General features: G+C 46.2%; 1 pseudogene; it reads left to right on the forward strand.

Moving 5' to 3' along the window:
* Positions 1–14,164: 14,164 nt before the first annotated feature.
* LOC119826520 lies at positions 14,165–24,219 on the forward strand (annotated as a pseudogene).
* Positions 24,220–72,089: the final 47,870 nt, after the last annotated feature.

Raw genomic sequence — 72,089 nt, forward strand, 5'->3', positions numbered from 1 at the left:
TTTTTAATACATCTTTTCATGCTAAAATTATGCTTTCTGTTGCTGGCGGCTCAGAATTCTGACTGGCACTCAGATTTCTGTCCAATGAGAACATTCTGTGCCATCCTAAATCACATATGGAAAATAGCTGGGGGAAAAGGGAGTACTGGATTATGTTCCTATAGTAAGGACATAGTATCCAATTAAGAAAGTCATTTTAGGGTCTGGTTCATGGTTAAGAGCACTTACTCCTCTTCCAGAGGACACAGGTTTGATTCACAGCATCCACATGGTGACTCACAACTGTCTGTAACTCCAGATCCAGGGGGAGCCCATGCCCTCTTCTGGCCTCCTCATGCACTAGACATATCCACAGATAAATATGTAGGCACTCACATGTGCACACACACACACACAAAAAAAAATAAAGTAAAAATAAGATAAACAAATAAAAAGAAAGTCCCTTTAGAGCCACTGGTGCTCAGCTGTGGGACAGATTCACAGCGCCTCCACCTGCTTGCTACAAAGAAACAAGAGAAATTTAGGTGTTTCCTTTTTTCTATCGAGTGCGAACAGATACAATGTATCATATCACTCATTTGATGCAAATATGTTCTCTGGACAGGAGAAAAAGAGCGGCGTGGGATGCCTAGGAGTGCTGCATGGACTAGGGTTTACTCTGCTGGGCTGTAACTTGAGGCAGGTCCTGGTGTGGCCCGTATTTGCATAGAAGCCTTTGGAATCTTTCCACGTTGGGAGGGGCCAGTACTACCAGCAAGCACTCAGCCAAGCCTGCGTGGAGAGGGCTGTCTTTGCCGAGCTTTGTCCCTCCCCCACCCCACCCGCGGTGCACGTGTCCCTGCAGGTGCCCGCCGCCAGCTTTGGTGGCCACGGTATCAACACATCCATCAGCAGCTTTTCATATTGAGTTACAGAACACATACCGTGGGGCCCAATTTAACTGGAGGACAAGGAAATGCTTTAAATTCTAGAGCTGCCCGGGGCCATCCGAGACTAGTCGCATTGTGTAACCTTCCTTTACTATCTACGCCTCTCCTGCACCCAGCTGTTGCAAGGTACAATATTATACTTTGCCCAGACTCTGGCACCTGTTGTAGGCAATTTGAAATAAAAACAAGTTGGTGGGGAACACGAGAAGATATCTGAGAGCTTCTATGGATACCCCTGCAGACTATTCTATTCCATTTCAACAGGTTTTGCAACCGCCTTCTCTGCCGTCATTTGACGGGGACTGGGGGTGGGAGGGGGATAACACATCTCTCTTTATAGAGAATAAATCAGCACTCTGCTGGCCCAGGGGCTGCAGACAGTTTGCTCCTTTCCCCCCCGGTCCACTCTGCTTCTCTGCTGTGAGCTAATATTTCCTTTCTGCCTTCCAATTTGTCACAGTCGCCTTCCCCCAAAGAGCTTTCATTTCCTCTTGTTTGTGCATCCCGCACCCCGTCTCTCCTTGCCTTTCGAGAGAGGACACCAACAGCCTCTGGAAGACTAGAGAAAGTTTGCAAATTAACAGCAGGGGCTCCGGCAGGGTCTGATACCATCTGATGGCACCACTCACAGGGAGGCAGCTCAGTATGTGTGTCCTTGTAACCTTTGGGGCACCCTGCTCTGGGCGCACCTGTCTGTTTCTCTCCGTGTGCTCTTGATCATGAGATTGCTTAGGATATAGCTTTAAGAGGGGACATGGAGGTCAGCAATTTCTACTAGGATTAAAGGGAGATTCGGAGGGGCAGGAGCACACAGCTCACCTCACAAACCTTCCAGAATCATTTTCCAAGGCCCAGGCTGCTTTTTTCCCCCATCTATTTGTTTCTGTTCCAAATATGGTAGTGCTGTACCTAAATCCTGCATTAGCCAACAAAGTTCCTGACAACCCATTATAAGACCGGGGATGCAGGGCCTTGGCCTGGAGCACACAAAAGCAAGAACAAAACACAGTACCCAGGGAATGGGGGACAGGGAGCTGCTGTAGAAGAAAGAGGTGGAGATTTGAGTTTGAGATATCTGGGTTCAAATCCCAGTACCTGAACTTGTTTCCTGATTTGGGGGCTTTCACTCTGCTCCTAAGAGCTTCACTTTCTTCACCTGTAGAGTGTGGCTCATACTTTCTTACAAGGCACACTGTGGATTCAAATGTGTTTTGAATGCCGAGTGCTGTGTTAAGATTGTTAATAGCTTCTCAGTGAGGCCCTGCAGGTATTTTCAATGCATGGAGCACCATTGGAACCACAGCCAGTCACGGTCAAACTTCATTATTGATGTCAGCCCCTTCCTTCCTGAGTTATCCTAGCTGGGATTTCTAGTCTCCCCAAGGCACAAACATCTGCCTGCTCTTCAGATATTATATTAATTGATGTTTTGTTCCTAGCCCTAAGTGCACAGTCTCCCCTTATCTAAGAGGTGTGCATTCTGTAACTCACACTGGACCTAAAACTGTAAACAATACCAAACCAAATATGTTATCTTCCCCTGTGCATACCTGTGGTGATTTTTTTTTGTGTGTGCTTTAACAAATAAAGCTTGCCTGAAGATCAGAGTGCAGAACTAGCCACACTAATTAGCCATAGAGGTCAGACAGTGGTGGCACACACCTTTAATCCCAGCACTCTGGAGACAGGCAGACAGATCGCTGTGAATTCAAGACCACCCTGGGCTACACAGGATCGAATCAGTCTAAATGAGAAACAGAGCCAAGTAAGCCAAGCCATGGTGGCTCACACCTTTAATCCCAGCACTAGGGAGGTGGAGACAGGAAGTAATAGGACTGGACGGAGAATTCAGTCTGAGGTTCTGCGGAGGCAGGATCTTGCTCCCTTCAATCTGAGGATTTGGTAGAGGTAAAAAGTCTCTCTAGTGGCTGGCTCCTTTACTTCTCTGGTCTTTCAGCATTTACCCCAATATCTGACTCTGTGTTTTTACTATTAAGACCAATTAGAATGTTCGCTACACATGCTGTATATTCTTACCATGGTGTCTAACTTATAAATGAGTCCCTGCAAGAGCTTGGCAATAACTAGCAAAGCTTTGCGTCTTTTGATTGACTACCACACTCACGACAGCTGGGTTGATAACTGACAGACATTTGGGTGACAAGCAATGTGGACACCCTGGACGTAGGTGACTCACGTCCAGGGCTGGAGTGGACATTATAGAATTTCATCATGCCCTGGCTAGGCATGGCAGTGCTCATATGCAATCCTGGCACTTAGCAGCTGAGGCAGGAGGATTATGAGTTTGGGGCTAGCCTGAGGATGCAGAATAAAGAAGGTCCTATCTCAAAAACAAACATAATATTTCATCATGCTACTCAAAACAGTATGTAATTTAAAATTTACATTTTTTTTGTTTCTGGGATTTCCCCATGTACTATTTCTGATCTGTTGACCCCTGGTGCCTCAGTTATGGGAAGGAAACCATGGAAAATGGTGGACTACTCTGAGTGAGTCCTGAGGTCAGTCAGCACTGAGGAGGATTGCTCCTGGATAGCTCAAGTGTCATTACTACAGATGCCAAATTAATGTATACTAGTGGAAGGCAGGCAGATACAAGGAGGAAGGAGGGCCTCTGGGCCCCACCTCCACCTGCTCTCCCTCACAGACCTCTCTCTCTGCAGGCTGTGTGTAGACACTCCTCCCTGATCCGGTTTCTCATTTGTGATTCCCTTCAGCTGGGGCCTTGGTCTGCTTGCAGCTTTCTCTCTTTGCTTTGGAGCCCAGTCTCCTCCCCGTCATCTGAACTCTCACTGATTCTCCCCCCACTGCTGCTGTCAGCCTCTCTAGTCCACAGAACTTCAAGCACCGGAGTAAGGAGAAAGGGCAGAAGAAAGAGCAGCTAGACACGGTGAGGTGCAGACAGAGAGAGCCCCCTCTGCGTTAAATGCTGGCTCATGGGCTAGAATAGCTCCAAGGAAAACCAAGCCACACAGAAAAGATGAATTTCATATCTTTTTCTTCCCGTGCCTCTGGAAGCCTTGTTATGCCCAAATGCTTGGTAAACAGAACCTTCTGACATGACTTACATGGAAACCGAAACCTGAAAAATAGCCGTAGAATGACAAAGAAACATGGCTCTTGAGGTAATTAGTATTCTGTGTTGAAAGTTTCCACTGAAAAAGAATCAATCTCTTTTCCGCTGCTGTTTCTTTTTATTTACATAGACTCGAAGCACAATGGCTTGCACAGTAAGATGTGATGTCACACACACACACACACACACACACACCACACGTGTGAAACTTGCTCAACAGTCAGATTCAGAGCGTGTTCGTCAACCCCTTGCTCTCATTCCTGGTTGGTTCTTCCTGCCCAACAGCCTCTGCAAACACTGATGTGTCCTGTTTGCCATGTTTGGCCAAGAGGGGTTAATTTACCTCATATAAACTTTTATAAAAAGGGAATCACACACTATGTACCCTATTTTGAAGGAACTGACTTCTCCAAAATTGTTTCAAAGTGTATTCTTGTATTGTCGTGTATCCACATAGTAGCTTATTTTGTTATTGTTGTTGAATAAAAAGAAACACTCAACAGGCCACTTTGAAAAAAAAAATTATCACTAGAATGTGTTAATTTTGAAACACTGTTCCTGTCTTCAGTGAATTGGATGTTGGATTGCGCCCTTCATTCCTGTACTCTACTCAGAAGGATTCCTTTTCATGTGTTTTACTTTGCCGCCAAGAAGTAGGTTTCCCATGTTCATCTGTGTTTGACACAACTATTACAAGTCAGAATTCCAGGGAATAGAGCAATGTGGGTAACATGTAAGGGGGGGTTATGTGGGAGAATAGAATTGTGTTGACCTAGCCATCTTAGAAAGAACAAAAGTGATCAAGCACCTCAGGGATGGGGATGGGGAGGTAATCCTATCAGAGTGTTTCCTGGGTAGTTTGATTATTTGCTTTGGTGTTTTTTGTTTGTTGTTTGGTTTTTTTGTTTGTTCGTTTGTTTGTTCTTGAGACAGGATTTCTCTGTGTAGCACTAGCTGTCTTGAAATTCACTTTGAAGAACAATCTGGCCTCAAACTCACAGAGATCTGCCTGCCTCTGCCTCCTGAGTACTGTGATTAAAACAGTGTGCCACCACTGCCTGGCTCCAGGGTAGTTTTAAAAGACTGTTTCTTCAATTCCCAATGTTCATGAACTTCAGGGATTTTCACTTGAACCTCTTCCTACTGACCACTTGGTTTCCAATACAAAGCATCAGAATTCGTTTTACTTATGGCACAATGCAGTAGAGCAAATTTGAGCAGAAAAAAAAATGGAGAATTCAACCATCAATTATTTTCTGGGCTCCTCCTAGTCCATACTATACATTTCTCTTTGTCTTCTTCATTTAATCATTAGCATTTTATTCCAACCCTACCTTGCTGGGCATGATTCCCTCCAGATCCGTTGGCTTGCTTTATTTTTCTTTGCGGCAGACAGAAGCTGCCAGGTCAAGTTCGGGGAGAAGCCTGGTTGTTTGTGATGAGACTTCTCTGATGAAAAGTGAGTCACTAGGTTCGAGTGTGGCAGCAGGGAGGGTAGGCTAGAAAATGACAAGGCAGGGCAATCTTGGAAAGTTCAAGAGCCGAGGGCACAAGGAAAGGGTGGAAGAATCGGTTAGGTAAGAGGTAACTGGGCTGGACAAGCAGAGGTCTTTCAGTCCTGCTAACTGCCTTTCATAACAGAGAAGTGACCCTGCTGAGGGACAATCACCCAAGGTAGACACCCAGGAGTCACTTCAGATCTGTCTTTCGATTTAACTAGAAATCAAGTCCTGTTCATTGCTTCTCTTGGCCTCTGTCCTGCTCTGGCCTCTCTTCTAGCCCAAACGCTCTGATGAATGCCCATCACCTGTCAGTCAGCCATGTTCCAGCTGAGCAATTACAACACTGCTCAGTCGTCGGTCTCTATTCAGGAAAAAGCCCAAGTCCTGGACTGGGACCTCAGGGCAACCTGATGGCTGCCCACATCTGCAGCCAACGGCCACAGCTTCCTGAAGCAGCAAGACTGTCCAAGCTGCTTCTTGAAAAACCAAATCCTCAGATCCTGCCGCTGGCCAGGGCCACGCCATTTTGTAAAGCTCCTCCATTCTGGTTGAACTGTGGCTGAAGTAAAATCGTGTGTGAAACGGAAGTGAATCAGCGTCTCAGCGGCTCGGCTCCCTGCAGTCTGACCTCCAGAAAGGCTAACCAGGGGAGGCTCCTATCCAGTCCCTGAGAGCCTTCCTCTCGTTACTCACTCCTTACTCCTAGCAACAGACAACACATCTGTCTCAGTGTCCATCTTGAAGCCCAAACTTGAAACCTTTCTCCTGCCTCAGCAGATTCTAGGTCAGTGAGTCCACACTGAGACCAATGACTGACTGTTTTTTTCTAAAGATATTTCCCAGATGATGAATGAGCAACAATACATCTTATAAAAACCCTGATACACCCCATCTTCTGGGACCTGCTCCTGCCTGCTTTCTTCCTCTTGAGTTCCCACTTGCAATCCTACAATAAACTCCTTTCTAAACTGTGCTCCTCTTGTCTCTGGAATTCATTCCCCAGATCTCAAGACAAAGAACCTGGAAACCGGTAGCTTTTGGGGTGGTGCTGGTGTCTGTTGATTTGTCCAGCTCCTTAGCTCTCTGAGGTAGGCACACTTAAGGCAAGAAATCCTGTCATTCCCAAAGACCACACACACACACACACACACACACACACACACACTTTTTCATCATCAGCCCATGGGACCAGCAGCAAAACCGCAATTATTGTTTAAAGGTTTAGCTTTTGCCCTAACTTATATGTGTGTGATGTCTGTGTGCACACCTGTCTAGGGGCCAGGGTGAGCTAGAAGATGATGTCAGAACCTCTGCAGTCGAATTACAGGTAGTTATGAGCTGCCCAATTTGGGTACTAGGTATGGAACTGGGCTCCTCTGGAAGCCAACACTTCATCTCTCCAGCTATTATTTTAAGAAGCAAAACGGTTTCGGTTGGTGCATACAAGGAACCGAAATTCTAGTAAACAACCTGAGTGAAGCAGCAGCCTTTCCCCTGTATATCTGTCGGCAGAGCCCAGATTTACTTATGGTCTGTGTCTCCCCTACCCCGTAGATTAGGAAAGTGGGCCAAGCTGGTTCTCTGCCAGAGTGTAGGCACACTTTTGTGGAGTACCGTTCTGGAAAGGGGAGCGTCAGGGAGCCCTTGCTCAAAGACTTCTGAGAAAACTCCTTGGCTGCTAAGAAGAGATATTTTATATTCTGTCATTGGCTGTTTCAGTCAAGGATTCTGGGAATTGTGGCAGACATCTCGTCACCTCGACAGCGGTTCACCAAAAGAAAATAACCAAGAAAGACAAAATAGGGATCGAGAGGAATCCGCGTCTCCTCTGATGTTGCTGAACCAGGACACTGACCAGCTCTGATATTTCTTTTCATGAGCCATGACAAACTCTTCCTCAGCCATTTTGAGGTAGGTTTCCTGAGTTTTGAAGCAGTAAGTGTTCTGATGTAGTGACACATAAAATGGATGAACATTGGCGAATTATTTTTAAACGTTTATTTTTTATAGATTTTAATTCATAACTTTTGTTTATGAGGCATCAAACAAGATAATAATAGAATCACTGAGACGCACAATTTGAAATGGGATTTAGAGATGTAAACTGAAACTCTATCAGTCTAAGCATCCAACTTACTTTCTATTTAGCTTTGATTGTGTAACGCTGAGGAAGTCTCATTCCTACGGATGAGTAACTACAATGTAATAGTTTTTTTTTCTTTTTGTTGTTTCTTTTTTTTTTTTTTTTTTTTTTTTTTGCTTTTCAAACTCAAGATAGTTTTCCCTTACAAGTGATAAAGTTTACTAAGGAAAACTTTATTCCAATATCTGGGCTCACACACAATGCTAGAGTGGAAGGCAAAGCCACGTACTGTTTGTTAAATATACATTATTCATTTACATTTAATAACAATATAGCATTTCAAATCAAGGGTTCACAAAATGCCCAAAAGATCCCCATAGACTCAGGTTCCTCAGAACACACTTTTAAAACCTGTCCTTAAGTGCAATTAACTTACGTTAATTGCATCCAATTGTTTAAAATACAGTTTTAAAATGTGGCAAACAAGATCCTTTTCTCCCACTGTGACTCGTTTCCGGGAGCTCAAATCTAGACTTCCTATGATATAAATCGTATCCAGGAATGAGAAAAATATCCTCTCAGCCTAAATGGTTCTCCCTGGTGGGAGAGGAATGCATTGCATGCTCCACCATGGATGTGCGGCACAGGAGAGGAATGCATTGCACGCTCCACCGTGGATGTGCGGCACGACAGGTAGTGCTGAACCATACATACACTGCACGTCTTCCTCTGCACACACACCTGCAACAAAGGTCTACTTGTAAGTTAAGCCCAGTAAGAGATTAACAACTAGTGAGAAAACAGATGCCATCTCTAAGATGCCGCAGAGTCTGTGTGCATGCAGTCTCTCACGTGTGCCCGTCAGCATCTTGTATGACAAGCTGCCTGAGATGACCAGCTTACACAGAGAGAAGATTGGTTTGTCTTACACTTGAGGGGTTTCCCATATGTGGCTTGTCTGTGTTGCTGTGAGTGAGGCAGTGTATCATGACAGGAGCATGCAGGGGGGCAAACTACTCATCCCATGGCCGGGAAGTGAAAGAGAAGGGAGCTAGAATATCACAATGCCCTCCAAGCTCATATCCCAGTGACTTTAGGACCTTCCATTAGGCCCAACTTACTAGGGGTCCCATCACTTCCCAGTATTCCTGCTGGATATCAAGCCTTTTACGTGGGTTAGTTTTCTGTCAACTCTACACAGGCTGGAGGTGTCTGAGAAGAGGGGCTCTCAATTGAGAAGATGCCTCTGTAACACTGGCCTACAGGCAAATTTGTATGGCGGTTCTCAATCAGTGATTGATGTGGCATGGCCCAGGCCATTGTGGATGGTGTCACCCTGGGCTGGTGTTCCTGGATGCTATAAGAAAGCAGGCTGATCAAACCACAAGGAGAAACCCAGTAAACAGTGGGATGCAGCAAAATTAAAAATCACATTGGTAAAGAGAGAAAGCTGAGATAAAGACACTGGCCCAGGATTCACTGTGGGCCAGCTTTGTTTGAGCTTTGTCGTATACCGCTGTGATACGGGATTTCCTTCTCTATACTGCATGCTGTGAATACCATTGGTTAATAATAATAATAATAATAATAATAATAATAATACTGTCTTAGGCCTGCACAGGGCAGAATAGGATAGGTGGGAAAAACTAAACTGAATGCTCAAAGAAAGAAGGCGGAGTCAGGGAGAAGTCATAGAACCCCGCCAGAGACAGACGCAGGAATCTTACCCAGTAAGCCACAGCCTCGTGGTGCTACACAGATTTCTGAAGATAGGTTAAATTAATAGGTAAGAGCTAGCCAATAAGAAGCTAGAGCTCATAGGCCAAGCAGTGATTTAAATAATATAGTTTCTGTGTGATTTTTTGGAGGAGTCTGGGTGGCTGGGAAACAAACAAGCAGCCTCCTATTATACTTCTGAATATAGAGCAAAGGTCCCTACAAAAGCAGTGATTCTCTGTGATCATGAATTCTTTGCTCGCCTCACCCTTTAAAGGATAGGATCTGCTTCTCCTCTCAATTTGTAAACTGTATTTGGTTACTTAATTCTGAAGAAATCAATGTGGTGATAGTAACAGCGGCGTAAAGGATGCTGCAGAGGCGTTGGGAATGAGCACAGCAAGAATGATGTGGCTTTCTTCTTCTCCTCTCTCTTAAACCATCTCCCCAAGAAAAGCCAGCTGCCGCATTGTGAGGATGCTCAAAGCAGTCTATAGAAGCCTATGAAGGGGTGGAACCAAACCTTCCTGCCAACCGTCAAGTACATGATTCATCTTGGAAATACACCCTTAGAGTCCTGTCCAGCCAAGCCACCCCTATGTCTTCAACCTGGGGAAAACATGGGCAGCAAATGTTAGGCAGAAATTTAGCTCCAGAAGGGATTGACCAGTGAGCTTCCCTGAACAGAATGTAAATAACAACACTTAATGGTGATTGGCTCCAGTTGGGCCATAGAGATAGTGGGTGTAGTCTCTCCAGCACAGGTCCCCCAAACAGGACATTAAAAAAACATCAAATTGGTTGACTCTAGCTTGTCAAGTGGATTAAGTGTGGAGCTAGGTCAGGGGAACATATACAGCATATTTTTTACCCTTTCCCCTAATAAACTTTTAAACTTTAGGGGTACTTGAACTCTATACGTATTCTTACATCTTATACATCTACTTTCTTTCTTTCTTTCTTTTTTTTTTTTTTTTTTTTGGTTTTTCGAGACAGGGTTTCTCTGTGGCTTTGGAGCCTTTCCTGGAACTAGCTCTGTAGACCAGGCTGGTCTCTAACTCACAGAGATCCGCCTGCCTCTGCCTCCCGAGTGCTGGGATTAAAGAAAGGCGTGTGCCACCATCGCCCGGCTACATCTACTTTCTTATAGCAGACTGAATTCTGGATAAAATAGGCTTCTAAGGAAGGCAGGTCCTTTCCCCAAAGGGCCCTCCCTAAGGGAGGTGTAGGAGACAAATAACAGGGTGGGGAAATAGAAAGACCATGTCTGCCAGGATCAAGGGTGTTGCTGCTTGGCTCAACACCTGAGTGTTCTGAGTACTGTCTTCTTGCTTTCTGGATGCTCTAATTGGTCTCTTGACTTCTGGGGCTGTTGCTATGTCCTGTTTGAGCTCTTCTCTTAGAGGAGCCAAGATTGATGCTGGGCTGGAGACCACAGGAAACTCAAGGCCTCTCAGTAATACAAATAGATAGGCTCTGAGCCAGAACCTCCCAGCAAGGCAGCACCCACAGATTCTGTGAAATCGTAAATAGTAAATAGATACTTACACAGTCACTAAGTAGAGTGTCATTTGTCATATCACAATAGATAGCTAATCACCAGGCTCTCAGATACTGCAAGACCAAAAGTAAAGGGCTGGGAGGAGCCAAAACCCTCCCGGCAGGCCACTGTATACTTTGCTGGAGGCACACACTTCCCTTCATGAAAAGAGTTGTCCTGGACTCACACCAGTCTATTGCATTAAAAATAAATGTGATGTGGACATCAGAAGCTCAAAATGGGTGACATCTTTAAGCACCTGAGCCCCTCTTCCATTCTATTTTAATAGTTCTGGAAGGTGTCTGGGCATAGAGATGTTTAGAAATCTCTCAGGTATGCCTTGCACTGCCTAAAGCCAGAACCTCAACTATGGCCACGCTAGGTCCACCACTGCTTCCCCTTTGGTGCGCAGTCAAACAGTCAAACAGGTCCCTCCCGTCATGTGGGCCACCCAGCTGAGATGGGCCTGATGAGCTCTTTTTAAAGCCCCTAGGGGATGGAAACACCTAGCCATTCCTTAAGTGGTCCACGTTTTTCTTGATGAAGGAAGAGTGGAGGCAAAGAAGCAAACAGAAAATGAAAGAGTCAGTTGGAAGGTCCAGCAGTCCTCTTAGCCCTGGGCGGTCTCCAGTAATCTGCAGGAGCTTAGTGTGTTAAGAGCATAGGACCCCTGGGTTAGGAGACAAGGAAAGGGAGGAGACACATTTGGTCACAAGAGCAGGAGTGTTTCCACCAATAGCACCACCCCCAGACAAAAACTAGATCCGCAACAGCCCCTTCCTCTCTAATTTAGAGCATGTACGTTAAGTTCTGAAGGAAGCAGGGCCCCCAGTGGAGAGGTGTCTGGTCTCCAGGGTTTGTGATGTGATCAAGCAGGTTTACCCAAGAACCATGGACACTAATGCTGTGATCAGCAAGAGTCGAGCTTCTTGGGCTTAAATCCCTATTCTGCTCCACCCAGTTTCCTCCCTATTGACCATAGGATAATAACCATACTCTGAACAAAAATAACCATAGATTGGATGAAAATCAAAGATCATTTTTTTTCAACCACTGTAACATGTAAGGCGTGAATGATGTCACATGACGCCTGACACATCCTCAGGGGAAAGCCATGGAACGCACTTGGAGAGAACCTGTGGTCACATAGACGCGTATGTGACTACTTCACCAATAGGCAGAAGGCCACGAGCTGTTGTTTCATGGCGAGAGTCCTCCTGCTTTGTAGGACTCCAGACGGTGAGCACAGTGAGCTCAGGACCAAGCGTCTCACGTGGTCTTCCCTTAGCACGGCCTTTGTGCTGGTGACTCAGCCACCAGGAGGTGACCGGGTCTCATTTGGATTCTTTCACTTGGTTGCTGACTGCCTGACGGACTGTTGACTAGGTGTGTGGGTTGATATCTGAGTCTTCGATTCAATTCCATTGGCCCCTGTCTGTTTGTATGTCAATACCAGGCTGTTTTCATTATTGTAGCTCTATAGTAGAGTTTGAAATCAGGGATGGTGATGCCTCCAGAAGTTTCTTTATTGTACAGGATTGCTCTGGCTATCTTGGGGCTTTTTTTGTTTTGTTTTTTGTTTTATCATATGAAGTTAAGTATTGTTCTTTCGAGGTGTGTGGAGAATTTTTGCTGGGATTTTGATGAGGATTGCATTGAATCTGTAGCTTGCTTTTGATAAGATTGACATTTTTACTCTTAATTCTACCTACTCATGAGCATGGGAGATCTTTTTCATTTTCTGGTGTCTTCTTCAATCTCTTTCTTCAAAGATTTAAAGTTCTTGTCATACAGGTTCAGATTTCTTTGCTCAGATGTAGACAGGAAAGTTCTGGAGTTATGGAACTGAAAAAATACGGTTCACCACACAGAATGCCCATCCCCCTGGGAAGTCTCCTCTACCATTGTCAAAAGGCCCCTGGATTCCAAGAAGACAATGGCCTTCCATGAACTTCAAATTTGCTGAGCAGTCCAGCCAATGCCACATGAGAAACCCACAGGCTGTCAGGGCTGTGGTAGCCACTGAGAATCCTCTCTACACATGACTGCCTTCTCGCCATTGCTACTCAAGAAGATAAAAGATCTTAAGGAGATGCCTGGCTCTGGTGCTTGTTAGAAAAGAACACAGCAGCCTACAGGGAAGCTGTATGGATTACATTAGCAGGCAGGCAGAATGTCCCTCACCCCAGTCACTATCACTGCCTGTCTAGAAACAATTCTTCAATGGCCTATGCACATCTGCTCCCTTCCCACCCAGGCAGAGGTGAAAGGGTATACCCATAGAAAGGAGGTCACCTGGGTCTTTAGCTTATCCCCTGTGCAACCTCCCTCTGCCTACATCCACTTCCCACCCCACTGGGAGCAATGATTTATTGCTCACTAGTCTGTCCAAATGATTCCACAAGGAAAGGATCTTAGGCCCAAATTATTTTCTAATTAAAACATAGCAAAATGCTCCAAGATGCTTATTAGGGAAAGAATCAATAGATGAATCATGCATATATAGATGTGTACAGCCTACACCGTTGTACATGGGAGTTGTGGGTTCCCTTCATGCTCTGTTCCTTCATTCTTATTTAGCAAGAGCTTTTAAAATGACTGCTATGTGCCAGACACTGTGCCAGACATAGGACAAATCAAGCTGAATGGTGTTCACTTCCTAGACTATGCAGTATTGTGGCAAGACAGACATTTACGAAAAAAAGCCAATGCTAATGAAGTGACATACAAAGCACAGGCAGAGAGAGAGAGAGAGAGAGAGAGAGAGAGAGAGAGAGAGAGAGAGAGAGAGAGAGAGAGAGAGAGAGAGAGAGAGAGAGAGAGAGGATCAGAAACTTCAAAGAGAAGGCAACACTTTGAGAAGAGTCTTAAAGTAAGGAGTGTAGACGTTCCCTCAGGCCAAGACATGGAGACCCCAGGTCAAGACATGAAGACTCTAGGTCAAGTCTTGGAGCCCCCTACATCTCCCCACTGCACCTCTTAGCTCCCCCAGCCCAACCTTGCTGGAAGCCTCCACCTCACTAGGCTTGAGCAGTGAGCTGGCTCTTCTGCAATAGGCTTCCTCTTTCAGTTAGCACGCAGCCATCTTTCTGGGCCCCAGCTATGAGAGACGTGTGACAGACCAGACAGCACAGAGTGCACCTTACCAGCCTCTTCCAGGGCACACTCATTTACCTTGCCCTGCTTTGATAGAAGTCCCGAGACTAGACACTTTATAAAGAAACATGGTTTATAGAGTTCCCAGTCTGAGAGTCCAAGATGAGGCAGCCCCATCTGGTCAGCCTCTGGGGAGGCCTAATGACGACAGCATTGCATGGCAGATGGCATCTCATAGTGGGAGACCATGTGAAAGGGGCGAGCAAGCCAGGTGTGCATAAGATAGCAATGGCAGGGCATGAAGCAAGGACTGAGGTGGTCACAGCTCTCTCTCATGGCCACCAGCGCAATCCCGACATGCCCAGGGTTGAGAGGTAGGTCCAGGTCTCAAAGGTTCTGCCTTCTCTTTATCCCCCAGGGCCCTACCTTCCAGGACCAATGCCTCTAATGGACTAGCCTCACCCAAACTCCAGCAGGCGGTCCTTCGGGTCCTTGGCAAGCAACCCTCTGCCTGGGCGCAGGAGGGGAGTGCAGAAAGCAGGAGACCACCTCTTCTAGGTCAAGAGAAGGCTTCACTCTGATTTCTAGCTTCAAGCTTCAAGACTGTGTCTCACTACTCCAGTGATTCCCAAGCCCCCTGTGTTGAGAGGGTCCAGACAAGGCTCCCCAGAAAAGGGAAGGAGGGAGGGCCAGGAAGGCAGGGAGAACGAGTGTCTTGTGTAACTGTCCGGCAGCTGATAAGACAGTGAAAAATGGTTGAGTTTGTAACATGCCACTACCTCCAACCACACACGGATCGATACGTATTTACCAGAGCTAGATTTCCTTTCTGTCTGTCTCTTCATTTCTTCTCATTTTTATTTTTCCTTTTGATAGTGAAAGGTGTTTGTGCTAGGAAAGGAAAGGGTGTCACTAATTTAATTCTTAAAAATCCCACTTAATACACAGTTATCCAAAGTTAATTTTATTCAAATAAGAAACTCCAGTAAGCCCAAGGTTAATGAACAAGGAAGTTGTGGTTTATTAAATCATGGGTTTTTTTTTGTTTTTTTTTTTTTTTTTTTTTTTCAGTACAGAAAGACGCCCTCTGTAAGGCAGTGTGGACAGGAATCCCAGAAGCCTGTGGCAATTTAACGAAGTGTTCAAACCAATCCTCAGTGAAATGGCTTGCTGATATCTGCAGGAGAAGGAGGAGGAGGAAGAGGAAAAGAGAGGGGAGAAAGAGGAGGAAGAGAAAAGAAAAAAAAAAACAGGAAAAACAGCAATTACCAAGAGGCAGTTGTTCAATCCAACAAAGCAATGATCTGTGCAAACTCTAATTATTGTATTTGCAAAACAATGTGTGTATAATTTGTGGACTTTCCCCTTCCTTCTGACACAATAAAGGATTCATTTCATAAAAAAGAAAAAAAAGAAAAATCTTTTGTGGTTTTTTTTTTTTTTGAAAATTTAGGACCAAAAAGACAAGGCATCTTGAGCTCTGCACATTGAAGAATGGGTCTCTGGGAGATTTATCTGGAATCAAAAGCAGTTGTCACTCTGTATTGATCATCTTTGTTATTCATTATCATACCCGGCTGTCATTTATATGCAGATGACACCGTCACTTATGGCAGTAGATTATGCTGGGAGAAAGCTTAATATTATCTTCAAGCTGATTTAAATGAGCTTTAAGATCATCTGGCACAATCTAAATTACTCTTAAATATTAATGAAACAAAGATCATGTTATCTGGCTCAAAACAAAAGTTGGGGGAACTGCAAAGCTGGCAGGCAGCACGACCTGGATGTGGCACAGGAGCCTCCGATTCCCCAGCCTTGGGATCCGGCCTGTTTTCACCTGTGACGAAGAATGCATTTGATTGGCAGTGAAGGATGGAAAAATCTCAGCTCCTTATTCAAGCACACAATTCTTTCTTTCTTTCTTTCTTTCTTTCTTTCTTTCCTTCTTTCTTTCTTTCTTTCCTAAAGAAAAATTGTTTCCTAATCTCTCCAAAGTCGCAATTATGTGCTTTGGATTCTGTTGGTTTTATTTATCTGGCTGCTGCCCGACATTTGTGAGCTGAGTAAAAGACGTTTATCCTCTCTATCTGGACAGATTTGCCTTGAATTATACATCTCATAAACATTACCGTCTGTCGTCTTTTAAACAATTGGCTAAAAATTAGAAGACTCAACACTGTGTTGGCATAATAGCTACTTCCCATCAAACCATTTAACTCTTTCTTCCGGTGACCCACATTCTCTCGGCAAAATTTAGTGAATGGGAGGAAAGAGCTGCCGTGAGGGGCAGGCCTCCATAACTAAGACTTGTGCTCTGTGTGTGTCTGTGTGGGTCACTGTGTGTGTATGTGTGTACTTCAATGGGGAATTGTCTCCCTTTATGAATAACCTTTATGAACCCCTTTTACCCTCAGATATCTCAGTAATCAATGAGAACGCCTCACCACGGGCCCAGAGAATGATGGACTTGTAGGATGACACCGCCAAGGGACGCACAAGCCACCTTCCTGGCCAGTTTCTGTGAGGGAGAAACACAGGCTCCTAGAACCAGTTTCTGGCTTCTTGGAAGGGAGGCTGAACCCATGGTCACTCAGCAGAGACAGCCCCAGGGAGTCATGGAATGGAGTGTTCCCTAGACAGAAGCTAGAAGGAAGAACATTAGGGTGGGTAGATTCCATGACTGTGGCCGTTATTGGCATTCCATTACCACAGCCGTCCTAACTTGCCCAGTATTGGCTTAATTGAGATATATCTGTGGAGCTGTCGCAGATCATCGGGGACCCTTGGAGGGCACTGAATCTTGGTTGGTGTGTGTGCTTGTGTCTCAGCTCCCATTTAGTCTGTAAATTGCCTCTCGTGCAGGGTTTTGTTTCTTTTTTTTTTAATTGGGCCTTCTAAGATTAGTTAAAGCAAAGAAGGACTAAGGGTGTGGGTAGGTGGCTCAGCTGAAAGGTGGTGGCAAAACAGAGCAAAAAGGAGGAGTGTGTGCCTCGGAAATGCTCTCCTTTTACGTCTTGAGAGGAGAGAGAAGAAAGGAAAACTACAGCTAGCTTGAGAAAGCAATGGAGATGGTACAGCCATCTCTCTGAAGTCATGGCAGCCTGAACAATTCCACATCTGCTAGAGAAGTCTGTAAAAGATGCTCATTCATAAGCAAAGCGTGTGTGTGTGTGTGTGTGTGTGTGTGTGTGTGTGTGTCCAAGGCTCTGCTCAAAGCCTCTGTTTTCTCTGACACTTCTAAATCTCCCAAGAAGATTTTCTCCGAGCCCCTTATTCACACCTCTGCTATAGCCTTATGTTTTCCATGTGTTAGAATTGCATACATGTTGGGATCCCTGCTGGTCCGGTTCCGCTGCCGTCTACACAACACCCCCTGGTGCTCCCTTCTTCTTGGCAGCAGAACCCAACTTGGTTCAGCTTCAGCCCACATTCCATTGATTCCCAAGAGCGCAGCCTTCCCGTGCCCAAAGTGTGAGGCTTTCTTGCCTTGTCAGGACAATGCATGCATTCAGTTCAAGAAGACTACGTGACATAAATGCTTCTGTGTGATGGGAAGGAAGTATGGTGGGGAAGGGATGATGGGGCTTCTAAGGAACGCTTGATGCTGTGGCTGTGATCACCTGTGACTGGGAAAGGACGAGCTTAAGGAAGAAAGAAAACATGAACCTTGAGCTCATCTGAATCCTCGGCGGTGGCGCTGGGCCAGCCCAGCCCCACAGCATCCTTGGACTCACCCACCTCAGACTGTGTTTTTCTAAGACTCCCGTGGCAGTAAGTGATACTCCCCTAACCCTGTAATTGTCGAATCCAGTGACTGCATGGGGCTGTTTAGATGCTAATCAATTTTGATTTTTACCATAGCACATGTAATCCAAAGTTTCTATAATGTAAAATTCAGTGTGCTACCTTTTTACGCAAACTGAGCGTTTCACAGGCCCTGTGGTGAGCCTCTACCACAGACTCGATACAGAGTGTGGAATGGCTCTAACCCTCAAAAGCACGTTGGTGAGTACAAAACAAAACAATAACAAGGAAACAAAGATCAAACAGTCTAAAGGGGCCGTCCCTGCTGGGTCCTGGGTTCTTTCTAACAAGTGAGGTACACTGCCCCATTGCAGGACTACGACAATGCCTTCACTCACGGATACTCCCTGGCCATCCCTCCCAGCCCTCACCACACTGTCCGTCACTACTCCATTTTTCTGTCAACCATGTGCAAGAATCTGACCTTTTCCAGCCTCTCTCGGAGACTTCACCCATCTTGCCTCCCCACCTCTGGAAGTAACTGTCACCAATAAAAGGCCATTTGGACCACATCTGCTCTGTCCTTCATGACGGTGTGGGCTGTGTTATATAAACGGAGCTGTGCGCAGACAGACTAGAAGAATGACATTCCAGCTTTGCCTGTCTACCAGGAAATCACGGCACTGTGCCCGTCACAGGGACCTGACCTTTGCCCTTTAATCAAACATGCTTCCTCGCGACGGCCAGGTGATGCTACCTCCAGGGTGAAAATATAAGTGTTTGGACCAGTCTCCTGTGCTGAGGGAAAGGTCACGATCCACGCAGACTTCCTCAGAAGCACCAATTGCCCCTCCAGAACCTACAGGGGGACTTTGGCCATGCCTGGGCATGAAACTGACAGGAAAGCCAGAAGGCAGAGCCCCATGTTCTGGCTCGTGTCTCTGAAGGGACACTCTGGCTCACTCCACAGCTGAAATCCACCTTTCTGAGAGTGCTTGGAAGGACGTAAGTTGGGGTTTCTACTGCCTCCTTCTTCTAGTAAGGCACGTGTACACTTTAAACACACACACACACACACAAAAAAAAAAAACCCTGAATTTAGAGATTTTATTCTCATGGCTGCTGAAAAGCCTCCAATGATGGACAGTCCAGTAGAGCAGCCCCAAACTGAGACCACACACACACACACACACACACACACACACACACACATCAGGGTGGTTTTCACAGCCTTCTAAACAATTTTTGAGACATTTATTCTCCAACAGATCTGTCAAGTTTTGTCCTAACCCTTTGCATCAAATCCCCACTCCATTTGCCCCCGCGCTCCTCAGACACCACAACGGCTTAGATGATGGGTTAAGAGTACCCAGACAGTCTGGGTTTTAGGTTCCCACCTTCAGAGGATGCTAGTGTCCTGTTTGGACCCCATGGCTGTCCAGAGATTGAGGATATGTTGCTCCCTCTGGGGAATCCGGGGCCGGGGGTGGGGAGGGGGGGGAGGCTGTGAAAGAGGCCTGGCACACAGGCCTGGTGTTGCTCAGACGGCGCTGGACAGCTGTGTGTGCAGCAGAGGCTTAACTCCACTTCATCCACATCATCCAGAGGTTGAAGAGATGCTTCATTAAACAGCGTCCAAGACTCAGCATCAATCGTCCTTCCTGGAGCATGGATTTTATGGGCTAGGTCTTATGAGTATGGACTCTGAACCGCAGGATGTCCTACGCAGAGACAGATTTCAATGCAGAGAAGCCAGGGATAGTGCTCACTGGGCAGAGACAGCTAACTCAGACAAGGCGATGCATTCTCCTGCCAGTCTGGGACTCTGTAGAGATGGCCTGACCACTGAGGTTGGGTCTAAAAGGTGCAACAGGAGCAAGGCCAGAACAGCCATCCCAGAAGGGAGCTGTGAACCCGAGCTCCAGAGTCAGACATCTGGGCCCCACACTAGCTTCTGGGCCTGCCCAAGGGGCTGTGGTGTCCTGGCTTCTCTGGGCCCCACACTAGCTTCTGGGCCTGCCCAAGGGCCTGTGATGTCCTGGCTTCTCTGAGTCTCTGTTACCTCACTTCTTACCATTTAAAAATAATAACAGAATCTCCCTACTCCATAGATTTGAAGGGGCAGCTCCTGTGTGCTAATTATCATAATTCCTGGCATCTTCTCAAGTGACCAATAAGTTAAGGTACAGCTTTTTTTTTTTTTTTTTGGTTTTTCGAGACAGGGTTTCTCTGTGGCTTTGGAGCCTGTCCTGGAGCTAGCTCTTGTAGACCAGGCTGGTCTCGAACTCACAGAGATCCGCCTGCCTCTGCCTCCCGAGTGCTGGGATTAAAGGCGTGCGCCACCACCGCCCGGCAAGGTACAGCTTTTTCAGAATACGCTGAGATAGCTCCGTGGATAAAGGCACTCATTGTGCAAGCCTGGCAACCCGAGTTCAATCCCCAGAACCCACGGAAAGGTGGGAGAAAACTGATTTAAAAATGTTTCCCTCTGACCAGCATATATGTGCTACAGCGTATGTGCGCTCTCCTCTCTCTCTCTCTCTCTCTCTCTCTCTCTCTCTCTCTCTCTCTCTCTCTCTCTCTCTCACACACACACACACACACACACAATAATAACAATAATAGTGATAACTAAAGTTTAAGTATAGTTATGTGTCAGATCACATCATTTGCTCAAACCCAAACTTGAACTCCCAGCCTTTCTCAGAGCCTCAGGTGCTACAACGCCTGTAGCATCTTCTCCGACCTTGGACCTTGCCTGCTCTCTCTGCTCTACTTTCAGGTTCTCAGTTCCAGGCTTACTGGCTTCTTGGCTATGGCCTGAACACCTAACAACCTTTGCAAAGGATGACCTTACTTCCCAGAACACTCTTGCCTCTTCTAGATTTCTGATCAGATTGCTGCTTTATTTTCTTGAAGTCTTTTAGATGACATCATCTCCAAGAGGTCTTTTCTGATGCCTTCTTTAAGCGTCTGGCCACCCCTCATTGTCCAACCATCTCTGTCTGCCATATGGATTTCCCTTGCACCCTGCTGCCTGTATCCCAACCAACGTTCTCGTTAGCCATCCTCATTGTACCCTCCCACCACAGTATCAGCCCCATGTCTACCCGTAATTCCCCAGCACCCAGAACTCACAGCACCCAAAACATTTTCATCACCTAATAAGCATATGTTTTTATAATTATTTGTAAATACATGTCACACAAATAGACTTGTCATTTTGATTTTCCATGGGTTCTCCACCCTTTCTACCTTCGAAAACATATATTTTGTTATTTTTATTTTTTGACAGTGTTGAGGCTCAAACCCAGGGCCTTTGTGCACTCAAGGCAAGTTCTCTACCACGGGGCTACACCCCAGCCCTAGACTTATAAAATCTGTTTGAGCCAGAGAGATGCTGTTTGTTGGTATAGTACAAGGGCTCCACTCATGGTTCTCAACAGCTGGTTCCTGAAGTCTCTCTTCCCTATCAACACAAAGCCAGCAGAGTCCTGAACCCAGACTAGAGCTTGGGAAGAGTTTTTAACAGCAAGGTCCAGCAAGGTCCTTTAGAGAGTCAAGGTCACAGGCCAGACTTAGACACACAGGAACCAGGTTGCCAAAGGAACAAGAAGTGAAGTCTAAGAATCAGGGCCTCTGAATGGACAGAACCAGTGGCTGGCTCTAGATTCCTGGGTTGTTCTATGCAACATGTAGAGCAATGGAGACAGGACCAGCCCAGAGGAGCATTGGAGTGCAATATTGGTTTGCCTTACACTCAGACCAAAGAGGGAGAAGTTACTGCCAAAAGGGGCTCCGTAAGGAGGCTGGGATCTTTAAAATCAATAATGAATTTTATTATTTTATTATCGGGGGTAGCTAGATACCAGGTTCTTGTGCTGAAAAGGGGTCCTGTCGATGAGAGACAGCTTAGCACACCCCCACTCGAGGGGGGGGGCAGATAGACACTCAGGAAAATGACCTCTTTAGATCTTCAACCCTTTCCTCATTATTGTTTTGGCATACCTACATGATTTGGGACTTTTGTTTTAATGGTGTATTCCTTTAAATTTCCCTTAGTTTTAAAGACAGTTTCCTTTGGAAACTCCTGTGGAGAAAGGGGAGAGATGTGGGCTTTGGCAGTTGGACCCAGTAAGGCCTGGGGTAGAAACACGCAGCAAATCCAAGACAACCACTCTCCGGCTCCACTCACATCATAGCTCTGTCTCCCAGGTGTCTCCAGATCTCTGTCTGCATGAAAGCTGGAGGGGCCTGTGTACTTCTTCAGGTGGCCTTTGGGGGATCAGGTTCAGAGACATGCTTCTAAGGTTAGCCTGGGAGTCAGGACCACTGACATGAACCAGTCATTCTTTCTTGTGAGGAATGACCATGCTGACCATCCTAATGGGTCCCTGAATCCCTAACCTAAACTGTTCAGACTGACCTGGGAAGGTGGAGGGGGGGGTGAGGTTGGGGGTGACAAGCGGCAGAACAAGTAGGAAGTCAGTGATGCCCTCGTTTGTACCCCACTAGCTGAGCTGTAGAACAGGTGAGACAGGAGCGGCAAAGGCAAGGATTGGGTGACCCAGGAAGCAAAACAAAACAAAGCAGCCAGCAGAAGGTTACAAACTGAGCTGCTTCAGGAGTCAAGCTTCCTCTGCCAGTCCTGTCTGCTCCCAGCTCTTTCCAGTCAGTCAGGTTACAGCTGGGCAGACAGTGGCACCAGACAGAGAGGCAGAGGCTGTTGGAAGAGTCCTACAAAGGAGCATTCCACAGTGTTGGGAACAGTGGGACTAATTCCCCTAAGCCATAGTGAATTGATAGATATTTCCTCCTCCCAGAAGTGTTGTTTTTAAAAAGAAGGCACCGAGATCTTTTCTAGTTCCCGCAAACTATTTCTTAAAAAAAAGTCAGTTGATAATTACAAAGCCTTGAAAACCTATATCCTCTCCTTCCCTACAGGAATACCAGCAGCCTAACAGCCAGTCCAAGAACCTAAACTAGGAAATCTGAATTTAAACCTCATTAACCCATTGTTCCCAGTGCTTCCTGCAAGAAACTCCTTCCCCTTTCCAAGCAGAACTGTTAACATCCCAAGTTCTAAAGATTCTCCATCCCTTGGATAAAGACAGTGTTGTCTTTGGTGGGTGCTGGGACTTTCCGCTGAGGTCCTGTGATAACACTGGAGAGATTTCAGGTGTCAGATAGACATCAGGTGTCATCTCCACGTGGGCACCTCCCTTCCCCCATGTCAATTAATGCAGGATCCAAAAGGCCACATCAGAGGTGGTGGGATGGCTCTGCAGATAAAGACACTTGCCACCGGTTCTCATAGGTCAGAGTTCACTAGGGCTCATAGGTTAGAGGAAGATAAGTAGCCCCTGTAAGATGTACTCTGACGTCTGCCTGCACACAATGGCACCAGCATGCCCCCCCCCCCACATGCACACAAAATAAACACATGTAATTAAAGCAAAAAGTATAAAAGTTGGCTCTCTCTTCCTCCCCATTCCAGAGATAGCCGTATCTTATAATGCAGCACCAGCCTCATCCTTGAGATACAATGGTGAAGGTCAGAGAGTACGGATCGGACCTTTTCTGAGTGCCTGGCTATCAGGGATACCTTCAGCTCTGGCAAAGTAGATATTGTTGTGGTCAGTGATCCACTCACTGACTTCAACTCCATGGCTTACTTGTTCCAGTATGACTCTACCCACGGCAAATTCAACCATGACAATCAAGGCTAAGAATAGAAAGCTTGTCATCCACGGGAAAGCCATCACCATCTTCCAGGAGTGAGACCTTGCCAACATCAAATAGGGCGATGCTGGTGCCAAGTACGTTGCGAAACCTACTGGCATCTTCATCAGTAATCTATTAGCATCTTCATGATGGGACCCACTTGAAGGGTGGAGCCGAAAGGGTCATCCTCTCTGCCTCTTCTGCTGATGCCCCATGGTTGTGGTGAGTGTGAACCATGAGAAGCATGACAACCCACTCAAGACTGTCAGCAATGCTTAGTCCTCCAGCCAAGGTCACCGATGATAACCGTGGCATCACGGAAGGACTCATGACCATAGTCCAAACCGTCACAGCCGCCCAGAAAGCTATAGATGGCCCCTCAGGGAAGTTGTGGTGTCATGGCCATAAGGCTGCCCAAAACATCATCCTTGTATCTACTGGCACTGCCAAGGCTGTGGGCAAGGTCAACCCCGAGCTGAAAAGGAAGCTCACTAGCATGGCCTTCCATGTTCCTACTGCCAATATGTCCATCATGGATCTGACATGCCATCTGGAGAAAACTGCCAAGGATGACAACATCATGGTGAAGCACCATTAAAGGGCACCCCAGGCTGCACTGAAGACCAGCTTGTCTCCTGTGACTTTAACAGTGACGCCCGCTCTTTCACCATTGATGCTTCCACTATGATGAGAGCATTGTTCTCAATGACAACTTTGCAAATTTTTTGTCCTGGTATGACAATGAACATGCCTACAGCAACAGGGCGGTAGACTGTGTGGCCTAGATGGGCTCTAAGGAATAAGAAACTCTGGACCACCTGCCCAAGTAAGAACACATGAAAAAGAGAAACCCCCAGCTGCTGTGGTAAGTCCTCATCCCAACCCAGTACCCAGCACTGAGCATCTCCCCTCATAGTTCCCATCCTAGGCCCCCAGAAGAAGGGGCAGAGCTTGGAGAGACCTATTCTCTTGAACACCATCAATAAGATACTACAGTGAAGTTCCTGCCCCCCACCAAGAGATTGTTTTAAAAGTAACACCAGAAGCTGGAAAGATGGCTCAGTACTTAAGAGCACATATTACTCTTATAAAGGACCTGCGTTCAGTACCTAGCACCCATAATGGGTGGCTTGTTTGCCAGTAGCTGTAGCTTCAGAGGATCTGACACCCTCTAATGGCCTCTGCACATAACCACACAGTATATATATTTAAAATAGTAATGCTGGCTATCCAGACTGAAGCTGAAGCCCGAGGTCCAAGTTCAACAGCAGGCATGGGTATAGTAACAGACTCAGTGCAAAAGTATAATACGAGTTCACAGACTCAAGTGGCAAGTTTGGCCCTAGGGTGCTTTAAACACAGTGCACGGCCTTTGAGACTGGTGCTCCCCCAAGCATACTGTGAAGCCACTCTTGTAGATAATGGTGTATTTGGTTGAGCACTCACATTCATGAGGAATAAGCAGCTGAGTATAGCTGCTCTAACATCAGTGTTCATCATAAAGAACTGTTGATCAGACTCCAATGACAGAGCAAACAACACCCCTAGATCCCAAGGCAGCGACTGTCACATGGACCTGGATGACATTGGTCAGTAGAGCAAGAGATGACACAGCTTCCCTGTCTCCATTAGGGTTTCTATTGCTGTGATAAAACTCCATGACCAAAAGCAACTTGGGGAGCACAGGGTTTATTTCAGTAGTCTGACACTGAGTCTTTGCAGGAGGAAACTGGAGGCAGGAACTGAAGGCAGGAACCTGGAGGCAGGAACTGAAGCAGAGGCCACGGAGGAGTGCAGCTTACTGGCTTACTCCAGTTTGCTCAGGCTGCTTGCTCACGCCACCCAGGACCATCTGCCCAGGAATGGCTCTGTCCAGAATGGACTGGGCCCTTTCACATGAATTATCAATCAAGAAAATGCCCCCATGGGCTTTCCCACAGACCAATCTGGTGGGCACGTTTTCTTAATTGAGGTTCCCTCTTTCCAAACAGTTCTAACTTGTATCATTGTTGGCAAAATAACCAACCAGGACATCTCCCTCCTCCAGATTGGCCGCGGAGGATGAAGAAGCCAGTTGGCCCGTCAAGGTCAAGTTGCATCCAAGGCAGACTTTGAGCAACACAGACCTGCCAGGATGAGAAAGTAAAGCCATCAGGTGCATTTTCAGGCACCTCTCTGGGTTGGAGTGGGTGAATGAGGTCCACGTAGTTTCCAATAATGGAGCCTAAGACTTATTGAATGATCACCCTGCAGCAAACACCTGGCTAAGCACTTTACCAGGATTATCTCATTTTAATCCTCACAGCAGCTCTGTGAAGCTAGGAAGGTTAAGCAGCTGCCCCCAGGTCAGGTTAGCTTAAAGGAATAGAGCAGCATTCAGCACCAGTAGTGTCTCCAGACCCCACGCCTGGGGTCTTTGTGTTCTCTCCCCAACCTGTGGCCACTCTTGCCTCCTGGCATCTGAGAGCTCTTGTGTTTATCACCCGCCCTCCTCTCCCTACAGTGCTAACTCATCTCCTCCTGATTAAACCAGCTCTTCCCCATAGACCTGCCCATAACGGACTGTAGGTGAGCTGGTGGCTCAGTGTCCTTTAGCGCCCTGGGTAGCAATGGGATTGTGCCTAACAGTGGCAGAAGACACCTTGGACTGACTCTCGGGTGCCAACTGATCACCTATGGCATCCCAGCCACAGCCCCACTGTCTACCCTCTGAGGCCAGTGTTAGAGAACTTCAACGTGGATTTCTCTTTCTGCAGAGGACCTGCCTAAGAGGGCTGCTGTGAGAGGCATAAAAGGAGACCGAGGCAGGAAGAGGAAAAACCAACCTGTGGCTTCTTGCTGCCTGATTCTTCATCCCTACAGTGGTGTGGGTCCCAGTGTCCAGCTTTTACCACCTTCTGGACAATACACTTCCAAGAGTGAACACCAGAGCCTGGACCCCCTTCTCCAAACTCTGATGGTCCAATATGTCTCCTGACAGTTTCTTCAGAAGATTGGCCACGACTCCTTATAGACTCGAACAGCCTCCCATTCATTTCCCCTTCTCTTTCCCCAGCCTAGAAGGAGCATCTTTCAGCCTTTTCATTAAATGGCTTCTGAGTATCACACTTTCTCAGCTCCAATGTCTATTAACCAAGTTCCATATTCTCTTTTCTCAGCTACAATAACTTGGATGACTTCTGATGGACATACCTGGTCGTTGCAATGTTCCATAGAACCATCACTTTATGTGTCATAAACAGTGAAGCTGGGGGAAACACACCAGCCCCATCTTGCAAACACACCCAGGAAAAGCAGTCGAGATCGCCCAAGCTCATTTGCTGGTGCGCTCCCAAGAGAACAATCCCCACATCAGAGTTGAAAGGGGTGGTAGGGAGCATTGAATTGCTGTAGACACATATCTGACACCTAGGACTGGACAGGCAAACCATCCATGTATCTATCAATTCTGGGTCCCCATTCATGCTAAATCCCTTCCTGAAAGGCAGGAGGTATCGTTTTCCTACTCAACACTGGAAGATTTAACTTTAGACTTCTTCAAATATTAAAAAGCAAAAGTCTGGGATGGCTATTCTAGATTCAGCTTTTTTTCCTATTAATCTGTCACCCCGTCTTTATGGAACCCTGATAGTTGCCATCCCAGGAAGGACTTCACTTACAAATGAGTGCGGAAGGTCGCCTCTAGATGAGCATTCGCTTCCCTTTACGGCCCTACGGGGTTTTAGCCGCTGCTCAGGAGGTGCTTTTCATAATTCCCATTGTTGCTGAACTATTTTTATCCTTCCCGTATGACTCAAAATGTGACATACTGTCCCACTGTTAAAATCCTGCACAACCATGTGTTCCTGTTCAGCCATAAAGGCTTATTTGGTAGCTTAAAAAAATTTCCCTATCTCAAAACAAAATCAAAATGGTCTCATCATTAACAGTACATGGGGGAATATACAAAGCCAGAGCCTAGGAAAGCTATGTGAGATGCATTCTAGATACCCTGAGACATCCTTAATACCTAGCTCTGGCCAGGATTGGTCAGTTCTATGCAGGAAGCTGAAGAGCCGCGTTTCAGATGGCCTGACTAGAAATTAATCACGAGGAGAAAAACACATGCCAAGTAGTGAGAACCTAATGATAATAATAGCGTTATTAAGTTCAGTTCAAAATCTCATGTCTTTATTAGCGCAATTATGAGCTAAATTGTGCCCTCCCTCAAATTCACATGGGAAAGCCCTAATACCCAGGACCTCAAAGTGTGACTGTATTTAATTAAGTTAAAATGAGGCCAGTGGGGTGTATCGTAATCTAATTTGATCACTGTCCTTATAAGAAGAGGTGACAGGACAAAGATAGAGTCAGAAACAAGGCAGGTGCAGGCACACAGGCACTATGTGAAGACACAGGAAGAGATAGAAGCCAAGAAGAGGCTATTCGAAGAGTGTACCTTCGTCTTAGTCTGCTTGCCCCACAAATGATGAGGAAATAAACTTCTGCTCTATGAACCACATGGTTGGTCAGTAGTACTTTGCTACATCAACCCACGGGCTCTCAAAATACTTCCTAACATGAGGTTTTCTTGGTCACAATTTGTTTCTCAGGTGAGTATATTGACTTCGCCTGGCTGTCTCAACTCATCCCTGAATGGATGGGCTCTAGGCCAGTCTTCTCCCTCTGCTACTGGCCCTGAGCTCCAGTCTGTGTGGTAAGACAGAAAAACAGTTCTGGGCAGATATTCTCAATGAGCAATGAACTTAGTTGTCCTTTGTTAACGCAGAGAGAGCCCAGGCAGAAGATTTAAGACTGCATAGATTCCAAACCCCAATGACAGCATCCTTGCCTGCTTGCTCAAACACCCTGGACTTCATCCACCCTGCTGCTTTTCCCAACAGTATGAGGACTCTGTCTATTACTGCTAACTATTCCTATCGTGTCTCAGACTGGGAAACCCAAACTTCTGTTTGATAGAAACGATTTAAAGTTTATATATGCTGCTTACGGGACAAAGGGAGCTCCTCTATCCTTGACTTATTTTTAGACAGCAAATGCTAAATTAGCATTTTGTAAGATGGCTCTGACATGCAAAGGAGTTGGTGCAGTCTTACACAAGCCTGTTTTTAAAAAAGGAAAATGTGTTTTTCTCAGCAAGTCCCTAAAAAAAATAGATCTTGAAATCACCGTGCCAAGAGCATTCTTCCAGATCATCCAGCCTAATGTTTGTCTTTGATTCTTGTTCTCCATTTTAAGCATCAGACCCAGCCTTTAAAAAGCAACCTTTTGTGAGGTTTGAGTAGAGAAGGGATGTGAGCTGAGCCTCTTTGATTGAAGTCGGCATGCGGGCCTTGAGCTACTCTCCTGGCCCCTCCAGGGAGCCTGGGGTTCTGTGGAAAGCTGGGATGGGAACCATGAGCCCACCCCCTCCCCATCATCTCACTTTACAGATTTATCTGATGCTCTCACAAATCACCATAGCCAAAGTTGAACGTTTGATAATGGTACAACCAAATCTCCTGATAGGTGACCCATAAACTCAGTCATCAAGGGAGTCATACTGACTTCCTTTTGCTGGCTGTCAAGTTGACCAGCTGTCAGAGTGCGATGCCAGAAACACACCTGGATGTCAGAACACATGTGCAAGCATTACTTACATTAAGCAGATCCCAGCATTTTTAGTCAGATCCAGGTATCAAGCCAAAAGCCCTGGGGCTAAGGTTCTTGGCTTTGACAAATATCCATATATTCTGAGTTGTTCTCCAGCTTCAGAGTGCTTTGGGAGTGTTTCCTACAAAGGTGGGTGCCAGAGAGTCAAATGCAATAGGTCTAGGGATGACCTAGGAATGGTTCCTACAGTTCTGGAAAACTATGTTACCAAGCCCCACCACAGAGCTATCCGATCACACCCCAGACAGAAATGTCTCAGCAGTATCCCTTAGTGCCTGGATGATATGGAGAGAAGAAACAGAAACAGATATGAGCAATCAAACTCGGGCTTCATAAATGTGGCTTCTCTAGAAAACTAGCCAAGGAGTAAAACACACAAAAGTGGTACCTTGTAACACAATAACTGTCTCTTAAGATACCTCGTTGAAACTTGAAAAAGATACCAACATCCAAGGGTATGTGCTCAACTCAGTATGGAGGTCAGTCCAAGGAGCTGGGAAGCCAACCAGGGGTTAGGAAATCAGAGGAAAGCTCAGATTTTATACTGAGAAATTCCTTTGTCAAGCTGTGCCAAAACCAGATGTTTTGACTGGTAATTATTATTATGATAATTCATTTAACTAGAAACAAAATCCAGCGTGACTGTTTACTGCGGCTTACTTCCCCAGGCATTCAGAGAAATGAGAAGAAAAATCTCAGAGGTTTTACTCATGGCTAAATGGAATAATTTTCTCAATTAACCAGAAATAGACATAGCAATAAAATTGTTTGCCTTTACATCGTGCTGTAGTTGTAAACAGGCTCCTTACACTTCCTTGCATGGAAAAGTCAAGGTGGAGACAGGCTGCCAATGAATGGAGAATGCCTGTGTTTGGCTCCCCTCGGAAACACCTCAGGTTATCAGCTGTGACACAAGACTCCTGGGTGCCACTCTTGTCTTCTCCCCTTTGTAAGGAGCCCTTTTCAAGGCCAAGAGATTGTGGTGGGTTCGAAGATAGTTCTAGAAACTTAGGGGAAGGAACAGGAATAAACAGAGAATGTGCATCTCAAAGGACATAGATCGTATGGCTGAAATTCTTTTTTTATATTTATTTATTTATTATGTATACAATATTCTGTCTGTGTGTATACCTGCAGGCCAGAAGAGGGCACCAGACCCCATTACAGATGGTTGTGAGCCACCATGTGGTTGCTGGGAATTGAACTCAGGACCTTTGGAAGAGCAGGCAGTGCTCTTAACCGCTGAGCCATCTTTCCAGCCCCATGGCTGAAATTCTTAATACTGGCTAAAAAATTGACACTAGTTGATGGATATTGTTGCAGCAAGTCACACCAACCAACATAAGGGGACAGCTCGACCTTGCTGACTTGGGTCGATGGAGCCCAGTGAAGGAGGTGGAGCACAGTTACCTGTGATACCCTCACACACCCCAGCAGCTTCCCATCCGACCTGACGTTTGTGTTCAGGACCACGGACAGTGGTCCCTGAGCAGCGGTTGCCTCTGCTCTGGGCCTCGTCTTTCCCCTCCTGCTCATATTTTAGACATGTGACCTGCTCTAGCTGATCTAGATCTAGCAGAAATACAGATCCAAAAGAGGACTGAAGTTGCAGGAAGAGTCGTTTTCCTAGTAATGTCCTTTCTTCGTTGAGTGTTGAGCCGGAAAGAACACATCCGAAGTCAGGGACAGAACCTGGAAAGCACAAAGCGTTTATTCACTGCCTCCCCAGTAAGTTTCCCCGGAGGGGGGGACTTAATTCTACAGATGCAACAGCAGATCTGGAAAATAGGTACCTGAGGACCTCTGCCAAAACCTCACAGCCACGGCGATAGCCCACAGAGTGTGCCTCTGAAATCAGTTCAGCGAGGCACAAGGACATAACAGACAACCCACCTGGCCATGTCTGGGCCAAGCGGTGTCTCAGGAGATCTAGGAGATCTAGGAAGCCCTCAGTGCGGGGAAACTTGCCCCTTCCTTCAGTTTCTGGAGTAACCTGGGAGCACAGGCATCTCCTGGAATAACGTGGCCCTCTGAGAGCGAACAGAAGGTAGGAGGCTATAAATACCCTGCAATTCTGTTAAATGCCCTTATTTATAGACATGAAAGTTGGGAACCAGGATTACTTGCTGCACTATGAAGAAAGTAGAAACTAATTAAAAATGAGCATTTAGCATGTTGTGGAGGGGTCAGATCTCCCTTGAAAGAAAGGTGCCCTTGCAAGCACAGAGAAATAGATTGTCTCTCTCTCCCTCCCTCTCTCCCTCCCTCCCTCCCTCCCTCCCTCCCTCCCTCCCTCTCTCTCTCTCTCTCTCCTCTCTCTCCTCTCTCTCTCTCTCTCTCTCATCTCTCTCTCTCCCTCTCTCTCTCTCCTAGCTCACAACAGCCCCCTATAGTCACCATCTCCATTTTACAGTGTGGATCTGCGTGAGTGCCCAGTGTATGCCCCGTGTTGACCTCAAGTGTCCTGTGCTGCCCACCTTTGTTTTAGAGGCAGGGTCTCTCATTGACCTGGAGTCCCCTGACTAGGACAGACTAGTTGGTTAGCAGGCTCAGGGATGTCCCTATCTCTGCCCCTCTGCACTGGAATCCCAGTGTGGAATACAAGTGTGTTTCCACGCTGCCTTTTTTTTTGGGGGGGGGGGTAGAAGGTGGGTTGGAGGTCGTCATGTCCTTGTTCTTGAGAAGCAAGAACTTTTCTGACTGAGCTACTGCCCCAACTCCATTTTCTCTATTTAAGAATGAAGTGAAAGAGTGGACTTCGTGTGACCCTAGAATCTGTCCCAAGCCTGCCATCATGTGACCCTAGGATCTGCACCAAGCCTGCCAGGGTCCAGGTGCCAAGGTTCATGTTCCAGGCCTCGACAAATGGAACATTATCATGGCTCAGTAGCATATGGAGAGATGCTATAGAGAAGGAGCACGGTGACATGGCCCAGAGACCCAGCTAGGGATCTGTCCCATCTGTCCCAGCTGCCCTTATAGGAGTCTTCACCTAAACTACTCAGGGCAGCCATTTGCTTCTTGGGTGTCCTCAGTGAACCCTATCATCCTGCTCTTTTGACCAGCTTTTACTAGACATCTCTGTATTAGTCAAGGTTCTCTAGAGTCACAGAGCTTATGGAATCAACCTCTCTCTCTCTCTCTCTCCTCTCTCTCTCTCTCTCTCTCTCTCTCTCTCTCTCTTTGCATGTGTGTGTGTGTGTGTGTGTGTGTGTGTGTGTGTGTGTGTGTGAGAATTTATTGACATGACTTACAGGCTACAGTTCAACAATGGCTGGCTGTGGATGGGAAATCTAAGAATCTAGTAATTGCTCAGTCCCATGAGGCTGGGTTCTGTATATGCGGGGAATCCCGAAAAAGCAGGCTCCAATGCTGGTGAAGGAATGGATGTGTTGACAAGGTGAGGGCAGGCAGGCAAGAACAAACGATCCCTTCCTTCACCCATGGTGCTTATCTAGGCTTCCAGCAGAAGGTGTGACTGAAGGCATGTCTTCCTGCTTAAAGATCTGGATCACAAGTGTGCCCTCCGTGTCTGGATTGTAGCTCATTCTAGATACAGTCAAGTTGACAACCGAGACTAGCCATCACAGCTTCGTATGTTCAGCACCCAGGCTGTGCCCTAGGAATGCAAGTAATTAAGAAAGGAGTCAGACCAGGACAACTGTATGCCACCAACTTTTGATTATTTTTGTGATAAAGACGATATTGGAACCCACTAGATGGCTCAGTGGGTAAAGCCACTTTTGGGGCCTGATGACCCAAGTTTGATCCCCAGAACCCATGTAAAGGAGGAAAGAGAGATCAGTTCCACAAAGTTATCCTCCGACCTTCATACACATACTTATGAAATGAGTAGTGGACTGGGAACCAAGATTCTCTGATTGAGGAAATGGCAAACTGAGCGAGTCCCTTCTATTTCTACCCTCAGAGGGTCTGTCTGCTCTCGCCAAGCCCACCACACTGATGGGAGTTAGGTTTCGAGCAGCATGCTGCCTGAGCATAGGGTACTACCACAGTAAGCAAGGCTGCCCAGGCTCATGCTCCACAGTGGCCCTTGAATTTCAATATTGCCCCAGAAAACTGTGTTCCTGTGCTAATGGATTTTGGTCCACTCCCACAGAGGAGTACCCTGTCATCCCCTTGGATTTGCTTGGAGTGATTTTTCTCAGGCTATATTACCTTAGTAACTGTCTCCTAGGGATGGATTGAATCAAAGCCCAATCATACTTACTTTTCCCTTCCAAAGGAAGATGTCCCCCTTGGGTCACTTAAGGCATAGTTCCCATGCTTATTTACGGAGGGATTTACAGAGGGAACATTGTTTCAGATAGCCGGTCCTTTCCTCGCAGAGTTGCAAAGCTGATTTCAGCCACCCAAGAAGTGTTATGAATACATACACAATACATAAAGCTTACGGAGCAGGTTGGGAGGTGCCGCACACCCTCAACAAAGCTGCCTGCCCTGTAGGGAGATGAGAGATCAAGTCCCCCTCTGCCTTTTCGCAAGAGCTACTTCCCTAAGAATTCTCTGGAATTCTCTCTGACCTCACCTCTGTCCTCTGGCTTTGGAGGTCTGCAACACCCCTTATCACAAAGACAGATAGATCTCTATCTGGGGAGAAATTCTTGTCAGCTAAGCCCCGGGAGATCCTCAGATAGGTGAGACCTCTTTCCAATCCCAGAGGGAATTAAATCAAGTCTGTAGAAAAATTAAAATCCAGGATGGCTTCTATTGGGGACTAAAACGAGCCACCCTTTTACCCAGCACCTCTCTGATGGTGAGGGTTAATTTATCACATGAAATCCAATCACTTCTTACAAAAGCAGCACAGGCTTCATTTAGTTTGATGAGGTATATTGCAAGATTTCAGAAAATCAATTTTACTGAGAGCCATATTAAGCCCCAGGGAATATAACACTACATGTACCTCACATAAGTTTTTGTTATTACTCAGAGGATCACTGGGGAAATTATATACTTAGCCTGACAAAGGGTAATGGCTACCTTCATTGTCTTGGGTAACTCCCGTCCTGCTTGCCTCTGTGAAGTTACAAACAAAAATGGTAGTGCCCCAAATTGGTGCCTACCTGATCTTCACAGAGCCTGGGGTATGATAAGAGTGAGCAAAAGTGACTTGATTCTCCAAAGACCTTAGCTGCCTACGGAATTCATACTAAAAAATAAAAATTCAACGGCAATGTGGATACCATCTATTTTAACCCAGGCCTTATTCTCAGAGAAGCACCTGAAAAGTGTCCGTAGTGGCTTAAAATTGCTTTCAACCAATCTTCCAGGTTAATATTTCCACAGACATTCATTTCATAGCCAGGAACTTTCCCACTGTGGCTCAGAACATTCCTGGTTTTGCTCATCAGGTCTCTCGGAGACTTTTGTATGCAAAGCAATAAACTGAGCTGGCTTTTTATGGGCACCCCCAACTTGAAGCTAGTGGCAGGGTCTGATCGCTCAAGCCAATTTCGTGACCGTTTCTTTCTCCAAAGGCCACTTCCAGCTAATAGCAGACGCGTGTGGGCATAGAAGGAGGGGCTGTAGTATGGAGCGGCTGTAGTATAGCGCTCCAGTTCTACAGGACCCATAAGTCCAGGGGCTGTGTCTGCTTCTCCTTGCTCTAGGACTCAGCTGTCCAAGATGATCCCATCTGTGGTAGTTCAAAAGAAAATACCCCCGAAGAAAGTGGCACTATTAGGAGATGTGGCTTTGTTGGAGTGGGTGTGGCCTACTTGGAGGAAGTGCGTCACTGTGGGAATGGGCTTTTAAAGTCTCATATATGTTCAAGACATGACCAGCAAGACAGATTACTTCCTGTTGCCTACGGGTTGAAATACAGGACTCTCAGCTCCTTCTCCAGCACCATGCCTGCCTGCACGCCACCATATCCTACCATGAAGATAATGGACAGAAATTGTAAGCCCCTATTAAATGTTTTCCTTTATAAGAATTGCTGTGCTCAAGGTGTTCCTTCACAGCAACTGAAACTGTAACCAATATACAATCCATGTGTAGCAGTAATGGCTTAAAATTAAAAATCCAGCCCCACAGGTATACTAGTCATATGGGGTGGGTAGTCACATGACTCTATCTATACAGGACAGAGACAGAATATTCTCACAGTACACAATGTTCTATTGGATATAGCTATGTGACAATTCAGATCATCATCTTGTTCCAGGGACCTGCGAGCCATCACACTGGCAAGATAGTTGAGTTCAGTGCGGGGTTATCTACCGTTCACTCAGTGACCCATTTTCTAGGACCTCCATCGCTAGCATGGATTGGAGTCAGCCATGACCTCCCGATAGTCTCTAGGTCAGAGTAGTTTTCTTCTATTCCACCAGAGCCAGCCTCAAGGGAAACTGAGAACTGGCTTTGGAAATTAAGTGAGAAGGAAAAAATAGAAGCTTCAAGATAAAGCTCATTTTAGAAACTACAAAAGAGATTTTCATCAGCTGAAAAGATACCTTGTGCCAAAAACAAACCCCACTGTTATGAACTGAATCACATCCCCCAATGCACATGTTAGATTTTTGGTACTGCAACAAACACCTGAGATAAATCAAATTATAAAGCAAAAGGAAACTGGGAGTATAACTTAGTATAGGACATACTCAAGGCTCAGGATTCCAACATGACACACATATATTCTCTCTCTCTCTCTCTCTCTCTCTCTCTCTCTCTCTCTCTCTCTCTCTCTCTTTCTCTGTCTGTCACATACACACACACACAAGGTTTACTTATGTTCAAAATTTTGAAGGTTTCTGGTCAAGGCCAGTTGGCTTTTAGACTTAGGACAGATCAGCATATTATAGTAGAAGATTGTGGTAGAGTAACTTCACCTACCGGGAAGAGAGAGCATGCTATATGAACTAAAGACATTTTTTACCATTGTTAAAAAGTACCAAGCACATTGAGGGAGATTTCAGATCCAAATATAAAATCATATTCTAATTCCCAGAACTTCAGAATGCAACTGTGTTTGAAGACAGGTTTTTAAGGAAGTATCTGAGTGAAACAGGGTCATTAAGGTCAGCCCCAGCTCCAAGTGAGTGCTGTGGCTATAAGAAGGACACAGGACACATGCCAAGGGACAACCACAAGCAGACACAGGAGAAGCAACTGGAACTATCTACAAGCCAACGAGAGAGGCCCTTGAAGAAACCAGCCCTGCTGATGCCGTGATCTTGGCGTTGCAACCTTCAGAGCTAGAATGCGATGCATTTCCGTTGCTTAAGTCCTCAAACCGGGACACTTTCCCAGGAAACCAAAATGCTCATAGTACAGGTTCTTCACGGTGTGGATTCTTCAAGGAACAAAACAGAGACCTGTGAGACTGGAGCTGTCAAGATCTCTTCAAATGCAGCGGGAGAGCTGTTTGGTTTACTTGCCCATCATCACAATTCCTACCTCAAGCATAACAAAGCAGCTGTTTTTGTGCAGAATTATTGTTCTATGCCTTTGCCTGCAGGGAAATTTGGGCTTTGAAGCTGCTCACAGAGCCAGTAGGGCAGAGGAACGTCAGAAAGTGACAGACAAATTACCCATGAGGAAGGACAGAACATTTCAGAAAACTGTTTAAAAAATCATTCTGCCTCCACGGATACTGTGCTGTGACATCTATTACCAGTTGGGGGATGTCAACTTTAAATTAGACCTGTTTGTTTGTGTACATACGCTGAGTAGAGCTACACACAGACAGAATTCACTGATTTAGCAGCTGTAGGTGTAGATGACTCCTTTAAATGTGTTTAACAAAAATTAATTAATACTACTGGCAACCTCCCCTATGTGCAATGTGACATGCAAAAACCCAGAGAATATTGTGCAAACTGTGTGCATGTGTGTGTGCACATGCATGTGTTGCTGAAAATCAAACCTAGGGCCTCATGCAGGCTACATAAGCACCATTCCACTGAATTACCACTTCAGCCCTCTTTTGTTAATTACATTCTTTCTTTCTTCCTTTACTCATTTATTTCGTGTGTGTATGCAAACACAGTTCTAGGTGCAAGGGTGAAGGGCAGAGGACACCTTGGAGGAGTCTATTCTTACCTTTATCCATGTGGGTTCTGGGGAACTGAACTCAGGTCAACAGGCTTAGCAGCCAGTGCCTTTACCTCCTGAGCCAGCTCACCGCAGCCATTCCCAGTCTTTTTAACTTTGAAACAAGGTCTCACCAAGTTGCTCAGACTGCTTTTGAATTTGTCATTCTCAGGCTTCCATGAGGCTAAGATTAAAAGCATATGACACTAGGCCCAGCGATGACGCACACTTTAAGACAAAATTATGTTCTTGCCGTATTTTCTGTTTGATACAGCTCCGCGGGAAACCACGCTGTAACTTTAGATATGACTATTTAGGCAAGAGAGGGAATTAATATTGCCGACACAGTTATCTTTACACCTCTGCTTTTATCTTTTATAGCAATTACAACCTTATTCTTTCCTGTTTCTTCTGATAGCATGGTGGCCTGTGTCCTTGAATCCATAGAAAGGTGCCCAGGGGCAGCGGTGAGCACTGCTAGGGTAAGCCCCTCCGTGGCGTCATCTGCAGTCTGTGTCCCCTGGCTAGCCCATCCTGAGTCAGCACAAAATGCCGTTCACAAGCTTGCCCACCCTAACGCACAGGAGCACAGGTACGTTCACAACGTAGTGAGGAACTACCACGTTCTCAACCTCAGCTGAAGACTGCGGGCGAAAGTCTGTGTCTCCAATTTCTGACTATTTAGTGGACTCTTCCCGGCTGCGGAGTGATAGCAGGGTCACACTCAGTATTAACGCCCTACCAGTAGTACAGGCTGGTCTCAAGGATGGCCAACCACTTTGGTACCTACCACCCCAATAGTGTTTGACGCTGCACAGTGAAAACTAACTCGGTCAGATGACTGTCCTCGTGCGCATGCGTGCTAGAATGCGGGCTCAAGCTGAGTCCCTTGTAACTCTGGCCTTCTCCACTCATCTGTGCGGAGGCTTAAAGTGCCATGACTTCTGAGGAAAGATGCCCTACTCTGCCCTGTGCCCTGCATATTGGGAGAAGCCATTCACCAAGGGAATCTGAGCAGGTGCTTTTTGGAATGTTCTCAGTAACCCAGCTGGTTATGAGTTGTTTCCATCTCTTAGAATGGAATCCCAGGGGACACGCCTAAGCAACATCATCAGCTCATAAGAGGACACCGGTGCTGGACATCAATTGTTAAGCTAACCTTTCCATAATTTTGTTTCCTGCATCATCGGGCAATGAAAAAAAAAATACTGGATATTCTCCCCCAAAAGCTCCCATAGAATGCGGCAAGGAACTGTCAGGACAGATAAGGTAAAGATTATTGGTTTCTTTAAGGTCTACTGCCTGGTTTCCCTTAAGGCCCCTGCTGAGGACAGTGGGAATCTGCCTAGAAGTCAGGCGTGTGTTAATTTGCATGATTGTGTTAACTAACCATCAGTTCCTCCATCCCAGCCCCAGTATAACCTAAATTAATTCTGCAGGAGCAGGTGGCTTAATTTGTACATTATTCACATTTGCTAATAAACAAGCAATTTGGATTGTAGAGAAAATTTCCTCAAAGGAACAGAGGCCAAGGGTGTTTGCTCAGGCTTCGACCAAGGGAATTCCATGCTATGTGCTGCCCTCATCGAAGGTGCAAGCCCTGGCCACTTGTCATCCTGAGTTGACCTCGTAGGGATTCATCTCAAGTTCCTGCACACCCGTGCTCCCTTGATCAGCCCTAACCACGAGGGTAATCACTCTGCTGGATTCCAAGGTTTAACAGTCATCCTTATTGCTAGTGGGACTATGTAAGGGACAGGCTTCTGATGACCCAAGACCTAGGGTCTGGGAGTCATAGCAGTTGAATGGGGTTTCTGATAATTTTTAATTTTATCTTGGATCCTTACTGTTCAGTTGGTTGTTTTCTTCATGAAATAGGGCCTTGTGCTTTGACTCTGTGCATCTCCTTTCTGAGACAAATGTCCCGTTGTGAACTTTTTGTGAGCTGGAGTGGAGCTCTGGGTACCCAGTAACCCTACAAGGCTCTGCCTGCCTGGCTACAGTGCTCCCACCACTGCATTGGAGTCCTCCACCACCAATTGCAGCAACCGTGGTCACAACTAGAGTTTATGTCTGTGCCTTGGAGGTTGGCAGAAGTTACGGTGGAGAAAACAGAAACGTTAAGTCTTTTCTAAAGTCACTCTGGGATAGAAAGGAGCTATGCACAGCTGTGTTTGTGCTGCTTGATCACCCAAGCCTTCTTCATCACTGGCCAGTCCAGTGTCACCTCTTGCCACCACGTCGGCACAGAGAGAATTGACGGGGCTGACTGGGCCATGGGCTGGGATCTATATGGAGAAAAATAACATTGGAAGACTCCTGAATTTGGCACAACTATGTGTAGACAGAAGTTTCTGTTCCACCCAGTCCCACAACGATTTAGCCCCAAATAAACACACAGAGGCTTATAACAATTATGAACTGTTTGGCCTATTGCTCAGGTTTATTATGAACTAGCTCTTGTAACTTAAATTAACCTATAATACTTGTTTATGTTTAGCCATTTGGCTTGGTACCTTTTCTCAGTGAAGCCTTCTCATCTTGCTTCATCTGTGTCTGGCTTGTGACTGACTCTGCCTTTCCTCTTCCCAGAATTCTCCTGTTCTGGTCACCCACCTACACTTCCTGCCTGGCTACTGGCCAATCAATGTTTTATTAAACTAATACAAGAGACAAATTTTTACAGTTTGCAAGAGCATTGTCCCACAGCATTTCCCCATTTTTTTCTTTCCCAAAAAAGAACTCTGAATCTGATCTCCTTTGCTTCGTCTTTTTCCTGACCATTATCCATAACATCTTGGAATCAACACTCTAAACAAAGACAAACATCCATAATCCATTTTTATAAATGTGGGCATAGTTTTCTAGGCTACTTCCTGCTAATTGGGGCTGCTAATAATCTAATGGGGACCCAAAGAAAATTTAGGATTATGGTTAAGGCCTGACTGGGGTATTCTGTGAGGCTGGATCATCTCAGCAAGCAGACTTGAGGTTATTTTGGATGTAGAACTCAGAGGAAACTGCAGCAGAGGAGTTCTGAAACATTGGGTTATCTGTGCCATCTGTTCCCACTGGAGATTTTCCATGGGGTCTTCCTTCATCAAACTTATTTTTCTTAACCCAGAATAAATCCACAACCTCTAAAAATCAAGACCTGTTCTTCAAAGTAACATTATCTTTTGACTTAAATTTTGAAGTCAAGGCATTTTCAAAATATATAGCTTGGATTAATCTAGCAGCATTTATAATCAGGTGTCTTTTAGTAGCTGTTGCTCCTTTCTCAGCAGTCAAACAAGTCAAAAACAACACAATAGCATACATTATTCAAATTCTCTGTGTACTTTTCATCTGTACATGGCTTTAAAAAAACTCTACTTTTTATTTTTATTTTTTAATTTTTAGTTTTTTGAAACAGGGTTTCTCTGTGTATCTTTGGCTATCCTGGAACTCACTCCATAGACCAGGCTGGCCTAAAACTCATAGAGATTCACCTGCCTCTGCCTCCTAAGTGCTGGGATTAAAGGAGTGTGCCACCACACCCAACTAATCTATTTCTTTTTTTTTAAGGACTTTCTCCATTTTTATTTTTTTCTCCCAAGTCTACATATATTTTTAAACAAACCAAAAACCATTTAGAGGTGTTTTTCCTCTGAATCTGTCTTTACTGTGTATCTCTATCTTTTTTCTGACCACATGAGTCTTTAATCCACTATGAGATATGGCTAGAATTAAAACCACCGCTTTGGTGGCTGTCTCCACCCATTTCTTGGCTTCCGGAGAGTCTAGCTTCATGGAGGGAGCCATGTTTATTGCCACAACTCTGGGGAGTTTCTAGGTCCATGCCACCACCAAGAAGCATGTTTTTGGCTGCTCATAAACACCATTTAAGTGTTTCGTAGTAGGGCCTCTTAAGAGAAATGCCATGCAATTTCTTGTTGCTAACACTGAGTTAAAAAGCCTTCTTAAAGGAGCCATGCCTCTGCTTGCTGCCAGCAAACAGAGCCTATCAGAGTAGAGATGGTTACCAAAAGTCGGCACTTGTCTCTGTTTTTGTCTGTCTAGAATCTTGTGGGGTTTTGTTTTGTTTTGTTAGATTTCTCAGGCTTTACATGGAAATTCTTGACAAATGTTTGGGCACAATTTGTAGATGGAAATTTCTGTCCTGCCCAGTGCTGCAGCCTTGCACAAATGGCACCTAAGTTGGGTTTTTTTTAACAGAGATTTCCATCCTGCCCAGTCCCACAACGATTTAGCCCCAAATAAACACACAGAGGCTTATAACAATTATGAACTGTTTGGCCTATTGCTCAGGTTTATTATGAACTAGCTCTTGTAACTTAAATTAACCTATAATACTTGTTTATGTTTAGCCATTTGGCTTGGTACCTTTTCTCAGTAAAGCATTCTCATCTTGCTTCTTCTGTGTCTGGTTGGTGACTGACTCTGCCTTTCTTCTTCCCAGAATTTGCTTAGAATTAAACTAATATGAGTGATAAAACTTCACAGTCTACGAGAGCATTGTCCCACAGAAACTGTGAAGAACAGGGATGGATGCCAAAGCTAAAAGGGAAGAGAGAAAAAGAGATCCAAGTGCCAAAGCTAGAGAAGTATGCTCACAGGACACTTCAGAGCATTTCCCTTCCCTTATATGAAAGGCTTAAAAACTCAATGACATCTATAGATATACTCTTGGCCATGGCTTGTGATCTTAAATGACCCATTGAATGGAATTTTGTCTGGTGTCAGATAGAGAAACAGTAACATTCTTGCTGCAGTTTGGATCTGCAAAGTTCCCTCAACATCAAAGTGCTAAATACTTGGTCAGTGACTTTGTACACTACTGGAGGATGGTAGAATTTTTAAAAGGTGGAGCCTAGTAGACCTTCTAATCACTGGGAGTGTGCTCTTTAAGAGGAGCAGTAGGACCCCACTTCTTCTCTTTTTCAATCCCCGGCTATGAGGGAAATTGCTGTGCTTGCCACACATTCCCATTATGTCTTCCCTCAGCACGGGACTGAAAGGAATGAGGCAAATGACCCTGAATTGAAATCTCTACATGCATGAGATATGGTAAGCTACCTTTCTTCTTTATAAGTTGATTGTCTCTGGCTGTTTGCCTACTTACCAACTAACACAACCTACCTCCTTGCAAGGATCACATCCAATGACCAAAATGCTGAAGGAGACAGTTTTGAAGATATCTCAGGACATAATATGTTGTCTACATATTATAGAGAATATAAATGCAAGGCGGTTCTTATGGTAAACCCCCCCCCCCCCCCCCCCAGAAAAGGAGCTTGAGAACTCTGCATATCAAATAGCTCTAAGGGCTTTCTCAACCTTAGCTATGGCCCTGAGCCATCACACCTTTGATTTATTTTTATTTATTTGTGCATTGGGAGGCACACACACACACACACGCATACACACACACACTTGTGTGTGCATAGAGCCCAGAAGACAGTGTGAGAGTCCTAGAAGCTGGAATTACAGTTTTTTGTGGAACTTCTGACTTGCTATATAGGTACTCCAAACCCCAGTCCTTATAGTTAGGCAGGAAGCACTCATAACCCCTGAGCTCTCTCTCTCTCTCTCTAGACCCATCTTTATTTTAGACAAAAGGGACCAGCTCCATCCAACAAACCTACATGAATTGTCCTGATAAGTCTCTAAAAGAAAATGGACCTTCCATTTGCAGTAGACTCAGCCCCTGGGTTCTTCTTAGCAGCTCCTGGAACCCAACAAGAAGCTTGGGACCTCGAGGGAAAGCTACAAAGAGAGAGAGAAAAATAAAACAGAGCTTCTGGGGACTGAATGCGTATCTTTCCCAGAGATGGGGCTTTGGAGGGTAATTAGATCATGATTAGAGAGCCCTTGTCTGATGGAATTAGTATTAAGAGAAGAGACATCACAGAGTTAATTTTTCTCCCTACCCCCTGCTTTCTCAGTGAGGACGCAATGAGGAGCCAGCCCTCTGCATGTCAGGACAATCCTCACAGGCAACAAAATCAGCGAAATCCTCCAGCACCTTGATCTGGGTCTTCCCAACCTCTTGAACTGTGAAGAAATTACTTCCTGCGGTTTAAGGTAACTCAGTATGTTGTTACAACCACCAAAAAAAAAAAAAAAGACTAATATAGGAAAAGAAGAGATGAAGAAAGGCAGGTAACCATCATGTATCAACATGTCCATCAGGAGATGGCGAGATTCTGGTGTCTCCTTCATGGAATACCTCAGGAAAACACATGCCGAAGCTACAGACTGAAGAGCTAACTTAGCTGGCGACCTAAGGAGCTCTGAGAATCCTGCCTACTGTGCGTGTGTCTTCTATTGTAGAGTCGGGACCACCGCCTCCCTCAGCTGACTGGGAAGTCTTTCCATTGAACGGGTGGATACGTTTGGAGGAGGAAAACTGAGATGGGTGAAAGAATGTTGATATGGGAGAGCCTCTTCTTCTCTTAGGCTAGGAGGACTCTCCTTTGAGTAATTCAAAGGCGACTGGAGCTAAATGGCTGGCATCTTGACAAGGTCACAGAGATCTTCAGATCTTAGGGTTCAGGAGCTGAATTCTGTGAACTCATTGAGGTTCTGGGTGATTGGCTCAAACTAATCAAACTCGAGAGACACTGGCAGCTGCTGAACACATTTTTTTTCCTAAAGTACAAAGTATTTTTGAAGAGCCAAATTACTGACTCCAGGCAAGGTTACAGAGCAGGGCATGGGAAGACTTTTAATGGCGGGTGTCATCAAGCTGTGACAATTCTCTGCCCTGCTGAGTGGCACTACCAAATGCACCAGAGGACCCCTGGAGCTGGTCAAGACATCCGCCCATGCAGATAGGCCCAGAGATAACCCTTCCACACAGACTTCTCATTTTTATTTTTAATACTCCAGGTTGAGCCCAAACTCATTTCAATCATAAATCTGATGCTGTTTCCATGATTACTATTTACCTTAGATTAAACTGTGTTCAGACGCGGTCTTGGTGGTGAGTCTGGGGAGACTCTCTGAGCTTATCTGTAGTCTATTTCAACTCGTCTCTGCAGCAGATGGCTGATGTCATCCGTGAGACGCTAAGGCTTCGAGGCTTCAATTTCAGATGGTGCCATTTCCCAACCCTGTCTCCAGTCCGTCCTCCTGGGTCACAGCGTTGAGACAGTGAAAAGTTTAATGAATAAGAGATTGACAGGAAAGAGAATAGCGGATAAAGATTATAGCTGCACTGAAGTAGGCTGGGCCTGCTTCCCTTCACTGCACCTTGGAGCTGGGATCTAGAGTCTCTCGAGGTCTTGTCGCTGATGGGGTTGCAGGAATCCTGTTAAGGTGTCCGTATCCCACCTCAACAGCTGCGTTCTATTCTACTGTGGCAGAGAGGAGACAAAAGAGTAAAGTAAGAAACCCTGCTCATTTCCTGCAGCTGAACAGCTACCTCCCTGGAGCAGCCAGTCAGTAAAGCCTTCAGGTGAAAGACGAGAGTACTAATTTCTTTGGGGAGAGGGGGGAGTGGTCTTAGTCTGGTTTCAGGGATGGATGGAACCCACCTGTGCATCCCTCTTACCAAGACTAAGCAATTGCTTATTTTTTTTCCATTCAGTTTCTCTCTTCTTAAACTGGTGCTAATAGCTCCCCCCCGCCCCGCCAGCAATCAGATGACTTTAGCTGGGACACACAGGAAGGTGACAGTAGGCTAAGGTTTGCTAGTGTAACACGAAGGCTACAATTAAGTCAGCTAATACCCCAAATAAGTATAAGATCTAGGTAGAGTAGTTTAGATGAAGGGAAGTCATCTAAGAACCATATACAAGTAGGAGTGTGGGAGGATGCTCCAAGGTGAGGAGGGTTATGGGGAGCAGTTTGAAGTACTCAAGTTCAACCTATGCAATTCATAACGCGCCCAGATACTAATCAGATCCGCAGCAAATGACAGCCATTGAGGAAACTGAAAGCTCCGTCATTTTAGCCCCATAAAGAGGTGGGCATTTCGGAACCCAGATACCTGGCACTTAGCACTAATCCCACCCCTTCGGTAGTTGCTCAGCAACCCGCTTCTCTGAGCCTGTGTAACTTGCTTACAGAGATGTTAAGCACCCATGCTTTTGCCATCCTGGTATTGAATGAGAGCCGAAGCGATTTCTTTCTCACCCCAGCTGTCCCTGCCTATAAAAGCCCGTTTATTCTCTGAAAGTTTAAACAGACTGAAGGATTTTTCTGCTCTACCATAGCTTGGAGAAAAACTCAATATTTGTTATTCTCAGATCTTAATGCCCGCTCATGGCGACGTCAACGTTGCTCTTTGAGAAAGGCCGTGGTGTTTTAATAATACAACATTCTTCCCGGTATTGTTGAAAGAGTGCATTATTCAATGTATCCGATTGCAATACATTTTCTCTGCCCTTGTGGTGCACTGCAACTGTGCACCCTTTTTGGAAGTCTGTGTGATTGGGGAAGCAATTTTCTAGCAAGCCACTGAAGCTGGCGCAGTCCAGATGTGACACGCCACTCTGCTCACGGAACCGTTAGAGGGCTGAAAGCCCTTTCCAGGGGCAAACACTGTCTCAGCCCAGAAACCCCAGTGCAGCTCACTCCTCCCAATCAGCCCCACCCATCCCCGCTGTCTGGTTTATATGTCCAACCTCTGGTTCCTCAGATGTGTTGCCACACACGAGACCTATTCTTCCTGAAGTTTCGTTGTCCTTGGTCTGGGCTCCTCAGGTCAGAACATGTTTGCTACTGTGTTCAACTGGATTTGTCTTTCCCCAAAAACTGAGCACACGCACACTGGTGGTCAATAGATCGCTGTGCTTCTGACCCATGATGATGGGGGCTAAAATGTTTAAAGAAAACAAAGTTAAAACATTAATTTTTATAGGACAATTTTAGGTTTAGAGCCAAGGTGAGTTGAAGATAGCCCTCATATTCCACAACGCATATACAGCTTCCCCTGGGAGCTGCACCTCCTCTAGCATGGTACAAGGGCTCCTACCTACGCTGACAATCAGTTTTCTTTAGATTAACTCCTGGTATATGAAGTAGTTTGGATAAATGTATAATAAGCTGCCTCTACCGTCGTATTACATAGTTTCACTGTCCCAAACATCCTCAGCATTAATTTTTTTTAATTATGAAAATTGAAATTGCTATCCTTACATGAAAATCCAGACTGTGTTGGCAGTGTTGACCGCACTGAGTTCAGAGATCAAATATCTACCACAGGTAACCTTAGTCCCCTTGATCCCCACTGCTCACTTTCTGGACCTTTTCTGGGCCACTGTGTCTGTTGATCCTTGTAGGTGTTGAAACTGTGCCTCCTCCTTCAAAGCTGAGATGGGCACGGTCCTAAGAGCCCTGACCCTACAGTCCCTTTTATGTGAGATGCACACTTATAGAATCTTCTACCCTTGCGTGTAGACCAGACCCGTGGACACAACAGAGTCTCTGATTTATGGCAGATGCTATCAAGGTTCCGAATCAGCGGACACTGAGTTCATTAAAGGTGACTTTTTTTTTTTCTGGGGTAGTCTCACCTAAACAGAGGGCCATTCAAAGAGACAGAAGTAGCAGCAGGTGTCCCACTGCTGGGTGGAAGAAGTAAGCTGTCTGCTACAGAAGGGTCATTTGCTAGGACATAAGGACACTTCTAAGAGAGAGACCCCGGGTGATGGCCAGCAAGAAAACAGGAGTCACAGCCCAGCCCTCAGAGAATGCTGGGTCTGTCCCTGCTGCTAAAGCAAACTACCTTGTTGCAGCACAAAACTCCAGCAGCTAGAGCGGGAAGGACTCATCATGAGGAAGCATTGTGTCTTGGGCTTAGCTGAGGAAATGGGGTATGGAAATTTCCCAGTCTTTTTAAGTTTTGGTTTGATTTTCACCTATGCTTAACATGAACGACTCTGCTATGGTTTGGTCTGATCTTTTGGGGATGAGGTCAAGAGTTCAAGCCACAAACAATGAGTGTCCATACACTTGATTGAACAACTTCCACTGGGCAATTTATAAATAGAAATGTCTTGCTCACAGATCTCCGGAGGCTGAGAAGTGTAAGATCTACCGATTTAGCATCTGGTGAGGGCCTCCAGGAGCTTGTTTACACTCTGTATTGTAAGAAGACTCAACTACAGCTACCTGTATGAACCAGAAATGTAGCTTCACCAGACACTCACTCTGCTGTTCCTTAATCTTGGACTTGCCGCCTTCTAGTATGGAGACGTTATAAGCTCCATGTTTGCTATAATAGCCAGAACTAAGGTATGCTGTTGTCTCAAAAGGAAGTAAGAGATAAGCTGAAAACTCAACTGTTTCAGAAGATAGATAGATAGATAGGTAGATAGATAGATACATAGATGATAGATAGATGATAGATAGATAGATGATAGATAGATAGATAGATAGATAGATAGATAGATAGATAGACAATAGACAGAGATAGATGATAGATCGATAGATAGATAGATAGATGATAGATAGATAGATCAACAGATCGATAGATAGATGATAGATAGATAATAGAGATAGATAGATAGATAGATAGATAGATAGATGATAGATAAAATAGGGAATGAGTTGCTTGATAATCATGGACTATCATATGATAAGATGTTAGATATCATCTAGTTCAACTCCACTTCCATGGTCAAATAAGAAAACCAAGGCTCAAGGAAGTTAAATGACTCAAAGGAGGCCCTGTTCCTTGACCCTTCTTCATGTGGGCATCGGCCTACAGTCTTGACTTATAGAGAGAACCTCTGCCTCTGACGTGCGGGGTGCGGGGTATGGAGAGGTTTGAGGAGTGAGCTTAATAAAGGTCCCTTGTGCTTTAGGGATAAATATACAACTCTTGCTCATTGCATTGGTTCTAAATGGTTATGACTTCAACAAGTATCAGGCTTGGGATGTGGCTCAGCGGTAGACTGCTTGCCTAGCTTGGGCAAGGTCATGGGTTCCATCCTGAAACCAAGTGGGAAATGGTGGCAGGGGAGTGGGGGTGGACCAAAACAAGTATCTGTCAGCTGGACAGCAAGCACTAGGAGCAGCTGAGGAAACCCGACATGGGCTGCAAGGCCGCTGTGCTCAGGAGAGCCTGACCCTCGAGACAGGTGCACTGCTCTCAACGGGAACCCATTGGCAATTCAGGACTCACAAGCTACAGCCACAAAAGCTTTCCTCTTACCATTCTGCTGGAGGCTCAGGCTCTCAGCTCTCTCCACACCCAACCCTTTCCACCCCTCACAGGGCCTAGAAGCCGCTCACACCTTCCAGATCTTCCCATCTGCTGTTTTGCAGGGACCACGTTTTATAATGCGAGATAGAGAGGCTGGTAGATGCCACAAGGTAGGGGAGCCCAGCTCCTGAGATTTAGGAATGGGAAAGATGGGGTATTCTACTAAAATGAGAGGAAGGAGATGCCTGCAGCCGACACTGCAGGTGTCAGCGGTCAGGGAAGTGAGTGGCAGGCACAAGCACTTGTGGGAGGCCCAGGAGGCTGGATTGCTTCTCAGCAGGCTCTCCCAGCCTCCCACTCTTGCTCCATGTTACCTTCGATCTGTTCCACCTCACGCTCAGGAAGAACTGTTCACTGAGAGCCCTAGCTGCAGACAGCCATGCCCTCACCAGCAGCAACAGCTGCCCCCTCTATTATTAACCACCTCCCAGGGTGGAGGCTCTAAGGCTTCCTGGGCCACCTTTGGCCCCCACCCCACCCGCATACCAGCTGTCCCTCCCGGTTGCCCCAACATTGCCATGATCTCAGTGCTACTGACCCATCCCTCTCCAAACTTGTGACTTTCCCTCTGTGTCCCTGGCAGCAAACAGCAACACAACCGGACCCATCCTGTCCCTGAGTGACTCTGCAGATCCTCCCCGTGGTTCTAAGACTCTCATGAACCATAGGTCACTATGGCCAGCTCTCTCTGGGCATCTTTCTTCCTTGGCTTATTTCCGAAGTAGACCCTGCCCACAGAGACTAGCTGGTCACGTGGCTTTTTGGATCTAGTTTGTATTTCTCTGTGTTTCCATAGCTTTGTGACACAGCCTGTAGCATCTGAGTGGAAGAGAGATGTCAAATCCAAATTAGCCTTAACCTGCCAACAAGCCTCTAGGCCTGGGTTCCAGCATCCTCTTCCTTCTCTTCACGAGGCATCAGAGATGGAGTTGATGAACCTACAGGTCACAGAGTACAACTGTCACCTACACACCCATCTTGGGAGCATGATGTAGGAAGGAAAGGGATAACTGTCTGTTTTTAGGTGTAATTAACACCCCCAAAGTGCACAGAACTTAGGTGTTTCCTTCACTAAATTTTGACAGTTGTATTCTTGACAGTTGTAAGGCAATCAGTCACACCAAACAAGGAATAGGAGGCTTCGTCTGTGTTATACAAGCCAGTGTATTCAGGGGTCTGCTCGTCATGATAACCTGTCACCTCACACAGTGGCTGGTTTTGGGTGTCAACTTGACAGAGTTAGACTCAAGACAGGAAGGAGCCTCAGCTGAGGAAATGCCTCCACGAGATCCAGCTGTAAGGCATTTTCCCAATTAGTGATCAATAGGGGAGGGCCCAGCCCATAGTGGGTGGTGCCATCCCCGGGCTGGTGGTCTTGGGTTCTATAAGAAGGTGGGCTGAGCGAGCCAAGGGAAGCAAGCCAGTAAGCAACACTCCTCCATAGCCTCTGCATCAGCTCCTGCCTCTGGGATCCTGCCATGTTTGAGTTCCTGCCCTGACTTCCTTCAGTGATGAACAGCAATGCTAAAGTGTAAGCCAAATAAATAAACCCTTTCCTCCCCAACTTTCTTTATGGTCATGGTGTTTCATCGCAGCAGCAGAAACCCTAACTAAGACACCTCCTAACTGCACCTCTGCCTTCAGCCCTCTTAATCCGCCAAGGTCTTCCTCAACAACCGGCGTTCTGCATTCCTGCTAAAGGCCTGGGCCTTCCTCATCGCTACCCTCACTAAAATTAACCCACCGGATACTTCATTCCCATGTTCCTTTTCTGTCCTAGTAAGAACCGTCTTTCTCTATGCAGAGACAATGGCTTCTGACTGGTCCCACACAGAGTCAGGCTTCGGTAGGGATCCAGGCCGTGTTTTGCGCAGGCCAAAGTAAATGTCCTCTACACCAATGTATTTTTAGGTGTCTCTTAATAAAATATGAAAGGTATTGAAATAACTATCTGAAGCTTCAAATAATTGCCCAGAAGTCACACCAAAATTTACATATACATCTGTTTTTATACCTAATATGTAAGCACATTATTTGACAATTTCATACGTGTATATAATGTATCTTGATCATCATATCTACCCTCAACTCCTTCTGGACTTCAGACTCATATGTGTCTCCCGTCTTCTTCTCTATGCCATTGTCATCTCTTCCTCCTCTTCCTCCTCCTCCTCTCCCTCCTTCCCCCCCGCCCCCCCACTGAGGTTATCAGTGGAACTTACAGGAGCACAGGCAACCTGCCAGCAGCCAGACCCAAGGAGGAAACTGACTCCCCGCCCCACCCCCAGCAGCCTCAGTTGCCTACAGCTACTTGGTTAAGGGTGGAGCCTCCTGAGCCCTTCCCTACCCACATCTCTATAGCCATGAAATCATTGTCTGGCTTGATCTTGAGCAAGCCTCGTGTATGAAGCTATTTCTGAAGTCTACATCTGTGTTATTGCAATGTAAGGCTTATGAAACTGATGTGAAAAATCATAGTGCCAAAACTGTTTTATGTTTAATGTTGAAAAAAAAAAAACCCGAAAGTGACCTGCCCAGGAAACCTTTAATTGAGGTCATGGGTTTTAACTGAATGTCATACCTGCTGCTTATTTCACCCTTAAAGATGAAAAGGTAGGTGGGTATCACATGCTTTAGGCCTGAGTTCCCACTATGACCAAAATTTGTGGGTACCACATTCCCAAAAGAAAAAGGCAGGTTAAAATTTGGTGAGATTTCAACTGAAAAATTTTGATTTACAAATAGAAGGCTGAGACAAATATAGTATTATCTCCACAATGCTATCATTTTATTTTGCTAGAAGATAAAGGAACAGAAAGTCTGATCCTATGGGTCTCCTTGAGATTTCATAATTATGACTTAGTAGAAAAAGACCTGATTAGTAGGCCTGGTGCGGGGACAGAATCAAGCCCGATTTCAGCGACTATCTAATACAGCAGAGCTGCAGGGGACACAGAGGGACAAGTAAGTGCTTTCTGTCTCCTGGGCCAGCCCAGTCTTAACTCAGCCTGTTTCCCACCCCACCACCCCCAGGGTCCCTGTATGATAGACCTCTCTCAGCCTTGCTTCTCAGGCCTTCCTCCCTCTGCCATGCTGACTCTAGCAGAGGCCAGGAGGCTGCCTTGGGGGACTAAAGAAGAAAAGTGGAGGTGTCAGGGAAGGAAGGAAAGGAGGGCCCTGCTTGACTCCAGCTGTGGACTGCCAAGGCGCTGCTGTAGGCCTGGGCCATGAAGCACCTGGGCAATGCCCCTAGGAAATGCATTTCTGCTAATGCGGAAGTTTCCCAGCATGCTCAGTTGACAAGTGTTAAGGAGGTGGGTGAGGCTCTCATCCCTGGAAATGTCCAGTGCACAGTCAGTGCCTGAACTTCTGCCGAGAGATTTGCATGTGTCCTTCTTACTTTGGATGAGAAAATAGATCATGGTAGTTGCCATTTTGAGCTAAGATTCCGTGTAGCCCAGGCTTCCTTTGAACCTGCTATGTAGCCCAGGATGGACCTGAAACCCTCAGTCCTCCTTTCCCTACCCCTCCTGATGCTGGAGTCATAGACTTGAGCCACCAGACCCAGTCTGTGATGCTGGCCAACTGAACCCGGGGCTTTGTGCATGTTAGGCAAGATGCAACCCAGCTACACCAAGTCTCGGGACAAAATAATTTCTCAAACCCCTTCTTACTCAGGATGGCAGGCTTCTGCCCTGAGTCCTTCATGCTGTCCTCTCAGCCCTGCAATCTGACTCACTCTGTGGCTTCCACTGCAGCTTGGTCCTTGCCCAGGCTCTAGATGGATGATGACTTCAGCCAAGGGAGATCTGGGGAGGCTGGGGCAGACTTTACGACCCAGCTGGGTCACCTAAGATGCTCCCTTGTTCCTGAAATCATGTCACTGTGTAAACTCCAGCCCCGGGCTTAGGATCCTGGCCTCGTTCCTATCTGGCCTCCTGCAGTAGAGTACACACATACAACACACACACCACACACACACACACACACCACACACACCACACACACATACCACACACACACACACCACACACACCACACACACACACCACACACACCACACACACCACACACACACACACACACCTTCATATTCAGGCTCTGGATTTTCAAAATCTAGAGGAAGGGTCTACAAACCCCACCAAAACCACTGAGTTCAGTGATCAAAAACCTAGGACTTGGAGAGTCCCTGACCACAGAAAGCAGAGTCCCAGGAGGCCTCAGCTGCAGGAGAAATGTCATCTGAGATCACGGAAGATGCCATCCAGGGGCTGCCAAGAAAGTTCTGAGGTTTAGAGTAGCCAATAGCCTCTGGCTTAGAGTCAGGTCTCAGATAGCCCTGGCAGGGAAATGCCCGTTGCCAGGCATTAGAGGCACTGAACAAGATGCAATCCCTATCTCTGGCTTCTCTTGTAATAGTCTGACTGGAGCTCCAGGCCTTGGTGGGAGCTTGGACTGGGTTACCCCCGACGAGGAAGGGATAACAATGTATGATTTCACATTCCATAATGTGCACGTGCGCACGCAGAAGAAAGAGAGAGGCAGAACCGCATCAAGGCAGTTATTCTGGTGGTGAGACTGGGTGCTTTTCATGTTTTGTCTGCTTTTCTGCATATCTCAGATTCTCTGCAATGAATATGCATTACCGTTGTAATCTGTAAAAGGTTGGTTTTAAAATTCATACAAAATTACAGTTTTATGGTAGTCATTTTGCAATCAAATCTATTTTGCTTACATGTAGGATTCTTGTGTTTATGAACAAGAATTCCTTTCTGCTCTTCCCCATCTCCAGTTTTATGGCCCTGATGTTGATGGCTCACTAGGCCAGCTGTCCTCTCCAGCCAGGCACTAATGGAAATGTGGATAATCAGGGTGCGCAGAAGACAGTTCTTACCCCACAGAGGAGCACAAGCCTCGAACCAGAGCTCCCCCCTCCATCGCGTGTACCCGGTCCCTCCCTCCATCTTTGTCTCTGACCTTCTGACAAACCCGATCTTTTCCTCCCATTCTCCTCCAGCTTCTGTTCCTATAGGAAACTTTATACAGCTCAATTGACTCATTCACAGAGTACCTACTTAATATCCTCTACACACCAAGTTCTTATCACAGCTGGATCAGGCCGCTCTTCTGGCCTGCCCCAGATGAGAGCGGAATTCTCCACGAGCATGTTGGGAAGGCTCACAAGCCAGCCTGAAGAGTGGTCTGTCACCTCTGGAGCCACTAGTAGCCTTTTCTGTTTGTCCCCTGTACATCATCAGACCTCTATGATTTGGGGGGCCATGACCTAGACACCATTGGGGAACAGGGGATTGAAATTTTCAGGATGTTAGCCAATCACTATGACAGCGATAGCTAACAGCGTTGTTACAAGGCTCATATAGTGTTTGGGTGTATGCTGTGCATGTGTGTAGACAATAAATTGTTTTGATTATACTCCCAAGCGAGCATTAGCCCAACAGTGGCTAACACTGAGAATGTGCTCCACCTCAGTCTAAATGCTTTTCTGCACAGAGGCCCTAGGTCGCTGGTTCTGACATTGTGCTTGCGTTACAGATGAGGAAATAGGGGCACAGTGACAGTTATGAATTTTCCTTGAGACCACAGAACCAGCAGTGATGGGTCTGGTTCAGAGCAGAGCTAACACTGACAAGGATCTGCATTAAACGACAGTGAAGGGAAGTTCCACCACAACAGGGGACACTGGCCTGGTCCCCAGGAGTCAAGAACTATTGCAGGGGGAGAAGCTGAAACCCAAGAGGAGCTGAGGAGGAGAATGTTTTAGATAGAGCTATATCTAGCTGTGAAGTCTGGAGAAACTGAGTCTCGGGGAAAGGGCAAGAGCTCCCTTCCACCCACGCATTGAGAGAGACATCCATGTGTTTAGACACGCATTTGAGAGGCTTGTGTTCTGTAACGCTACTGGAGCTTTTTGTTAAGGTCAATGGGAAGCTGTGGAAGGATTTGCTTTTCCTTGCAAGACACAGTGGTAGCACTGAGCTACACCCCCAGCCCTGCTGTGGCCTTTTAAGAAGGGAAATCCCAAAGCTCATGACTTGCAGAACTCTTTATTCTGTCAGTGCGGAAAATGAGTCAGAAGGCTAATGCCTACAGACAGCTACAAGAGCTGTGGGTCATCCTATGCCACTGTGATCCAGAGAGACAGACATCAGGAGAGTCACAGGGTAGTAGCCACCAGGTGGGAACCCCAGTTTCTCCTACTTGTAATTAGTCTGCATCTTGGTTTAGGGGACTTGGCCATGCCAGCTTGTCCTACCCAAGTGACAAAATGCCTTGTCTCATAGCTGACTCTTCTCTCAACTAGACTGGATCTCCTTTGGGGACAAGAACCCTTTTGACAAATGTATCCGTTAGTCCTTGGCATAGTCCCGGACACAGATGAGCTATGACTGTGTTCGGAATGAATAAATGATCAGATTTGTTATCTTACAACCCTTCTATCAAGGACTTTTATCATCTAAATGCATCTTGCTGAAATCAAAGATTGTCTCGAGCTCCTTCCTTCCTTTTGGGCTTCTATGCACTAACATGCCAAGCAAAACTAGGTAACTAGCCTACATAAAATGCCCAGCAGAAAGGGTCCACAGGAAATGGAAGTAATGTTGTTATAGCAAATTAATTACAATATTAAGTTACGACTGCAAATGAATTGTGCATAAATAGATGTGTGCACACACGCTCTCCACCATGTGTGTCTATGCTGTGAATCACCAGTGTGATTGGGTGCCTTCCTTTTTGCCTGGATCCACACCTAAGCTGAAGCTAGCTTCGCGAAGTCCGTTTTTCTCTTCTCTAGACCTTCTGAAGGATTCATGCACCAAATAACTAAATTATAACTTGGTAGCTAAACAAATTATGCAAAATTATACTTCATGAATATTTTATCTTTCCAAACCCTGAAGCCAGACTCCAGACAGGTTTATGTCTGCAGCAATCTGTATCAGACTCCACCGAATTCGGCTAAAGACAAATGACTTCTTTCTAAGCCCTAACTTTCTTCCCCTTGTTGAGGTTTTCTTAAGAGATGCCTCAAAGGTTTTATTGTAAGTAACAGAGGTAATTGCATTCCACCCTTCCCTTAGCCGGCAAAAGCAGAAACTGGTGCCTGGCTTAACACCACTAACTGGTGTGTGTGTGTGTGTGTGTGACTTCTACATGAAGTCACTCAGGTCAGCAGTGGCCCAAGTCTGACATGCCAGATGGCCGGTGAGTAAACAGCTCATGATTGACTGTGGAACAACTGGTTTCATGGGTCCCCCACGCACACCCGCTTTGGTCTTAGAAATTGTCTTCTATGTTGAAATTGACGATGAGCTAAATCGGCTATGGTCATCAAGTGTTCAGAGCCTGGGAGGGTGGGGCAGTGGTGTATGTGTGTGGTCTTTCCTGAGATCAGAATTGCTCACACGAATTGCAGCTGGTTGATTTCTCCTTCTTTCTCAGTTAACTTCTGCTTGTTTCCAGCCCACAACACCTCATTTTAAGAGTTTCCCCACAAAAGGTCATGGCTGCGTTCTCTAAGAAGCCAGCAGAAGAAAATGATGACTTTGTCATTATTGAGACTCTGCTGCCCCTCTCATGGGCTCTGGGTTGTGGAGTCTTGCTGGGTAAATGTCCAAATGGAGTGACTTCAAAATGGCCTGGAATTCAAGGGACTGAGAGAGACTGGGGTTCCTCCCTGCTTTGGGATCTTTGCTTTGCAAGCTCCCAGAAGAAACGGTTAGCCTTGAGAGAAGACGTAGATGCATCTGGCCAGAGGGACAAAAAAATGACAAGAAAAAGAAACAAGTGCCTTTGCTGTAGAAAACTAGGAAAGACGTCGGTCAAACAACACAGGAGAGAATGCGTCCATGGCCACAGAGCGGGACGGTGGAATTCTTGGTGAAGCTGATTCCTCCCGCTCTTTCACCTCTGTTAGTCCCAACGTAAACACACCGTGAAAGCAAAACGTCTTTTTTATAGACACTGCTGACTCATGGGAGTTCAACAGAGGTTATCTAATTATTTTTTGTCTGATCAACAGGCTGAGTTTCCAAAGATAAAGTACCATCTTACCCAGAAAAGGGCAAAAGTTGCAGAGGTTGGTGAGCAAAAAGGCCTTGCTGCCCTGAGGGCATCAAGTGATCCCGACTGCTCCCGAGATGCCAGATTCTGGGCACAAGACTTAGAATGGGTTCAGGATCGGGCTACAGTGAAAATTGGAAGCTGCCCACATCGGGTGTCATTCCTCATCACCCCGTCAAGCAAACATCGCAAAGGAGTGTGGGAAATGGCAGCTATTGGTGGAAAGATCTAGAAGTCGGACTGCTTATTCGCTGAGTGACCAGTAACAAATAACTTCGGCCTGATGGAGCCTCTGTGCTTTACCTTTAAAGAGGCCATAAACATGTCTCCTTCCAGGGTCATTAGATGATTGGGTCCACAGCCATACCACCCCAATGAACACACTCAGGCTCATCCGAGACGTCTAAATGGAACAATGGCCTGAAGTCAGCAGGCATTAAACGTCCCAGCACTAAGGGACTTTCCAGCAGGTCAACCCCAGTGACTCTGCTTCTCCCATGCCGCGCTGTGGCCGCCTCCCTGTTGGTGCCACCTTGGCTCTCTCCCTCCATCGTTTCTTTGCCTTTCCCCACTTCTCCAGCTCTGGCTTGGGAATGTGTGTTGGATAGTTTTACGTCAGCTTGACACAGTTATTTTCATCTGAGAGGAGGGAGCCTTAGTTGAGAAAATGCCTCTGTAAGATGGGGCTGTAGGCAAGCTTGTAGTTCATTTTCTTAATCAGTGATTGCTGTGGGAGGGCCCAATCCATTGTGGGCGGGGCCACCCTAGACTGGTGGTCCTGGGTTCTATAAGAAAGCAGGCTAAGTAAACCACTATGCAACACAGCTCCACAATCTCGCATCAGCTCCTGCCTCCAGGTTCCTGTCCTGACTTCCTTCTGTGATGGACTACAGGGTGGGGTGCAACCAAACAAAATTTGATTTTGTCATTGTGATGGTTTGAGAAAAAAAAAGTCCCCCAAAGGGGATGGCCCTACTAGGAGGTGTGGCCTTGTTGGAGTAGGTGTGGTCTTATTGGAGGAAGTATGTCACTGTGGGGGAGGGCTTTGAGGTCTCTTTTCTCAAGCTTCACTCAGTGTAACAGTCAGCTGACTTCCTGTTGCCTCTGAGTCAAGACGTAGAACCCTCAGCTCCACCACCACGTCTGCCTGCATGCCACCCTTCTCCCCATCCTGATGATAACGGACGGAACCTCTGAAACGGCAAGAGAGCCACCTCAGTTAAATGTTTTTCTTTATAAGAGTTGCCGTAGTCATGGTGTCTCTTCACAGCAACAAAACTATGGCAGTCACGGTATTTCATCATAGCAATAGAAGTCTTAACTAGAACAGAGGGGATTCCGCAGAGGTGGCAAGGTGAAGGTCATGCAGCCCAAAATGTGGCATTTTGAAGGTCACTTTCCGACCATCCGTGTGACAGGTGTCAGTAAAAGAACCTCCCCAGGTATCCCGTGAAACTAGGTCTTCCGTGTGAAAGGAGAAGCAACGTTTAAGAGGAAGGAATTGTCGTTTCTTCCTTAGACCTTCCTTGGGTGTTGTCATAGTTTGTCTGTGTTCTGACAAATAAAGCTTGCCTGACGACCAGAGGATAGAGCTAGCCGCTAGTTAACCATAGAGGTCTGGAGGTCTGTACAGACAGACAGGAAGGGATATAGCTGGGTGGAGAGAGGAAGTGATGAGGTGGGGCGTAGACAGGAGCTTGGCCCTTTTAGGTCTGAGGAGTTGGAGAGGTAGGAGGTGACTGTGGCTGCTTCCTTAGCTCTCTGATCTTCACCCCAAAGACTCACTGTCTCCTAAAGCTCGACTAACCCTGCCAGTCTGATGCTGTGGGGTGCCTGCTGCACCTTTGGGCTGTGTGAGGGAAAGATGCATTTTTCGCCCCTATAAAACTTTCGTGTTGAGGAATGGGTGCCTGACAAGTTTTCCCTTCTCCTAGGGGTATTTGCGTTTTAATTGAGAATTCAAACAATGTGATTCCAGCAGCGCAACCTTAGGTTTCAGCCAGCTAATGAGGCAGGCATGCGGATTTCGTTTGTTTTGTTTGTTTGCAAACAAGGAATCCTCCACTGGGTCTTCAAAAGCATGCAAAGAAAAAAAAAATTTTTTTTTAAAAATGTGGTTGGCTGGGTGTATTAGTCAATTGTCTGTTTGCTGTAACAAGTGTGTGTTTGTGTGTGCGTGTGTGCATGTATGTCTGAGTGTGCGTAACAGACATAAGCAAAGGAAAGAAGAAAGCTTCATTTTGGCTGAGTTCCAGGGCACATTCCATCATGATAGAGAGCAGAGAGGTAGCTGGTCACATTGCAGTGAAGCGGCAGAGAACAAGAATTCCGTCCTTTTGGTCAGTCCAGGGCCCAGCCTCCCTTCTGACTACAGTGAATCTAATCAAGAAATTCTCCACAGACCTGTCCAGAGGTTAACCTGATCTAGATAATCCCTCACGGGCACCAGCAGCAGCTCCTGTCCATCCTAGGTGATCCCGGGTGCTGTCTGGTGTATAAACCATCACCCTTGGCCTCATCAAACAATGAATTTCTAGGAAACAGGACAGAGGAACATGATGGGTCACACTGAGGTAGTGGGCCAGCATGACCCAGTATCAGAATGCCCAAAGGACCATGTAGTGAGGAGCTGTGGGCCGGCTTGCTTTTCGTCCCACCCGGCTCCCACATGGTTAGCTTTACACCAGAAATAATTACACGGAAACTGTATTCTTTTAAATACTGCCTGGCCCATTATTTTCAGCCTCTTACTCACATCTTGACTAACCCATATCGAATAATTTGTGTAACACCATGAATGGTGTCTTACCTGGAAAGATTCAGCATGTCTGGCCTGGTGGCTGGCTCCATCACATCTCGCATCTCTCTGAGGAGAGGCACAGCGGTCTGACTAACTTAGGAGATGCGTGGCATCTGACTGAGCCATCTACCTCACTTCCTTCTTCCTGTTCTGTCTACTCCACCCACCTAAGGGCTGGCCAATCAAATGGGTCAGGCAGTTTCTTTATTAGCCAATGGGAGTCCTCCATCAGGACCAATGAGAGATTCTAAAATTAACTGTTGGGAAGAGAGAGAGAGGAATATTAGGAGAAATCTGCCCTTCAAATTGTATAAAGCATTTATTTAACTAATCACAAGATATGGACCACAGTTGGAGTCTAACTGAAATGAATACATTGTAAAATTGTAACATATGAGAGAATTGAAAAGTGTTCATTTCACTTGATTCATGATTATATCAAGGACAACTGTTAATTTATCTAAGTGTGACAATGTAACAGTTGTCTGAAAAATAATCCCGTCTTCACTAATTAATTTTTGTTTTTCAAGCTTTTTGTACATTTTTAAATTGTTTGCTGCCCGTATTTTAAATGCGTGATCTGAAACAGCTACTAATCATATCGTTTGTGCTAGCTCATTTTGTGCGTCCTCTTGGCTAGGCTGTGGTGCCCGGCAGTTCGGTCAAACAGCAAACAAGTTATTGCCGGGAAGCAGCATTTCAAATGGGGGTTCTTACACAGCAGGGGAGGGCGAAGGGAGCACAGGGCCTATCATAGATGGAGCTGTCCGCCAGACAGCTGAAAGCCACTAAGATCAGACACAGGTGATGGAGATGCATTTGTGGTTTAAGATGGTGGCAGAGATGTTCAAGGTGAGTTTCTTAGGACTGTAACATCCATCCAGTGCCCAGAGCAGCACTCACCATTCCGGAGGACAAGAGTCACAGGCCCTGTGTCAGCCAGCTCTTGATCACTGTGCCAAAATACTTGAGGTATCAATAGACTTAAAAAGAGGGAAGGTTTATCTTGGGCCACAAGTTTCAGACTTCAGCCCATGGTTGGCAGGCCCAGTAGCTTTGTGGGATCCTGGCAGCGAAGAACACTCGTGGCAGGGAGCATTCTGTGATGCTCCCCCTGTGACAGAAAATAAAAGAGAGATGGGTAGGAGAAAAACCCTTCTCCAATGACTCAGCTTTCTTCCCTGAGACCCCACCTCTAAAAGTTCACCATCTCCCCCAAATGCCACCATCAACTCAAAAGGCCTCTAGGAGACATCCTCAACCCTAATTGGTGTGGGAGTCCCTCTGTGTGCTGTGATTACCACTAATGAATAAAGATCTGCTTTGAGCCTGTGGCAGGGAAGAACAGACTAGGCAGGGAAAGCTAGGCTGTATGCTGGGAGGAAAAAGGGAGAAGTGAGAGAGAAGCCATGGAACCACTGGAGACAGACGCTGGGAATTTTACCCGGTAAGCCACAGCCACGTGGCAATACACAGATTAATAGAAATGGGTTAAACTAAGATGTGGAAGTTAGCCATTAATAAGTTAGAGCTAATGGGCCAAGCAGTGATTTAATTAATACAGTTTCTGTGTGGTTATTTGAGGTCTAAGCTAGCCGGGTGGTTAGGAAGAACAAGCGGCCCCTCTTGCTACACCTAACAACTGCACAGACCTCTCCTAAGACTTTCTTATCATCTCTCAACTTGTCCTCCATAAACCAAGCCCAAGTTCTCCCACTACATCCCCTTTTGTTTTTTCTATAAAGTATTCCAGAAATACTGAAGGGGATAATAACAGCATGTTGACCAGTAAGAGCACTGATAATACCCTGTGAATTTATTATGTAGCTTAAAAAGATAAACTTCACAGAGTTCACAATACATGAGGCAAAACACAAAGGCAGAGAACCGTGGGGCCATAAGAGGGAAGGGGACAGCCACCATGAGCGAGTCCCACTGAAGCCTCTTGCCAGCAGAGAATGGAGAATTCCAACACAACTAATGTTGCCTGAAGGTCTCTCTCCCTTCCCAGCAGGGACCCTGCTGGCTTTCTAGGACTTTCACTGACAACCTGTGTTGTAGGAACAAGACATTCCCCAGCTCTCTCGTGCAACCCCAGTGGTCCCATCGAAGGCAACCCCAGAACCATAGGATGACCTCACTTGTCAAGAAGAGGGAGGGGGAACGAGTCTTAGGTACTCTAGGTTGGAACTTGAGAGCCACTATGTAGCACACACTTTGACACATGGCAGGGCAGGTTTTCTTTGAGCAGCTCACTCTCACTCCCTCGGGTGTGCCCTATTCTCTCTGTCTGTTCCAGTTTGCTCCCTGTTGCTGTGATAAATCACCATGACCAAAGCAACTTGAGGAGCTAAGGTTTTATTTGGCGTATATATGTCAGGATCGCAGTTCATCATTTAGGGAAGCCAAGGAAGAAACTCAAGCAAGGCAAGAAACTGGAGGCAGAAACCGAAGCAAAGACCATGGTGGGAGCTGCTTACTGGCTTGCCCCCCATGACTTGCCCACTATACTTTCCTATACCACCCAGACCACCTCCTCATAGATGGCACTGCCCACAGTGGGCTGAGCCCTCCTACATCAATCATTAATCAAGACAATGCCCCCATCAGATTTCCCTATAGGGGCATTTTTTCCCCTTGAGGTTCCCTTCCCAAATGGCTCTAGCCAAATGGTCACATTGACAGAAAATTGCCCAACACGGCCCTCCCCTCTCTGTCCATTTTCATAGGCTCCACCTCGGCTTTGTACCAGTTCACCATGAAATCCCCCCTACATGGTGTGGCCAAGGATCCAGTTTTACCTGAGTGGAGGTCTCGGAAAAAGAACTTCTCGGGCTTCCATGAGCAACACTGTGGAGCTGAGCTTCCAACCCCACATATGCTTTTAGTAAACACGTTTCCCTTCCCTCCTGTGGTGACAGTGTGTGACATTGTCATGCATTTGATTTTCTTAAAAAAATGTTTGTGTTTTCATTTTTCTCTCATCACTGTCCTGTCTCTTTTTTTAAAGGGAAAAATGGACATTTCTAGCAGTTTTTTAATTATTGATTCAAAAAATATTTACACCACATACATGTTACCCATAAATAAGATACGGCATCATTACCAAGCCATTTTACAGTTTGGCAAATGTTTTTGTATCCTGAGCACCTTCTGTGGCTTGCTTTGGAGGCTCAACAATGTGTTTAGAGCTCTCTGTTTTGATACACGGGATTCTCACTCATTCATGCTCTTCCAGCTTAAATCGGGTCCCATTGTGTGACTGCACCAGGACCATTGTGTGACTGCACCCAGGAACTATTGATCCGTTTCTCCTGCCTCAGAAGTTAGATTATTTTCAAATTTACAGACCTTGGAGTTTCCTGCGCTGCTGAGATCCTTTCTCAGAGGCCTTTTTTTTTTTTTTTTCAATCTACATATCCCCCCCTGTATACTCTGTCCCTCTGAGCTAAGCGGTGAAATCTTGCAGCTGGCTCACACTCCGCCTCCCTGGGCACAGCGAAGGGAAGCACAGAGTGGTTATTTAACGAGCCCAGGAAGGCTTCACTCAGTGGCTGGCCCTCTGCTTGCAGGGTATCGCTGTAAGAATGAGTTGGGGGAGTTTAGTTATCTGAATAATTGCCCTGTCTAGACTCAACTGCCACCTCCCCGACGGTCTTGGCACCGTCCAAAAGAGGTCAGTGCTAACGGAGCTAGTTAAATATAGACATCTAGGAATAAAAGGCCTAATTAAGAACCAGGAAGTTGCTCTTGGGAAATTAACAAAGTTTGCCAAGGCATCCTTAGGTGTGCCAAAGCCCAATTTGGCATAGAAATGCTGATGAGAGCCCCAAGCTGGGAGGTAGGAAGAATAGGCTCAAGTCCCCCAGTTCAAGAGGGCTGGCTGGCTGGCAGCAAGCCATGTCCCCCAGGCCACAGTTTCTCTGATAGGCAAGGAAGAAAGCGCAGCAGGGAAGTTGGAGGTTCCCTCCTCTGGTATCAGACCTCCCGGCTCTGTCTTCTCCCAATTACGAAGTTAGCAGAAGGAAAACTAATCTGAGCCTGAACGAAACCTCTCTGATCTGAGATACATTTTTCCTCCTTCAGACTCGAGGAGGACTTCCGGCGAATTCTCGCGGTGTTTCATTACAGGGGTTAAAAAATAAGCTTGAGTCGGGGATATTTATTCTCCATAAGCAAGATTCATCATATGAAGTTGCCATTTGTAGCGGGTCGCCTAGGCTGCTGGGCAGAATCCGCAGCTGTTCTGACCCGTGGCCTCCGGTGAAGGTGTTCGCAGTGACCTCTCCTGTAGAATGGGGTTGTATGCCTCCTAGGGTGCCTGGGCAGATCAATGGGAATAATGTACTGGAAAGCACTTTGAAAAATGCGAAGTGCAATTCAAATGGATTATTGACAGGCTTTGTTAAGTGTCCGTTTGATTGCCGAATGTCCTTGAACGCAATGAAGCATCATTTCTTATAAGCCGTTTTATAACTCAGACGTTCCTACTAATTCTGAATGACCTTCCCGCCAATCAGTTCAGCTCTTGTGGTTTTGCTCTAAAGCCCAGGGAGCCACCGCATGGAACCTTACCAAGTAGGGGAAAGGCTTTTTTCTTTTTCTTTTTTTTCTTTCTTTTTTTTTTTTTTTTTTTTTTTTTTTTTTTGGTTTTTCGATACAGGGTTTCCCTGTAGTTTCTAGAGCCTGTCCTGGAGCTAGCTCTTGTAGACCAGGCTGGCCTCAAACTCAGAGATCCACCTGCCTCTGCCTCCGAGTGCTGGGATTAAAGGCTTTTTTGAGTCACCGGGTGTGACTCCGCCTGTCCTAACTCATGTATGCATCCCCACAGACAATGCCTGAGCCCCTGGCTGCAAAGCTCTTATCAGAGAAACTTCTGGGGTATGGAGTCGCCCTGAATTGATGGGCTCCTCTCCCTAGCCTGCCTGAACGTCAGAGCTCCAGGCTGCTGTCTATACCAGGCGTGGGCTGACCATGGTCCTCAGGTTGAATCTGAACAGAACATTGCTTTATAGGCAGTAAGCTAAGAATGGTTCCACAATTTAAAACAGTTTTACATTTTTAAGATGTGAAAACCTTTTTATATTTTAAGAAAACTTCAGGAGGTGAAGTTACATGAGATTCAGATTTCTGTGTCAATAAATAAAGTTTTATTGAGACTCGGCTACAGCCTTTTGTCTGTGTGTTGTCACTGGCAACTGTTGCACTACAGTGGCAGAGTTTCATAGTAACAGAACCTCTACAGCCTGCATACGCTAAAGTCTTTACTGACTCTCTCCTTACAGGAAAATGTTGCCAACCCCTACCTCAGAGTTAATGTCTGAGCAATATCACTATGTCATCAGCTCTCCCTAAGGAACCTTTGGAAGGCCTTCTTACAGTATAGTAGCTGTACTGGGTGCTAGAAACATCTAAAATATCATTAGTAATATTAAGTGGTCCCAGACTTCAAGGATCCACCGACCAGTAACAGCAGTTAAGATGTAAGCAGTGGTTAAGACCACAAACCCCAGAATTATTGTCGGGGTTTCTGTCCTGCCCGGTTCCCGCAGTCGTTAAGTCCCAAAGAAATTACAAAGAGTTCTACATTAGTTATAAACTGATTGGCCCATTAGCTCAGGCTTCTTATTAAGTCTTATAACTTACATTAGCCCATTATTCTTATCTGTGTTAGCCACATGGCTCAGTACCTTTTTTAGCGAGGTAGTCACATCTTGCTTCTTCTGTGGTCAGGTCAGAACTCCAGAAGGAATGGGCTTCCTTCTTCCCAGAATTCTCCTGTTCTCATTGACCCACCTCTACTTCCTGTATGGTTGTCCCACCTATACTTCCTGCCTGGTTACTGGCCAATCAGCGTTTATTTAAAACATAATTGACAAAATAGAGACCATGGTCCCACACCACAGAATCATGATCCTGAGGGGTTTGGAATAGATGCTCTGTCCAAAGCAGCAACACCATGTTCACTGGGTTTCTTTCCTGACCTGCCTTGGCCTCAGTTTGCTCTGCTTGAGAAGGGAGAATGGGACTAAGACTCACATTAAAAACTGCTGTTGGATTAAAGGAGAGTCTGCCCGGGCAAGAGTCCTCACACAGCATCGACTGGGACAGAGCTTTGGATGAATGTCATTATCCATGTGCCGAGAAGTATAGTCAACATTTCCAAGGCCAGGGTGGAAGTTTGTGGGCGTGAGCACAGACACCCAGTGGCAAGCAAGACTTGGGTTTCTCAAGAGAAGTCTAGGAAGGGGGTCATGGGTGTTGTAGGACAGACAGGGCTTTACCCGACAGGTGAGGTGTTTTAAAGAAACTGCTTTTATTTCTTTGTTTATTTCTTTGTTTATGGTTTTTTCAAGACACGGTTTTTCTGTGTAGCCCTGGCTGTCCTGCGACTCCCTTTGTAGACCAGGCTGGCCTCAAACTCACAGAGATTCACCTGCCTCTGCCTCCAGAGTGCTGGGATTAAAGGTGTGCGCTGCCACTGACCAGCTAAGAAGCTGCGTTTTAAGGATGCCGCATGAGCAAAGATGATGTCTCAAATGTACTTCATCTCCTCTCCCACTCCCACTTTTCTAGAGAACACTTCTCCTAGGTGATAAGATTCTCTCTCCCCTCCACCTCCATCGCCTGCAGCTACCATGGAGAAACATAAACTCACTCATCTCTGTCCCCTTCCTCAACCACGCCGAATGGTGCTCACCCCACCCTTCCCAGGGCTCTTCTCTATCCACGCCCTTCCCTCTCTCTCCACCTCTCTGCATCTCTACCCTCCTCAGAGGCCTCTCCCTGCTCTCAGGATTCTCACTTCCTGAGCTTTGAGATTCCTCTCTCTCTGCTTTGCACTTCACAGTGAGCCTGGCCCTCTCTCAACCCTCACGGGGCTACTGCTTCATTTCCCAGACTATGCTTTCTTGCTCTCCACCCCAGCCTCCCTGTAACCCTCAGTGGAAACGCCACTTTCTCAGGAACACCCCCTGTCCCTTGTGCTGTGCTGCTGTTCTTGCTGGGTTCTGACAACTGTGAGCCGATTAATTACACATGACCTTGTGTGACCTCCATGAAGGCAGAGATGTGTCTGGACGTTTTCGCCTTGATTGCTGATAGATGCCCAGCTCTAAAAGCAGAGCTGACAGACACTCAGACACCATGTGTTGACCGGTTCATTCTCTCACTAAGCAGTTATCTTCAGTCAGTATGGACTGGGTCGACTTAAAGCGTTGCCCAGGGCCCAGCTTGATCTATATATGTCTACCAAGATTTATAGAATGCAGGAAGGAAAACCTTTGAAAATACATCTCCAAATGTACTCCGACAACAATCCTTATACAGATATGTAATCTGCATGGCCGGGAGGAGCTCTGCTTCCCCTCCCAAGAGACCTCTGGTAATTGGGCCTAAAAGAGCAGGTGCTCTTCATCAGCTAACTCCACTACTAAATCCAGGGCATCTAGGGAATTGAAAAAAAAAAACACACGGATGACTTCACACTGAGGTGGGTGGTTTGAATACACATGCCCCCAATAGACTCATGCCTTTAAATGCTTGGCCCATAGGGTGTGGCATTACTAGGAGGTCTGGCCTTGTTGGAGTAGGAAGTGTGTCACTGTGGAGTGGGCTGTGAGGTGTCACAGACGTTCAAGCCATGCCCAGTGTGGAGTTTCTCTTTCTGCTGCCTGTGGATCAAGATGTAAACCTCTCATCAGCTTCTCCAGCACCACGTCTACCTGCATGCTGCCGTGCCGCACCATGGTGATAATGAACTAAACCTCTGAAACTGCAAGCCAGCTCCTGTTACATGCTTTCTTTTACAAGAGCTGCCGTGGTCATTGTGCCTCTTCACAGCAATAGAGCCCTAACTAAGACACACTCATCCCCATTTGATGCTTGACTCTTTTCTACAGCAGGCTCATCACACCTGCCTTCAGCTAAGTTTGAGTACCCACGGCTCTCAGAGAAAGCCGACCATCTCTGGTCTGCTTGGAGAGTCTCTGAGGGCTTGGAGCAGTCGTTCTCAGCCTGTGGGTCATGACCCCTTCATATCAGATATTTACATTATGATTCATAACAGCAGCAAAATTACAGTTATGAAGCATCAATAAAATAATGTTATGGTTGGAGGTCACCACAACATGAAAAACTGTATTAAAGGGTCACAGGATTAGGAAGTTTGAGAACCAGGGACCTGGAGCAATGATCACACACTCCCACATGATGCGGCTCCCACCTGCCTGTCCCAGCTCCAGTGAGTTTTAAACTATGAGTTACAACCCATTAATAAGACAGGAAGTAAACTGGGCATGTGGATCTCTATGAGTTCTGGGCCATCCTGGTCTACAGAGTGAGTTCTAGGACAGCCAAGGCTACACAGAGAAAGCCTGTCTTAAAACACACACACATACACACACATACACACACACACACACACACACACAGCCAAGAGATTTGATAAAGAATAGAATTGTACAGGCTAGACTAGAATAAAACAGAATGTACCAGATCAAAGCCACTTAAACCCAATAAATGATTTTTTCTGGAATGCTTGCTTCAAAAGCCTATGTGTGTTTGTGTGCAGTCTGGGCTGAGATACAAAGTGCAGTTCCTACTGTAGGCAACAGTCACGTTTGAAAGGCAGCAGTGTCCTGGAAGTGCTTCCCAGTGTGGGATGGGTCTCTGTTGTGTGGGAAGAGCAAGAGTGCTCAAGCAGCCTCCGAAGTCCCGCTCCCAGCAGAACGCAGGGTGCTGTTTTGTTTCCCAGTGGTGGTGGGTCCTGGCTGCTTTCCCTGAGAACACAGTCTCTAAGCCTGTGAAGGAAGGCCTCCAGGAAATTGCAGTTCCCAGCATGCTCAGCTCGTGACTTTTTCCCACCATGGTTGAGTCTTAAATGCAGTTCTGAAAATAAGACAGACAAAAAAAACTGGGTGAGGAATTCTGCCTCCTCTTGCTAATCCATCAAATTATGCTAATGACTCCAAATCTCTAGCTATTCTCTTAAGACTGACTGAAAACTAAGGAACTAGGTTGTCTTCTTGTATTTGGCTTTTGCCTGTCACATGATCATCTCAGATTGAGCTTTCTGCCACCCAATTCTTGTTTACTCAAACTCCCAAGCTCCCCTGTTTCTTCCTACATTGTGTGCACCTAGGGTCCTGTGGTTAACCTTTCTCCAGGATCTTCAGTTTGCTCAGTTAAATTGCTTCCTGTTCCTATGACCCTGGAAATAACGTGGCGGGTCCTGCTGACCTCAGCACGGGTCTTCCCCCTCCTCTGCCCTCTGTCTGCAGCCCCTGGATGTAAGTCAACAACAGTGGCTTGGGACACAGGTGTCCTGAAGCTGAAAGGCCAGCCTCTGGCTTCATCTAATTGTGCATGTGAGAAAGATATTTAAACAGATATCCCGACACACAGTGGGCTTGTCATAAATACTAGAATAAGAAACAACAATAACATAAAAAATATTCAGGTTAGAGAAGGAAGAGAGAGCAAGAAACCATTAGAAATGCCCGTCCTGCTGGAGAGTTCCCACTTGGCATTTCTCATTAAGAACAGTTCCTCCCACCGACCCTCAACCACAGCAGTACGAGAGATCTCATGAAGTCCAGATGCGCAGTCCTGTTGACCTCTGGGGACCCTAGGCCTAAGAACCTGAAAGGGGAAAAAAGAAGAGAGTGGGACCCACCCATGATGGCTGTCCAGGGAGCTCACCAGCTATCCCTTCCATGACCAATGCCTCCCCCAGGCGGACCGCCAGCTTCCCTGCCTGTGATTCTAAGAACAAATTCTATATTCTCCGAGCTCAACTGCCTCTCCATTTCTAAAAATAAGCAAATGTGCTCACCAGCATTTCTGTTTCAGCTCATCTTCCATTCTCTGGGATCCTTTCAATTTCAACGAGTAATGACTGCAGAATCTCATTTGCAAGTTGCCTGGGCACATAATGCATTCACTGCTGCACTCTGTACCCAACTGGGAGCTCACCCATGATGCCCCTTAAAGACTCCTTGGTCCTATTGTCACTTACCAATGCCCTCTATTCCTCCAAATGATGTTCTGCTGCGACTCTCGGAGAAAACAGACAAAGGAAGTTACCCGGGGCTCTGGCTTCGCCATCTGAAGAAGCTGCCCATTCACCATCCACTCAACCACGGGTCGGCCTCTCCCTCCCTAATCTTGCCTCAGACTTTCTGTTCTACTCTCTTTTTTCTTTTCTACACGTCTCAGCTTATTTTAGACTTTCATCTTCCAGACACTTCTCCTATGATCACTCTCGGTCCCGTGCTTTTTCTCAGTTTTCTGCCGAGGTCTTTGTAAACCCTGAGCTCATTAAGTCCGTCGTAGCTTCCTTAAAAGCCTCGCAAATTTCTTCCCCCATCTCTCATTGTGATGACAGGAGGCTCTTCCCGATGATGGTGCCTCCCAGGAGCACACAATGGCCCTGCGTTCTCTGCAGCCTCCCTGATATTTTGCCTTCCTTGTGGTTTAAGTCATTTGAGACAAATATGAAGTCTGACACTGTGATTTCCTGTTGCTTCTTGTGCTAGGGGACCGTGGTGTACAATCAAGGCATTTAGCAGTGAACTGACCACAACCAGGAAAACCATGCGGCTGGTCTAGGGTCTTTCTGTTTGGCCTTTCTGGAAGAGTCTTCTGCGAGTAGTAAATTATTACTGTTAAATCTCCATTGACTCTTACTGAGAGCTGGCTTATTTACCAAGCAATCCCTTAGGCTAACATACAACATTTCATGTAGTCTCTCAACACCTCTTTCTGGTAGGGTTTATTATTAATTATAATATTAATTTTCATCTTGTAGATGAGGACATTAAAATGTTTAGGACTGATACAATGCGTCCATACTGATAGAGAAGTAGTGGCTGGGACACAGAGCAATGGGACCCCTTGCTCTTGGTCTTGACCCACTGTGTCCTGTGGAGGTTGTGTCCTGTGGAGGCATCCCTGACCCTCTGTGTCCTGTGGAGGCGTCCCTGACCCTCTGTGTCCTGTGGAGGCGTCCCTGACCCTCTCGATCATTCCATGCTCTTTAAAGCCTATCCACTACCACATACTCATTGACAGGAAATATTGTTTCTGCTGGTTTCCATGAGTTAATACTCAGAAATGCTGTCTTGGATTTTGATTTGTCTGTAAATTCCTCAAATGGGCCCATGTTTCTGCCCTAACCTCTGTGCTCTGGATCTACCTGTAGGATGGTCCATGTTCCTGCACTTGCGCCATTTGCATATCAGGGCCATAAGAACACCTGGGTGGCTGTTAAATGGAGAAGGGAGGGACAAATGGATCGCACATATTTATTCTCGTCTGCTTTGAAATGTCGAAGAAAGACACCCTTCAGTGGAAGCAACAGCACCTCCTATTTATAGTATTTGAGATTGAATCCAGGGCCTGGCGCATGTCTGATAAACTCGCCATCAACCAAGATACAGCCCCAGCCCAGAGTACCAGTTTTACAAGAATTGTTTCAAGGTGGTGTTGCCTTTGCCAGGTGGGTTAACTGGTGGAATGCCATAAAACTCCCTCCATTCCTACAGTTCCACATCCGGAGATTTTTTTTCCTGCCTCTTGACTTACCAGCTCCCAATACCTCAGCACAACTCTCCCAAAGATAAACAGTTTCACAGAACCTAGAACGTGGTGCACAAGGGCCATGAAAATTGAGCTGAAAATACTCTATACTTCCCAGAGGGACTCAGAGCTGTCACGTCCTGGTGACTGAGGCATGACTTCCACTGAGACGAGCCTTGCATAATGAAAGAAAGGATCCAGAACTACTGAGCTATGTGCCCCTCAAAACATTTTTAAATAAGATATAGGTTGATCGTTTTAAACCGGACCCTCTTCTTTACAATCAGAAGTCATTATCGAAGCAATTCTTCAGGAAGTAACCAGAAAGGCCTCGGTAAAAATGTAAGGAACTCAACCAAATGAGGTCAGTTTAATATGTGTAGTGTGTGTATATACAGAGATGAACCAAACTGAATTGTACTTATCAACAGAGCACTGAGTCAAGAGAAGAGCCAGCTATACCCTAAAGGGACTGCTTCTGAGAGCAAGAGTCAGTCTCTGGCTTTAGCTTGGTCCCCTGCCCATCACTCTCCTAAGTATGCTTCTCACTTCCCAGTTAGTCACGTGGAGGGGGGCCACCATTGTCTCAGTGTGTGTGTTAGCCCTTATTCAGGCATTTCTTTAAAGGACCACATCGCAGGCCGCCCAAGCCTTCCTTGGTCTGCATACTCTCTAGGGATCTCGGGGCTGCAATTTCAGCTCCCTGCATCTCAGTCTCTGGCAGGCAAAGAGGAAGTGATGGTTACATTAGTGAATTACGCTACAGCAATCTTAGCTCCTTTTAGTATGCCATCCTTCCTTTCATCCTCACTGGGATATTCTGAAGACAGATGAGGTAAAGTGCTTTAAGTAACCAGAAGAATGTTGGAGACAGGGGGCTGGTGCCCAGTGCATTGACCTCACTCTCTCCTCAACCAGGTCTAGTTATTAACTGTGCTCACCTGCGTGCAGACGCAAGAAGTGACTTCACAATGTGATGCTGCAGCAGCGAGCCACACACACACTGCCTGTCAGCCGCTGACACACCCTCTACCAGCTCCATCGGAATCCTCAAAGCCAATGAAGACAGCAATGGACAGCAATTCTGAGCAAACCCAACAATTGCATTTTTTAAAATAATAAACAGTAAGTAAATAGCAGCACAAAGTCACTTAATCCTGACCTGGAAGCAAGAAGCTGCAAAATGCATTTACAGTAAGTATGCTGTAGAAGCAAAATCCCCATTCACAAGGAAAAGAACTGTATTTGTTTGCGGGGTAAGATCT

This window comes from Arvicola amphibius, chromosome 11 (assembly GCF_903992535.2).
Source record: "Arvicola amphibius chromosome 11, mArvAmp1.2, whole genome shotgun sequence".
NCBI lineage: Eukaryota > Metazoa > Chordata > Mammalia > Rodentia > Cricetidae > Arvicola > Arvicola amphibius.